Source organism: Rosa rugosa, chromosome 3 (assembly GCF_958449725.1).
Source record: "Rosa rugosa chromosome 3, drRosRugo1.1, whole genome shotgun sequence".
Lineage (NCBI taxonomy): Eukaryota > Viridiplantae > Streptophyta > Magnoliopsida > Rosales > Rosaceae > Rosa > Rosa rugosa.
The window spans coordinates 26012263-26084351 of NC_084822.1; the positions used below are offsets into that span (position 1 = coordinate 26012263).

The 72089-nt window shown below is 40.9% G+C and overlaps 1 protein-coding gene and 2 long non-coding RNA genes across 10 annotated transcripts in view; 1 reads left to right on the forward strand and 2 right to left on the reverse strand.

Annotated features, from left to right (window-relative positions):
* LOC133740596 (uncharacterized) overlaps window positions 1-7199 on the reverse strand; it is a 7226-nt gene extending 27 nt beyond the window's left edge. Inside the window, exons 1-4 of the long non-coding RNA XR_009861323.1 lie at window positions 6816-7199; window positions 2863-3994; window positions 1563-2118; window positions 1-1216 (exon numbers count right to left, since the gene is read on the reverse strand). The exon at window positions 1-1216 is cut by the window's left edge and continues 27 nt beyond it. This is a non-coding gene — a long non-coding RNA (uncharacterized LOC133740596). The remainder of the gene's footprint in view (window positions 1217-1562; window positions 2119-2862; window positions 3995-6815) is intronic.
* Window positions 7200-27149: 19950 nt separating this feature from the next.
* Window positions 27150-34081, forward strand: LOC133741263 (uncharacterized). Of its 8 annotated transcripts, none has more exons than XR_009861758.1 (12): window positions 27150-27799; window positions 28321-28725; window positions 29866-30625; window positions 30717-30846; window positions 30952-31017; window positions 31106-31174; window positions 31456-31586; window positions 31667-31722; window positions 31802-31890; window positions 32020-32118; window positions 32235-32315; window positions 32442-34075. It is a non-coding gene; the product is annotated as an uncharacterized LOC133741263 (long non-coding RNA). The 8 variants fall into 8 exon arrangements; XR_009861760.1 differs by lacking the exon at window positions 27150-27799 and having other exon boundaries at window positions 27822-28725; window positions 29866-30118; window positions 30519-30625; window positions 30727-30846; window positions 32442-34079; XR_009861759.1 differs by lacking the exon at window positions 27150-27799 and having other exon boundaries at window positions 27822-28725; window positions 29866-30072; window positions 30519-30625; window positions 32442-34079.
* Window positions 34082-38435: 4354 nt separating this feature from the next.
* Window positions 38436-41948, reverse strand: LOC133738187 (alpha-galactosidase 1-like). Its single transcript, XM_062165649.1, has 15 exons — window positions 41684-41948; window positions 41379-41437; window positions 41149-41205; window positions 41001-41035; window positions 40819-40922; window positions 40631-40706; window positions 40483-40541; window positions 40328-40393; window positions 40147-40230; window positions 39867-39931; window positions 39682-39764; window positions 39484-39574; window positions 39338-39387; window positions 39082-39222; window positions 38436-38944 (listed from the first exon to the last, which is right to left on the reverse strand). Exons 1-15 carry the CDS (start codon window positions 41830-41832, stop codon window positions 38852-38854), a joined length of 1212 nt encoding a protein of 403 aa, XP_062021633.1. The 5' UTR covers window positions 41833-41948; the 3' UTR covers window positions 38436-38851.
* Window positions 41949-72089: the final 30141 nt, after the last annotated feature.

The following is a 72089-nucleotide window of genomic DNA, read 5'->3' on the forward strand; positions in this document are numbered from 1 at the left end:
ACATCACACTTACTTTGGGTGAGCCTTCTTTGAAGAAAGACTAAACCATTGGCATTTACTACAAAAATATATGGCAATTACATCTCTTGGAAAAATAAAGACTTAAACAGAATTGGCGATCTATTGATCCCAGCCAGATTCGTAGTCTTTAACCCTTCACTCTAGATCATCATCTTGACCTTCTTGTTCCACATCGTGAGGTTTTCTTGCTTCACAATATGCTTTGTAGGCGGTGAAAATTTCTTCACGAGCTCTACAATTGTGTGCCCAATGACCGGATACTCCACATCGAGAACATACATCTCTTTGCTCAAACTCCATTGATTGAAGTGCTTTGAAAGCGTCATTTAGATGGCTCTTAGTGTTGGTAGCGCCACCAACATGGCCAAAGGCGTTACCTCCCTCTCTCTTTCCACGTTGACCTCTTCGGTTCCGTGTTCGCTTATTTTGGCGGTTACCTTCCCAAGAAGAGCGATTATATAGACCAGAACGTCCAGAAATATCCCTAAGATTAGGGTTTTGCTCTTGGCGCCCTCTCTTAGGGGCGCGACTATAATTGGATTCCGGAATATGCTCTGTTTCCACGGATCTCGAATTATAGTTCTTCACAAGGATGTTGTCATGCTTTTCAGCGACATTCATAGCTCCAATAAGCTCATGAAACCTTGTGATTCGTCCTGCAGTAACATCGATTCGATAGTTCTTAGCAACCATCAATGCAGAGATGGGGAAGGTAGAGAGAGTCTTCTCAATCAACATCGCATTTGTGATCTATTTACCACAGAATTCCATTAAGGATTTAATGCGAAGTGCTTCCGAGTTGTAGTCAATAACTTACTTGAAATCACAAAAGCGGAGGCTATGCCGTCTCACTTCTAGTTCAGGAAGCATGGAGTCACGGACGGTACCAAATCTTTCTTCGAGTGAGACCCACAACCTTCTGGGGTCTTCTTCATTCATATACTCGTACTGGAGCGAATCATCCATATGATGAGTCATTAGGATGATGGCTTTCGCCTTATTTGCCTCTAAGGCTGCTCTATTTGCTTCCAAAGCTTGAGCTTGCTCAATAGTTAGCACGTCCTGGCTAGGCTCGAGAATCGTATCCAGGATTCCATCGGCCTTGAGATGCTGGCGAATATCATGAACTCACTTGTGATATCCAGAGTCAATTGTTCCCAATGGAGTAAAGTCCAATTTGTTTAGGTTACTCATCCTGAAAGAGAACAAGAAAATAGGTTAGTTTCGGAGCGTAAAAGGCTACCACGAAAACAGTAGAATTTCTGAGCGTAGTCGCTTCCAAGAAATCCGATTCCAAGAGATATTGGATTAGATCGAAACAATGATGTAAGTGGTCGATCATAAATTCTCTACAAACTCTAAGTTTGGAGATCTCAACAAGCTCCAAGCTTGGAGTGAGCACGAACCCCCACAGTTCGGCTTAATTAGGTCTCCCCTATGATGAAGAAAGGGGGGTAGAAGAAGGGAGGTTGCAAGTCCCCGAGAAAAAGAAGAGAATATAAATAAAAACTTCAAAAAGGGGAACTTTGAGTAAAAATTACCTCTAAATAGATCGCCGGAAAATTTGGCCGAAAAAAGTCGCCTGAAATCTGGTCGGAAAAGTTGTCGTCGGTGACCTGTCGCCGGAGCTACTGACGTGGCAGTCGGCCACTGACGTGTCGTTGACGTGGCGGATCTTTGCTGACGCGGCGAAGCTGACGTGTTGATGGCTGCAGGGCGGACGTCAACGGGCTTGGATCAGTGGGCTTCTGGGCCGGAGGCTTTCTTTTTCTTCTCGGCCGAAGGCTTCCTTCCTTCTCCTTTGGGCTGGCCTTCTGTCTTTTTTTTTTTCTGGGCTCATCTGGAATTGTCAGGGCCTGGATAAGTGGGCTTCTGGGCCGAAGGCTTTCTTTTTCTTCGGGGCCGAAGGCTTCCTTCCTTCTCCTCTGGGCTGGCCTTCTGTCTTTTTCTTTTTCTGGGCTCGTCTGGAATTGGGCTGCGTCTTGGGCTGCTTCTCTTCTGATATGCTCAAAGCAAGCATATAATTTAATCCTATAAGATATCATTATTAGTACGCAGTAAATAGGGATCGATCTAATCAGGGCATTGAGGGTACACCTGTCATTGTAAGACAAAAAAAAAATTAAAATAAAACAAAGTATATTATTACAAAAATAAAATAAAGTATATACAAATTTACGAAATAAAGGGGGGTTTTTAGAATTGGGTTTCGAAACATAAGAAACAAAGATCAAAACCAATTCCATAATCAAATTCGATTCAACCCTACAATTGTTCTTCCAAGTCATGAGAAAGAAGTTGATCATGTGAAACATTCAAAGCAAACGATTTCCCATATTTTACTTTCCTTGCTAATTAACCTAAGTGAAAGCACCTAGATCAATCCTATCAAACATGCAATCAAAGTCTAGAAAGCTAGCTAATCATAACATGTTCAACGCAATACACATGGAGAAAGGCTATCAACTTAAGTGAACAACTTAGTATGAAAAAGTTCATCTAATTGCAATCCTTTTCAATTAAATTCGATTCTTGTCCAAAACCTTTACTACTTTTGATTCAAGTTTACAAAACTATTAGGTGAATCATAAACTTAAACCTAGCACCAATTATATGCAAACCCTAAAAGTTTCGAACCATTTAAGATGAACACATAAAACATATCAATCAAACAAATTTAATTGAACAATCTCACAAAAGCAACTATGGAATCACAAACATAGGAATCGAAAATACCATTCAATCATAAAAATTCAGAATTAAACTTTGTTCGAATATTATTGTCAACTAGAACAATTCTAACGAAATCAAACAAGGTTACAAAAAAAGAGGTTGAATTACACCGTGAGATGGATGATGGAGATGGAGGCTTGATGTTTGGAGTCTTGAATCTTGGAAGCAAGTCTTCAAGGTGGAGGATGGATGGTGATGCTCATGGCTCCTTCTTCTTCTTCTTCCTTGCTTGAAACGTTGAATGCACTAGAGGATGGAGAGAGAGCTTGACGTTATGGAGAGAATATTTTCTGAATTATGGGGTGTGGAGCTCTAAAACGTCAAGAATGAGGGAGTATATATAGGGGACGGCAAAGGCTTCATGATTCTTCTATTATTTTCCCAATGAATTTTCTGAAAATGCCACATAGCTCATCCAATCACAACATGCCAAGTAAGCCCTATTGTGTTGTCCAACCAATCCCGTAGTGCCATGTAAGCTTTAGTGTGTCATCCAACCAATCAAAACTCTCCAAAATAAGTCTAAATCCCTTTTAATATATTATTGCCGAAATATATAAGATTTATTCTGATTTTCTTCACCAATTTCAGCCATAATATCCTTAGAGAAAATAGGGAACGAACCTAGACTTGTTTTGGACTTCTTTCTTGTTGCACACACTTCTTCTTTCCTTAAACTTCTCCCTCGAAAGTCTCCAACGCCAATCTCCTTGATATTTTCTGATTTTCACGTTGTTCTCTCTCCCTTTTCACGGCAATCAACACAATTAACTCCTCCAAGAATATCTCTTTCCTTAAAAATCTACCTTGAATTACTCCAATCGAAATCTTCAATTATATTTCTGATTTTCAACGTTGTCTCCTTCTTTTCCTCTTGTATTTCACGGCAAACACATATAAATCCTCCAAAAATATCTCTCATGCGTCACAAACCCTAATTTCCATGGGCCTTTATCCATTTTGCCGAAAATCCAACTTCTCTTGAGAGTTCTTGGGCCTTTATGCGTCACCTTCAAGCCATGTCATCTTCTAATGTCTTCAAGAAGCTTCTCTCAATGCCATGACACTTCATTTTTCCGTTTTCCTTTCTTGGTTGCTTCGAGGGTCTTGTTGTGACAAAGTTTCCTTTTCTGGACAAGGTTTCCTGGTTGAAACATTTATGCAGTCCTTGAGCTCCCTCCAAAGTTCTCCAACTCTTCTTTCCCTTTTGAGCTTATTTCAGCTTGTTTGCTCCAAGGACCTGAAAATAGAAACTATTACTAAAAATGGAAACTTTCTAAAAATAGTAACTTTCCTAAACAAGAAAGATTCATTTAAGGAAATAACTAAGCAAATATGAGGAAATAACAGTTAAAACGTCGCATTAAAATGCTCCTATCAAATTCCCCCACATTTAGCTTTTGCTAGTCCCTTAGCAAAATCAAAACACAGACACAACTAAGACTCAATGAAATTTAAAGAAGGAAAGACTCAAACGTTACAACATACAAAGACTCTATTACCCTTCAACATTTTGTCTCAGAAATCTCTTACTTTCACAACATCAAGATTAACACTCAACTAAGAATCAATGTTTAGGCATTCGAGAGTTAATTAAAACACATAATCCACACATACACAAGTAGGACTTGGGTGTAACAATGGTGATGGGGTGGAGCTCAGCATGTTTCAGACAAGTATGATTCATATCCTCACAAGGTATATCCACTCTTTCTTCTCTCAGATCAAGGCAATGCTTAAAAGCTTATAATCACTCAATTATATGTGAGAGAAAATATTTTGAGGCAATCAAATAGCTCACATATATAAGAAACGAAAAGCACTTTGTGAATATAATTTTTTCAAAGATCTCATGAAAGATATCAACTACTTGCACGAATGGACCCAAGCCATAGGTTCAACTCTTGGAACTTATCTCCACAGATCAAAGGCTGTCCCATCTTAAGGATCAAGAAGGTCTTATCAAGGGTTGTAATGGGGCCAAGGCTTTACAGGAACGAAATGTAAGGATTTTAACAAAGTGTCCTAAAAACCTAGCAGAGCTCATGTAGATGTAGAGACTTCTAGAAATCCACCAAGGCATTGCAAAAATGTCATAATCCCATAGAGGCTTTATAAAAGGCCTAATGTCTTCATGTTGGGCCTAATCTTCACTCTAACCTTCCCTTGCACTCTTGTGAATTGGACAAAGACCGAGTTTTTCCATAGTGGGCCTTCAATTCAAAACAATCTCCAAACTCACCAAATATGGGGGACTAAAATCCATAAACATTCTTTCTTTTTCTTTTCTATCCGTATACATTTTTTTTATTATTTCTTTTCTTTTTCACGGCTTTCACATATATTTTTATTTTTATGGACAAGTCTACCCCCACACTTGAACTTTCACCTCTTCTCAATCTCCATCCCTAACGCCAAACCCATGTAGTAAGTCTCAAAAGATAGCTCAACTAAGTTCTTAGAACAAAGGGTAGGATTGTAACTATACTAAGGTTCAGGATTAAGAATTTTGAAGGTGATGAAAGAAAAGGCTTAATGTAGGCTCAAAGGGGTTTATCTAAGGGAGTCCCACGACGGGCACAAATAGGGACACAAGCTCATTTGGCATTGGTAGTGATTCCTATGGTGCCTCTATCCTTTCCAGAATCAGGGCCATGTATTGATAAAAGTCTCAACAAGCACAAGAGTGAATTCTAGCATTCTCTAGTCTATTAAACTTAATCTATGGCAAGCAATCAATCAAATGAAGAATAATGAGATCATCACAACATCGCCAAGAAAATGAGAGTATCACTCCAAGAAAAAGGGACATGGGCTCAAATATCTCACATGGGCTTTTATGAATTAAAACTCATCCTAACATGCTCATATTCTGTACCAAGGTAACGAGATCCATATCCACTACACATGCACACATTTTTCATATATCTCAATTATCCAAAGAATACCATTTATTTTAAAATCATCTCAATATTGTGATCCTCTTTTAATCATAATTTCAGAGATATAAGCTCATCCTAGACAGTTGAAAGGGCATCCTAAGACTCAATAAATAAAAGCAACGAATTTTTTTTTAATTTTTGACATTTTTCGTTTTTTTTTTTTTTGTATTTTTCAATATATATGACTCAAGACAAAAGTATAAATCCCAAGCTACTCAAAAATTGATACGCTCAAAGCAAGCATATAATTTAACCCTATAAGATATCATTGTTAGTACGCAGTAAATAGAGATCGATCTAATCAGGGGATTGAGGGTACACCTGTCATTGTAAGACAAAAAAAAGAATTAAAATAAAACAAAGTATATTATTTACAAAAATAAAATAAAGTATATACAAATTTACGAAATAAACGGGGGTTTTTAGAATTGGGTTTCGAAAATTAAGATAAATAAAATAAAGAAACTATACAAACACAAGTACAAGAATGAAACATAAGAAACAAAGATCAAAACCAATTCCATAATCAAATTCGATACAACCCTACAATTGTTCTTCCAAGTCATGAGAAAGAAGTTGATCATGTGAAACATTCAAAGCAAACGATTTCCCATATTTTACTTTCCTTGCTAATTAACCTAAGTGAAAGCACCTAGATCAATCCTATCAAACATGCAATCAAAGTCTAGAAAGCTAGCTAATCATAACATGTTCAACGCAATACACATGGAGAAAGGCTATCAACTTAAGTGAACAACTTAGTATGAAAAAGTTCATCTAATTGCAATCCTTTTCAATTAAATTCGATTCTTGTCCAAAACCTTTACTACTTTTGATTCAAGTTTACAAAACTATTAGGTGAATCATAAACTTAAACCTAGCACCAATTATATGCAAACCCTAAAAGTTTCGAACCATTTAAGATGAACACATAAAACATATCAATCAAACAAATTTAATTGAACAATCTCACAAAAGCAACTATGGAATCACAAACATAGGAATCGAAAATACCATTCAATCATAAAAATTCAGAATTAAACTTTGTTCGAATATTATTGTCAACTAGAACAATTCTAACGAAATCAAACAAGGTTACAAAAAAAGAGGTTGAATTACACCGTGAGATGGATGATGGAGATGGAGGCTTGACGTTTGGAGTCTTGAATCTTGGAAGCAAGTCTTCAAGGTGGAGGATGGATGGTGATGCTCATGGCTCCTTCTTCTTCTTCTTCTTCCTTGCTTGAAACGTTGAATGCACTAGAGGATGGAGAGAGAGCTTGACGTTATGGAGAGAATATTTTCTGAATTATGGGGTGTGGAGCTCTAAAACGTCAAGAATGAGGGAGTATATATAGGGGACGGCAAAGGCTTCATGATTCTTCTATTATTTTCCCAATGAATTTTCTGAAAATGCCACATAGCTCATCCAATCACAACATGCCAAGTAAGCCCTATTGTGTTGTCCAACCAATCCCGTAGTGCCATGTAAGCTTTAGTGTGTCATCCAACCAATCAAAACTCTCCAAAATAAGTCTAAATCCCTTTTAATATCTGTTGAGAGAAAATTGCACACAGTGAGCGAAAATGTCACCCAACATAATTTCACTCATATTCATTTAGTGAATAGAGTTTTTATTATTTCGGGTTCGACCCATTCAAGATAGAATGTGTCTCTTAATTATAATCCCTTGTTACGGGGAAATACCCTATGATTCCATTTATGAAGAAACCAATTGATGGGATGTGTGTTTGTTTGTTTTTGCGGCTGCACCCGGATGTTTGAATGGGTTGCCTACATACCCTTGGAGAGGGATTAAGCCACTCGTAGTTCAAGAGTAGTGTTTGCGACAAATTTGGTTTAAGTGGACTAGGGATTCGATTTTTGTGTATAGGACGCGGTTGTATCTAGATTAGTTTGTTTCTAGATTGCCTACATACCCTTTGCGGGATCAAACCACATGTAGTTCCGACATTTGAGATTTAAATGGGTAGATGACCCATTTATTTTGGATTTGTGTTTGGGAGATTTGAAAGGTTTAGAGCCTTTGAATTTTGTGTGATTTGGGAATGAATTTGATTTTTCTGGTGTTGGGAGAATTTGACTGGAGTCAGTGATTCATTTGGGACTGGTTGAATTTGACTGGTGGAGTTTAGGAGTCAGGGATTCTGTTTGGAGTTGCGGTTGCATCTAGTGGGTCGCTAGACTGCCTACATACCCCGTGAAGGGATCAAACCACTGTAGTTCATTAGAATTGAATTTCCGGTTTTGTACCGACTTTTGTGTTCGACGGATGTGTATATATTTTTAATCAGTCAAGCAAAACTATATTCTGGAGTGGACGTCCAATTTGACAGAGTATCCACCGATTTGATTTGGGCACCCTGTCGTGTCGAGATTTGTGATTAGTCCTCAGAGATTTGGAGTAGACCTCTATCGATGGACTTGCTTTCATTTTCTGTGAGAGGCCCAGTGATTCCTTTCATTTCTAGTGGACACCCAGTTTTGGTGAAGCTTCTGGAGATGTAATTAGGCTTGTTTCCGATCTTTATTTAGGAGGCCCAATACCGGCAAATGCCACCTTGTTTGAAACTTTCAGACTTTCTAGCAATTTTGTAGTTTTGCTTCAAAAGCATTTGCTTGGGTGTCATCTTTTTGTCAAGGATGGCCTTGGAGATGATTAGTTGTCGACCAACTCCGTATGTCAGTCAGCGAGCTAGAACCCATTTTTATTTCGAATTATCTTGCACTACTAGTCCTCTCCACCATTTGTCTTCTTGCTTCATCAAACCGCCGCTTCAAAATTAGCCACCACCAATCTTTCAATTAATATGAAACTTAATTAATTGAAACTTTGTCTTGGTGTGCAGGTGCATCAAACAGAAGACAAACGTGGCTGTTTAAGGTGCTTTACAACAATAATTAAAATGTTGCTTTGTCATTCCACTTTTGATGTGCATGTATAATATTGAAGGACTATAACGGCCACCTTAGCCATTGCATGCATGGCTTTCAAGAAGGTTGAACATGCATGGCTTTCAAGAACGTTGAACATGGAAGCAGTCCCTCACCAGAGAAGCATCATCATTTGTTGAAAGCATTGCCTTGGAAGCCTTTAACATGGTAGCAGAGGGGTTTGCCAAATAGTCATGTAGTTGTCAGCTTCTTTTCATGGCAGTAGTGCAATAGATGTCTTTCATTTGCAGACTTTCTTTGCAGACGTCATACCAGCCATTGATTCGTAGTTTTTAACCTCGCACAACTTTGAAGTTTTGACATCTGGGACTGAATGAATGTGTTCAATCCTTCATACAAACTGAGCTTATTCCACTGTGTCGTATCCCAAACACCTTTGCAGCCATCTCGTACCAGGAAACTCCCATCTTTCTTCCATTTTTGTGGCTGCTGCAGTCTACCTTGTGAGCCACTTTGCTTTCCCGAACATGACTCTGGTGACTACTTTGATGCAGGTGGAAGCAACAACTTCGCATCGAAACACTACACGATGATCCTTCTGGAGTAGCTTCCCCACTGTAGTGAAACTCGGGAACTTTGCGGAACCGTACTTGGTGTGAACTGGCAGCCCGAGGCTTTCACTTGACACTCATCTTTGCCACCCATATGCAGGACGCATCGCGATACAGGCATCAAAAACAAGTGTGGTGAAATCCCTTGAGTTTGAACCTCGCTTCCGCCACCTATACGCAGGACGCACCGCAATATAGGCTGATAGGAGCATTTTAATGCGACGTTTTACTTGCTTTTCCCTACATTTCTTGCGTTATTTCCTTATTAAAACTCTGTTTAGGAAAGTTTCCATTCTTCGATTGGGAAAGTTCCTATTTGTAGAAAGTTTCTATTTTTGTAGTTTCTATTTTTTCATTTTAGGAAAGTTTCCATTTTCAGTTTAGGAAAGTTGCCATTTTTCATTTTAGGAAAGTTTCTATTTTTCTTACTAGTTTCTATTTTCAGGACCTCGGAGCTAAAAAGTGGAAATGAACTCATAAATGGAAAGAGGAGCTTGCGAACATGGAGGGGAGCAAAAATGAGGACCAACGGACCACAGAAATGAGCAGAAATGAAGAAAAGAAGTTTTCCTGCTTCAACCAGGAAACCCTGCAAAAAGGAGGAAAGCTTACCAATGAAGTTTCCAACGTTACTATGAAAAAGAAATGGAAAAATAAAGTGTTATGACGTTGGAAGGTGACAAGGCTTGAATGAGAAGCAACAAGGCCCAAGAACTCTCAAGACTTATTGGATTTTCGGTAAAATGGATCAAAGGCCCACAAGTGCCCATGGAACTAGGGTTGTGACGCAAGAGTAAACCCTAGAGATGTTGTTGCCGTGAAATTCCAAGAGAGAAACAAGGAATGGCGTGAAAAAAATCAGAAATTAAAAGAAGATTTCGGTTGAGATTTTCTAGGGCAATTTTAATGGAAAGATAAACCCTAGGAGACCTTTTGTCGTCCAAGCCAAGAGGAAAAGAAGGAATTGCTGTGATAATCATGAAGAAACCCTAGAGATTTCGGCAAAGAGATATTCTCTAGAGAGTTTTAAGGAAAGAAAATATGTGTGGAGACCAAGAAAAGCTCAAAAGAAGTCTAGATACATTCCTTAATTCCCTAAAGGAAGTTTGGCCGAAATAAAAGAGAAAAAAATCAGAATATTTGCAAGGGAATTTTGGCCAAGATTATTAGGGAATTAAAATGGAATTTTGTGATTGGTTGGAACACATCATAGGGCTTATGTGGCAAGCAAGCATTGGAGGAAATTATGTGGAGTCTTAACATTGTTGCCGTGAGAATTTTGAGGGAGCACACGGCTTGGAGAGCAAAGATGCGTCCCCTATATATACTCCCCCTTTCTCAACGTCAAGGGTTCCCAATCTTTACGTTTTACACTTTAGAAAAAATCAGAAAATCTCCCTAGCATAGCCGTGAGTTCTTCCATCCTCTAGAGCAAGCCACGAGTTCAAGCAAGGCCAAGGGAGAAGAAGAATTGCCGTGAGCATCATCATCCACCACCATCCTTGAAGCTCGCTTTCGAGATTCAAGAGACCACAACGTTAATCATCCATCTTCATCTCCATCTCACGGTGTAATCCGATTCTCCTTTGTAACATTTGCTTTGTATTTCGTTGGTTTTGTTCTAGTTGACATATGTGTTTGAATGAATATTAATTTTTGGAATTTTTTATGATTAATTGAAATTTTCAGATTCATATTATTGTTCTTCGAGAGTTGCTTATGTGGGTTTGTTTAATTAAATTTGCGTTATAGATAACTTTTGTATTTTAATCTTATGTGGTTGCAAACACTTAGGGTTTCGATATGAATGGTGCTAGGTTTATTTCGTTTTGTGTAAACTCGAATCAAAGTAGTAAAGGTTTTGTACAAAGATCGAATTTAATTAAAGAGAATTGCAATTAGGTGGACTTTTCCATACTAAGTTGTACACTTGAGTTGATAGCCTTTCTCTATGTATAATGCGTTAAACATGACATGATTGACTAGCTTTCTAGGGTTTGATTGCATGTTTGATAGGATTAATCTAGGTGCTTTCGCTTAGGTTAATTAGCATTGAAAAGTAAAAAATGGGAATTCATTTGCTTTCGAATGTTTCACATGATCAACTCCTTTCTCATGACTTAGATGAACAATATTAGGGTTTGAATCGATTTTAATCATAGTTTCGGATTTTGATCTTTGTTCTCTCATTCCATTTGTGTTTTTATGTTTTTGTGTTTTATTAGTTTTCTTAACTTAGTTTATTTTCGAAACCTAAACCGAAAAAAATCCCCCTTTTTCGTGTACAATGTTTATAATTGTAAATATCTTTGTGAATACTATACTTTGTTTTAATTTTAATTGTTTAATTGTTTGACAATGACAGGTGTACCCTCAATCCCCGGAATAGAACGATCCCTATTTGCTTATACTACTAACGATATTTTCAGGGTTAAATTATGCGCTTGCTTTAAGCGTGTCATAGGCATCGAAAGCAAGTGCAGCATGGAGTGACACCACGGCTGTGAATGAGGGCTTGATGTCGACTTTGTGTCTTGCCCGGAAGCCGTTGGTGAGATTTGTGAGGACGAAAGTAGCGGAAGACATGATTGCTAAAGAGAGCAGAATATAGGAGAAACACCTCTTTCTTTTGTCTGTACCATAAAAGAAAAGATCAGCGATTTGAGGTGACAATTAATCAATTGTTTATATACCTGTGATTTATTCGGAGCTTCTTTTTCTATTGCAAGTTTGCAGCACCTCGGCTCCGATGTGTTTCTATTGCTCTCTCGCTCTCTCTGATGTCTTGCTGCCACTGGTCTTGAGCTTTTGCCTCTCTATCTTTTTTTTTGCTCTTCACTCTATATATATTTTTTAACCTTTCGGTGCCTTCCTCCTCTCTCGTAACTTTGCTCCTCTTTCGTTGCCTCCCTCTCCCCCTGCCATCGGTGTAGTAGCTCCTTTTATAGGGGAGTAATGGATGAGGTAGAGTTGAGGATGACTCCGATTTGAATTTGAAATACTTGATATTCAAATTCAGTTTGACCAAGTTTTTAGGTGTTCGGTGCATCCCCCCCCCCCCCACAAAGATGCTGGTATTTGAATTGATGATAGCTATCTTGGCTTTGATCTCATCATAATTTGAAAAGTCCAACTAACCATTTTGGACGTTAATTTTCATGCATGAGCCAAACAACTTTGAAATTTTAAAAGCTGCATTATCTATTTCAACTTTGACCGCAGTTGTTCTTATCAGGTTCCTCTTCTTTTGATTTGGATGTACCTGGCCTCTTCTTCGTCTTCCAACTGTGCTTCGAGTCCTCATTTCATGCAACTTGGATGCAAACTGCTGCATATCTGTTTTGTTCCCCAAGATGACAGGACGTCTCTTTTTTTTTCCAACAATATCCTTAGAGAAAATAGGGAACGAACCTAGACTTGTTTTGGACTTCTTTCCTTAAACTTCTCCCTTGAAAGTCTCCTGTCACGCCCCGGATTTTGAATGATAAATTCAAATCCGAAACCTGAATAATTACAATTACAAAAAAACCAAATCTCGAAACTTCGAGTTCATTATTACAATTCACTCTCACAATATATTATAAAGCTCAAATGAGCATAACACACCTCACAACTTACAATTGTTGTAAAACTCTAACAATTGCTCTAACCGCACGATCACCGTCCTGGTTCTCCTGTCCTGTAGGATTACCCGCTACACAATTTGAATAGTGTACCGGGAGTTGCAACAACACAAAACCCGGTAAGCTTTTTACAGCCAGTATGAGTAAACAAGAAAGAACTGTTGATTTATTAGATTTCAAGACTACCACAAACCCACGTTACTTTCTCACTCTCATATATATATATAGACACTTATGAGTTACTCTCAATTTAGCTCATAAGATCACTCACTCTCATATATATATGTAGACACTTATGAGTTACTCTCAATTTAGCTCATAAGATCCCTCACTCTCATATATATATATAGACACTTATGAGTTACTCTCAAATTCGCTCATAAGATTTCCCAACATTTGGTAGACAGACTCATATATATATATAGACACTTATGAGTTACTCTCAATTTAGCTCATAAGATCACTCACTCTCATATATATATGTAGACACTTATGAGTTACTCTCAATTTAGCTCATAAGATCCCTCACTCTCATATATATATATAGACACTTATGAGTTACTCTCAAATTCGCTCATAAGATTTCCCAACATTTGGTAGACAGACTCATATATATATATAGACCCTTATGAGTTACTCTCAATTTCCCTCATAAGGTTACCATATATATATTGACACTTATGAGTTACTCTCAATTTCACTCATAAGGTCACTCCACATTTGGCAGACAGACTAGAGCTCTAACTGAACGTAACCACTCGTCCGGCCACAGACGTGATTACGATTTAATACTATTAATAACCACCAGCCCGGTACGAGAGCGTGATTCACTAATAGATGCCATGGTCACCTCGTGACCTAGTGATCTCCACAGATCACAACAATTTATTGTTCCTCAACAATAAAACTCAACACCTCTCACAATATATTGTTTCTCAACAATAAACTCAATACCTCTCACAATATATTGTTTCTCAACAATAAACTCAACACAACTCCAACAATACATATTATTTCACGTAATAATATATATACAGACATTCACACAGGAATGTCTAATACACCAACAATAGTTCATATGATTGCAAAATAAAGCAATTAAATATATTGGGTTCGTAATATGAACCACGTGAGGTTTACTCACCTCGATAATCCCGCTGCGTCTTCAATTCAGCTCAAAATACGATCCACAATCGTCCACCAACTCAAACCGTCAATCACCTAGTCCAATAATGATCTTGACTTAGCCAACAACTCAAATATGTAATTAAACGACGATCCAACGCTCAGATTCAAATTAAACGATGATCCAACGGTCGGATCTGAATTTAATGATGATCCAACGGTCGGATCCTCACGGATCGCCTTTAGGATCATCCTCCAAAATTATCACGAAGATCCAACGGTCAGATCTTCCTGAATCGCCTTTACTAACATCTTCACAAAATTATATGAAAATCCGACGGTCAGATTCTCACGAATCGCCTTCCGAATCACTATTTCTCAATTATACGAAGATCCAACGGTCGGATCTTCGCCCGTGACCTCACAAGGTCACCGGGACAGTCATACGATCAACATATCCAAAATTGAAGCAAAACCGATGGTCAGATCTTCACAGATCGTAAACCGAAGATAAACGTAAAAACGTTAAATAGTAACGTCAAAACGTAAATCCACTATTTATCAACTTTTTCTAACATGACCATGTTATATATCAAAACGCTCGTATGGATGCATAGATCATCGCCTAGATAATGAAAACTCGAAATATGGTCTGATGCGCCGCCACAAGCGGTGGTCAGTGGGCGGTCAACGCGGCGGTCAACGCCGGTCAACCACCTCAGATGGCAAAGTGACCAACTACAAACTGGTTCAAAATGAAAGGGTGGTCGACTTTCATACCTGGAGCTAAGCCTGGTTCGGCCTAGATCGTCCTAGATCAAGCGTTGAAGTTGGATTAATCTCGTGCGTCTGATCAGATTCCAGATTGAATCAGGGACGTCGAAATCTTCAACTCGTGATCTTTCACTCCACACTCCAAATCGTCAAGCAAGGCCTATATGGGGATGATCAGGGGGAGGAGGAGATCACGAAAATGGGAACGATCGGCCCATGCAACGCCGGAAAAATGGAATTCCGGTCGGGTCGGATTCCTCTTGGCTGGCTTCTTCGATCTCCATCTGGGGGCAGCGGCGGGGCAAGGCGACACCGGAGGGAGGCCGGGCTTGGAGCGGCGATCACCATGGTGTCCGGGTCGTGGCCGGAGGACGCCGGAGGAGGAAGGAAAATCCGGGTCGGGTCGGCTAAGACCCGTTGGGTCTGACGGTCGAAAGAAGAGAGAGAACGGAGAGAGCTGGGGGACTGTTCAGCAAAAATGAAAATGTTTCGTCCTTAAATGAAAAATCAGATATTTTTCCTATTTATAGAAAATTCCCAATTTTCAAATATTCATAACTTAATCATACGAACTCCGAATATTGCGTTCTACATGTCCACGAACTCGTATCGACGAGCTCTACAACTTTCATGAAGGAAGTTTTCCCAAATTTTGAACGTATAAAAAGTCAACTTTGTTGACCCCCTAAAAACGTTCGTTTTCGAAAATAAAACCGTTCGAACTAATTCCACAACTTCTCCAAGCTTCGTACTCGCTCCTACTATCGTGAAATCATTTCTAAAAATCCACGGAATTTAATTTGGATTTTCCAGGGTATTACAGTCTACCCTCCTTAAAGAAATTTCTTCCCGAAATTTGAGCGTAAGTCAATTCCTCTCGATTAAGGTTGACCTAACCATCGAATCTCCATCTTTCCCAAAGCTGTAGTAATCTACAAAGCCTCAACCCTTGTATAAAAATACATTCCTATAGCCACTAAATCCTTTCATCACAAACGTAAACGCACAACACAACTGTTCAACATCAATCCACATCAATTACACAAAATCATCACATGGATCATCTCATAGATCCTCACATAGATCTTCACATAGATCATCACATAGATCTTCACATAGATCATCACTCTGTACTGGCATACAAGCACAGTAAACACTCTCACAAAGTGTTTCGCTACTCAATTAGCATCACGGTAAATCTCCATAGTAAAACTTAAGATGCATCACTCAAAACAAATCATCCCCAAAAGCACGCCAATAAATTATGTCATCCAATGATGATGACTTGGGCTTGCTCAATCCTTGGGTTAAGCACTAGGGCTGGCCAATTGGGCCTGAAGAAATCGGACCATCCACATTTCGAACCGGCCCAAACCACTTTGGGTTTAACATTTGGGCCTACTATTCGGGCCGAACAATTGGGCTTACCATTTGGGCCTACCATTTGGGCCTACCATTCGGGCTTACTATTTGGGCTTACTATTTGGGCTTACTATTTGGGCTTACTATTTGGGCCTACCAATCGGCCCACCAACTTCCAGCTCGGCTACGGTATGAAATTGTACATACCGTATATACGTATGCATACCGTACAGATCGTATATACGTATGCATACCGTACAACTGTATATTCGTATGCATACCGTACAGACCGTATATACGTATGTATACCGTACATACCGTATATACGTCGTATATCAAGCATATACGAGATCCAAAAATATTTGTAAGAGGTAAGGTTCGAACTCCCGACCTCAAACACGAAGGTTTTGCTCCCAACCACTGAAGCAAGAGCTGCCTTCATTAATATATGCTCACGTGTTATATTTATTATGTCATAAGCGACATAAATAAAATAACGGGGGAGGCAAGGTTCGAAACCTTAACCTGCTGCACAAGGGCTTTGCCCACCAACCACTGGAGCACAAGCTGTGCTTAATATAATGTGTACAAATGTTTTACTTATTATGTCATAAGCGAACATAATAAAAATAAACGAGAGGCAAGGTTCGAACCTCTGACCTCTTGTACATGAGCCTTGCTCTTCAACCACTAGAGCACCAGCTGCTCTCGTTACTATCCATGCAACTTCTTTTATTTATTCTATCATAAGCGATAGAATAACAACAAACTGTCGGTACACTCCACGTGCCACGACACGTCTCTTCCGTGATTTACGGAAAGCAAATCACTTTCGGCTAAAGCTGTCTGCCACAGCGTCTCGAGGTTCGGCCTGTCCCCTTACACGCTCAACACGCGCCAACAGCTTTTCCGGGTTTCGGGGCGACTTTAATCCAACGCGTGGATTCAAATTCTGAGATCGTTCATCCAACGGTGGAGATCTGCTCACCTTGTTCTATAAATAGGTGCATTCTGGAGAAAAACTGTTCACTCCAAAAGAAAAGAAATTTTTCTTCCGAGCTCAAGTCTTTCTCTCTCAACTCTTCAGCCTTTCTCTTCTCAAATCCTTTCTTCATCAATTTCAATCCTTCTCTTCTGATCTTCTCTCCCATCTAGTTGATTCAATCCCCATCTTTCCTCTGAACTTTCAGATCTTCAATATTTTCCTCCAAATCTTCAATCCTTCTTTCTCAGATCTTTTCTTCCATTTGAAGATTCGATCTCATCTTTCCTCTGAGAATCTCAGATCTCCAATCACCAGTTCAACAACTCCAATCCTTCTAACAAAATCTCCCTCAAACACTAAACCATGTATTCCTCGATTTCCACATCCTCTCACCCCATGACCCAAGAGCCACGAACTCTGCAACTAATGGAGCTCCAAACCCCGCAACAAATGGAACCACAACAACAGCAACCAACAGAGGAGGGAGGAAACACCCAAGCAGCTGGAAGTAGTGCCAACATGGATTTCTGGCGAAGCCGTACCAGGTGGATTCCTACTCCAGAACAAATAAGAATCCTCAAGGATCTTTACTATGTCAAGGGATTTAAGTGCCCAACTACAGAGCAGATTCACGAGATCTGTCTCCAGCTGAACCAGTATGGGTATGTTGAGGGTAAGAACATTTACTTTTGGTTCCAGAACGTCAGGGCTCGAGAGAAGCAGATGAATAGGTGTAATCAGGCTGCTCCAGTGCCCATGAGAACTAGTTCTCTTGGTACTGGTAGATCCATTGATCTCAATTTTGGGTCCACTGGTTCTACTGGTGCTGGTGGATCCATCGACATCAATTTTGGGCCAGCTGGTGGATCCATTGACATCAATTTTGGGTCCACTAGTTCTACTGATGATGGTAGATCCATTGATCTCAACTTTGGTTCCACCTATTCTACTGGTAATGAAGGATTTATTTACTTAAATTTTGTTTCGTATTCTTCCTCACACTTCAACACTAATACCAGTACAACTCTTTTGGCACAACAGGAGGACAAACATCCCTGCAACAACGAGGAGGAGATCACCAGGAGGTTCAAACTATTCCTCTGTTCCCCGTGCACGGCGAGGACGTCTTTGGTAACCTGAAGGCTACTTCCGAGGAAGGTAGCGCTTTTGGTTACTATTCTGGTGGCTCAGGCGGTTACCACAGTGGCTCAAACGTTTCTCTTGAGCTCAGCCTAAATCCATCCGGAGCTGCTGACTAGGCTTAGTATAGCATAGTCCTCGTTTTTTTTTTTTTTTTTTTTTTTTTTTTTTTTTTGTAATATAAAATCAATGAGATGGTGTGCATGTTTTCTTTTCTTTTTGTTTAACCAACAACAACACCAAGGATCGAACCTTGGTCACCCAATACTATTTTCAAAACCATAAACAACTCTACTGCACACATCTTTCATAATGATGCAATAAAAACAATCACTCAAAAAGAATCCAACAATCAAATAAGTCGCATCGAGGTCTAGCTAGTATCCTCTGAGTCAAACCAAACACAAACAATTTCGTCGTTAGAATTAGGGTTTAATAAAGCTAAACACATCCTGAGTTAGCTAGGAAAAACCCACATCCTTAGAGTTACCCATACAAATCTTATAAAATCTCAACCATTTCCTCTATTAATTGCTCCATTAAACTTACCACAATTCATACCCTATGAATTTACGATTTAGAAACCGAATCAAACTCCATATCACATAGTAATTCACTTGAACCACTATGGATATACCTAACAAAGTCACTAAAATCAATATCCGAAATTGCGTTTAACTATATCACCTAAGATCAATCACCAAAGGCACACACTCTCATCCAACATCCTTCACAAGAACTGATTCCAACTTTCCCAATTAATTACACCAAAATCAACTCCATTTCAAAACTTTAAGTGTCCCGCCTACTTAAACTTAAAACACAAACAACCTCAAATTCACTTCAGTCCAACTCCATACTACGATCCAAAACTTAAGAAAACTAGTTCACAAAATCAATTTCCTTCACTTAAATAAAACTATGTCCACAAGTCATAGTCAGGTCAACAGACCAAGGTGTCCAAATGGAGAATTTCCAATCCAGTTGTCTTTGTGAAACGCAAAATATCAATCAAAAATGATGCTCGCAACATCAACCACGTATATAAAACACGTTCCTCGAACTCGATTCAATTTTAGAATCACTAAAATTACTACTAGTCCCACTTCAATAACCCTTATGATTATAGGTACTTGTAGATAACTTAAATATATAGTCGTTCGTCTCAATCACTCGAACACAAGATCAAACTCCGTTCTCGCACCTCAAACTCTGCTCAACAACTTACAAGCACATGGAAGAATTAACCACAATAATTCCTTCCCTAACCGCAACACTACTCACAACTCCACATGAGTCAAGAATCTATTCAAAAACATTAGTATATCCAACTTAAAAAGGCAAAATTACTATCGATTAATACTCGTATCCACATTACAGACGAGCATAGGTCCACACCATGCCTTCAACCAAACACTTCAACAATCAAAAGAACCTCATTTCCATAAAACAATCCTCGTTGACTTAACAGAGTTGAATCAAGAGGTTTCTATTCCTCAAGGATTGTAACTCGCGGCCACTGAACTTATTCCAATACGAACCTACAAGACAACTGTAAGGTTCTAAGTACAACCCCTTCGAATCTCCATCACCTAAGGAGTATAGTATGCTTGGCTAATACATGTATAACACCTAAAACACAGTATAAGTCAAATACAAATTCATATTAACCAAGTCAATACTATAGGGAAGGTATTCACGTTCCTAAAACGACCTAGCGGCCTAAACAACTCCCAACACTCACGCATACCCAATGACTTAGCCAATACCGAAGAGCACACGATGGGGATCCGCTGCAGACGGGCCATCACTCGGAAGGTATTGACACATCACCAAATATGCACCTTACGCTCTGATACCAAACTGTCACGCCCCGGATTTTGAATGATAAATTCAAATCCGAAACCTGAATAATTACAATTACAAAAAAACCAAATCTCGAAACTTCGAGTTCATTATTACAATTCACTCTCACAATATATTATAAAGCTCAAATGAGCATAACACACCTCACAACTTACAATTGTTGTAAAACTCTAACAATTGCTCTAACCGCACGATCACCGTCCTGGTTCTCCTGTCCTGTAGGATTACCCGCTACACAATTTGAATAGTGTACCGGGAGTTGCAACAACACAAAACCCGGTAAGCTTTTTACAGCCAGTATGAGTAAACAAGAAAGAACTGTTGATTTATTAGATTTCAAGACTACCACAAACCCACGTTACTTTCTCACTCTCATATATATATATAGACACTTATGAGTTACTCTCAATTTAGCTCATAAGATCACTCACTCTCATATATATATGTAGACACTTATGAGTTACTCTCAATTTAGCTCATAAGATCCCTCACTCTCATATATATATATAGACACTTATGAGTTACTCTCAAATTCGCTCATAAGATTTCCCAACATTTGGTAGACAGACTCATATATATATATAGACACTTATGAGTTACTCTCAATTTAGCTCATAAGATCACTCACTCTCATATATATATGTAGACACTTATGAGTTACTCTCAATTTAGCTCATAAGATCCCTCACTCTCATATATATATATAGACACTTATGAGTTACTCTCAAATTCGCTCATAAGATTTCCCAACATTTGGTAGACAGACTCATATATATATATAGACCCTTATGAGTTACTCTCAATTTCCCTCATAAGGTTACCATATATATATTGACACTTATGAGTTACTCTCAATTTCACTCATAAGGTCACTCCACATTTGGCAGACAGACTAGAGCTCTAACTGAACGTAACCACTCGTCCGGCCACAGACGTGATTACGATTTAATACTATTAATAACCACCAGCCCGGTACGAGAGCGTGATTCACTAATAGATGCCATGGTCACCTCGTGACCTAGTGATCTCCACAGATCACAACAATTTATTGTTCCTCAACAATAAAACTCAACACCTCTCACAATATATTGTTTCTCAACAATAAACTCAATACCTCTCACAATATATTGTTTCTCAACAATAAACTCAACACAACTCCAACAATACATATTATTTCACGTAATAATATATATACAGACATTCACACAGGAATGTCTAATACACCAACAATAGTTCATATGATTGCAAAATAAAGCAATTAAATATATTGGGTTCGTAATATGAACCACGTGAGGTTTACTCACCTCGATAATCCCGCTGCGTCTTCAATTCAGCTCAAAATACGATCCACAATCGTCCACCAACTCAAACCGTCAATCACCTAGTCCAATAATGATCTTGACTTAGCCAACAACTCAAATATGTAATTAAACGACGATCCAACGCTCAGATTCAAATTAAACGATGATCCAACGGTCGGATCTGAATTTAATGATGATCCAACGGTCGGATCCTCACGGATCGCCTTTAGGATCATCCTCCAAAATTATCACGAAGATCCAACGGTCAGATCTTCCTGAATCGCCTTTACTAACATCTCCACAAAATTATATGAAAATCCGACGGTCAGATTCTCACGAATCGCCTTCCGAATCACTATTTCTCAATTATACGAAGATCCAACGGTCGGATCTTCGCCCGTGACCTCACAAGGTCACCGGGACAGTCATACGATCAACATATCCAAAATTGAAGCAAAACCGATGGTCAGATCTTCACAGATCGTAAACCGAAGATAAACGTAAAAACGTTAAATAGTAACGTCAAAACGTAAATCCACTATTTATCAACTTTTTCTAACATGACCATGTTATATATCAAAACGCTCGTATGGATGCATAGATCATCGCCTAGATAATGAAAACTCGAAATATGGTCTGATGCGCCGCCACAAGCGGTGGTCAGTGGGCGGTCAACGCGGCGGTCAACGCCGGTCAACCACCTCAGATGGCAAAGTGACCAACTACAAACTGGTTCAAAATGAAAGGGTGGTCGACTTTCATACCTGGAGCTAAGCCTGGTTCGGCCTAGATCGTCCTAGATCAAGCGTTGAAGTTGGATTAATCTCGTGCGTCTGATCAGATTCCAGATTGAATCAGGGACGTCGAAATCTTCAACTCGTGATCTTTCACTCCACACTCCAAATCGTCAAGCAAGGCCTATATGGGGATGATCAGGGGGAGGAGGAGATCACGAAAATGGGAACGATCGGCCCATGCAACGCCGGAAAAATGGAATTCCGGTCGGGTCGGATTCCTCTTGGCTGGCTTCTTCGATCTCCATCTGGGGGCAGCGGCGGGGCAAGGCGACACCGGAGGGAGGCCGGGCTTGGAGCGGCGATCACCATGGTGTCCGGGTCGTGGCCGGAGGACGCCGGAGGAGGAAGGAAAATCCGGGTCGGGTCGGCTAAGACCCGTTGGGTCTGACGGTCGAAAGAAGAGAGAGAACGGAGAGAGCTGGGGGACTGTTCAGCAAAAATGAAAATGTTTCGTCCTTAAATGAAAAATCAGATATTTTTCCTATTTATAGAAAATTCCCAATTTTCAAATATTCATAACTTAATCATACGAACTCCGAATATTGCGTTCTACATGTCCACGAACTCGTATCGACGAGCTCTACAACTTTCATGAAGGAAGTTTTCCCAAATTTTGAACGTATAAAAAGTCAACTTTGTTGACCCCCTAAAAACGTTCGTTTTCGAAAATAAAACCGTTCGAACTAATTCCACAACTTCTCCAAGCTTCGTACTCGCTCCTACTATCGTGAAATCATTTCTAAAAATCCACGGAATTTAATTTGGATTTTCCAGGGTATTACATCTCCAACGTCAATCTCCTTGATATTTTCTGATTTTCACGTTGTTCTCTCTCCCTTTTCATGGCCATCAACACAATTAACTCCTCCAAGAATATCTCTTTCCTTTAAATTCTCCCTTGAATTACTCCAATCGAAATCTTCAATTATATTTCTGATTTTCAACGTTGCCTCATTCTTTTCCTCTTGTATTACACGGCAAACACATATAAATCCTCCAAAAATATCTCTCATGCGTCACAAACCCTAATTTCCATAGGCCTTTATCCATTTTGCCGAAAATCCAACTTCTCTTGAGAGTTCTTGGGCCTTTATGCGTCACCTTCAAGCCATGTCATCTTCTAATGTCTTCAAGAAGCTTCTCTCAATGCCATGACACTTCATTTTTCCGTTTTCCTTTCTTGGTTGCTTCGAGGGTCTTGTTGTGACAAAGTTTCCTTTTCTGGACAAGGTTTCCTGGTTGAAACAAGATTTCCTGGTTGGACCAGGAAAACTTCATTTCTTCGTTTCAGCTCATTTATGCAGTCCTTGAGCTCCCTCCAAAGTTCTCCAACTCTTCTTTCCCTTTTGAGCTTATTTCAGCTTGTTTGCTCCAAGGACCTGAAAATAGAAACTATTACTAAAAATGGAAACTTTCTAAAAATAGTAACTTTCCTAAACAAGAAAGATTCATTTAAGGAAATAACTAAACAAATATGAGAAAATAACAGTTAAAACGTCGCATTAAAATGCTCCTATCATCTTCTTCTTTTTCTTTCTCTTTCTGGTTTTTTTTTTCTTGCAGATTTGCTACCGGTCCGGTCACTTTTTGGCCGGTTTCCTGGGAGGTGGTTCCTGTTCCTGGAGCCTGGTGTCTGGGTTGAGATGGTTCCCAAGTTTAACGATGAAAGACGGTCTGAAAACTTATGAACCGGGCAAGGATCCCTTTTTCTCTTCTTGGAGGGCTTGTTCGATACTTCTGGTGGCGGGTTTCGGTGGTTCCGCCGCCAGTTCTGGAATCCTGGGATTGAGGGCTTCAGTATATATGGCGGTGGTGGCTAGAGTTTGAAGGCTACGAATTTAGGGTTTCAGGGTTAGGGCTTCGTGCTGATAACATGTTTAAGGAAAACTGAAATTGGGAGAGAATTGCTGTGTACTTTCATTGATAATAGGGGCCTCTTTATATAGAGGATTACAATGCATAAAGTCTGAATTTTACAAGGAAAGATAATCATACATTGAATGGATATCTATAAGATTCTCTGAGATTATCTCTAATTAAAACCCTATTACCACTAGGTCAAGTAACCTAAAGTTTGGGCTAGACACATATTCTAGATTTACTTGAACATAAACTAAATAAAGACCTGTTCTTAAGAAATTTTCTTTTTCTTTTTCTAGTCGGTAGTTTACAAATAAAAAGTATAGAAATGAAAAGAAAAATATACAACAAACAAAAATTTAAAAATCAATATGAAAATTCTCAAATCTTTCGAAAGAACATGCATTAAGATGTTATGGGTTTATGAAAAGCAACAAAAAGTCATAAACATGAGAGAACCCATACAAGAGGTAAAGAGGTAGATATATATACCTCTGGTAAATCATTGATTCTACGAGAACAATAACTAAACTCTCCACTAGCAATAATCCTCTTCGTATTGGTGTTTCTCTAGACCTTAATTTGCCGGAATTGTACTAGAAGAAAGAGATATGATATGGGTTATGGATGTACGTACCGACCCATCAGTCTACGTTCATTTTATAGACGGAGTGGGGGTTGGTGGGAGGTTCTAGAATAGAGATTTTTGAGAAAAAAAAAATTAATGTGATTTCCAGAAGTAGACGAGATTTTGAAAATATAGTGTGCGAGTTGAAAAACAATGTGCGGTTTTAAAAAAAGGGAAATGATGGAAAAGGTCATATTAGAGTGTGAAATGATAAAAAGATCACTTTATCTTGAAGAATCTCAAAGCTCAAATCTTCTTCGTTTTGATCAGAAATCCCAAATAGAGCTCCGATTAGAAATCCAAAAGATAGAAGACGATTATCTGATCAAAACCTAAAACCTTGATCCGATTTTGATCGGAGCTTTTTTTTATCCCAACTCTCTCTGTCTCTCTCTCTCTCCAATGGCGTGCTTCTTCTTCTTCTCTGTTTCTCTGCCCTCGCTTCGCATCCGGAGCTGATAGGAGCATTTTAATGCGACGTTTTAAGTGTTATTTCCTCATATTTACTTAGTTATTTCCTTAAATAAATCTTTCTTGTTTAGGAAAGTTACTATTTTTAGAAAGTTTCCATATTTAGTAATAGTTTCTATTTTCAGGTCCTTGGAGCAAACAAGCTGAAATAAGCTCAAAAAGGGAAAGAAAAGCTGGAGAAGTATGGGGGAGCTCAAGGACTGCATAAATGAGCTGAAACGAAGAAATGAAGTTTTCCTGGTCCAACCAGGAAATCGTGTTTCAACCAGGAAACCCTGTCCAGAAAAGGCAACTTTGTCACAGCAAGACTCCTGAGCAAACAAGGAAGCATGAGTGGAAAAATAAAGGAAGTTGACGTTGGAGGAAGATTCCTGGAGGCCCTAGGAGACTATATGGATCAAAGATGACACATGGAGGCCCAAGAACCTTCAAGGTTAATTTGGATTTTCGGCAAAATGGATAAAAGCCCATGGAATTAGGGTTTGTGACGCATAAGGGAAGATTTATATGTGTTTGCCGTGAAATGCCAAGAGAGAAAGAAGGAGCCAACGTGAAAATCAGAAATATATTTGAAGATTTCGATTGGAGGAAATCAAGGGAGAGTTTTAAGGGAAAAGAAATATTTTTGGAGGAATAAAATCTGCATTTTGTCATGAAAATCAAGAGAAAATCAAGGGGAGACGTTAAAGGTAGTCCATGGAGAGATTTAAGGAAGAAAAGGTTCAAAATGTGTCCAAATTCATTGTCTAGGTTGATTCCTTGATATTTGGCCGAAAATGAAGAAGAAAATCAGATTAAATCCATATATATTTCGGCAACAATATATTAGGGACTTATTTTGAAGGCTTTTGATTGGTTGGGTGACACAACAAAGATTACATGGCACTACGGGATTGGTCGAAGCTATGTGGAATTATTAAATAATTCCTTGGGAAAATAATAGAAGATTCATGAAGCTTGGAGGCCAAGTCCAACGTCCCCTATATATACTCCCCATATTTTGACGTTTTACAGACCTCATAATTCAGAAAATTCTCTCAAACGTCAAACCTCTCTCTCCATCCTCTAGTGCAATCCACGGTTTTCAAGCAAGGAAGAAGAAGAAGAAGGAGCCGTGAGCATCATCATCCATCCTCCACCTTGAAGACTTGCTTCCAAGATTCAAGAATCCAAACGCCAAGCATCCATCCCCATCTCTATCTCACGGTGTAATTCAACCTCTTTCTTTGTAACCTTGTTTGATTTTCTGTTAGGTTAAAAATTGCACAACGTGTAAAATGTCACCCAACGTAATTTCACTCGTATTCATTAACAGAATAGAGTTTTAATTATTTCGGGTTCGACCCATTCAAGACAGAATGTGTCTCTTAATTACAATCCCTTGTTACAAGGGAAACACCCTTTGATTCCATTTATAAAGAAATCAGTGTGTGGTTGTTTGTTTTTGCGGCTGCACCTGAATTTTGGAATGGGTTGCCTACGTACCCAGGAAGGGATCAAGCCACTCGTAGTTCAAGAGTTCCAATTAGTGAATGACCCATTGGAAGGCTTGGATTTTTGAAATAGGAATAGTGTTTAGGATGCGGTTGCATCTAGATTATTTGATTCCAGATTGCCTACATACCCTTGCGGGATCAAACCACATGTAGTTCCAGTATTTGGGATTTAAATGGGTAGATGACTCATTTATTTTTGGATTTGTGTTTGAGATGTTTGTGAGGGTTTAGAGCCCTTGATTTTGCTTTTGGGTAATTTTGGAATGATTTGATTTTTCTGGTGTTTGGGTGAATTTGACTGATGGAGTCAGAGATTCGAATTGGCTGAATTTGACTGGTGGAGTCAAGGATTCGATTTGAATTTGTGGTTGCATCTAGTGGGTCGCTAGATTGCCTACATACCCTGTGAAGGGATCAAACCATTGTAGTTCATATGGTGTATATTTGGGATTTTTCTTGGTTTTGTACCAAAATGATATTTTTAGGTTCCGAAGTATTTTTTTTACGAAACCAATGTCCAGGTATTTTTGATTTGGACACCCGTTGTGTTGAGCCTTGCCGAACTCTTCAAATGGGCCCTAATTTAAGATGGGCTTTGCTTGTGAGTCATTTTCCTTGGTCTACCATCCATCGAGACCCTTTTAGAGGCTCGAATTGATTCAGAGGCCCAGCTACTATTTCCTCTGTTCCACTTCTATTTTGTTCTTCCACTTCTGTATTCTTCTTTTCCTTTTCACTTCTTCCGTTTCTTTCTTCTACTGTCTTGGACAAAGTCCAGAACCAAACTGGAATCCACCTTGACTGAAACTGAATTGGAGATTGGAGATGGGTACATAAGAGCTTCCACAAAGCCAATGGGAGATGGGGCTGGGTCTTTATTCTTGGCGAAAGAAGACAACCTCTTATTTTGTTATCTGAGTTTTCTCAGGCCAGCGGTACATTTGTGAGGCCGAAGTGGTGGCATCTCACAGCAGTAAATTGGAACACCGTCATCCAAAAGAAGAAAGCATGCGATGTTGGAATCATGGTCGGGGATCGCTGTTTCTTATTGTTTCATTTGTAGAGCAGCGACATGATGTCAACCAAATGTTTGATGAAAGGTCGAAGACGAATTATGCAGCAATCTCCTTGCTAAATTCTGGCAGAGGTAGTCTTCGTGAGCTTTGTCTTATTTCAATTTTGATTAGAAAGCATGCCACCGCCAAGCTTTCATTGAATTTTCAAACTTGGCTAAAAGACCACCGCCAAGTCTTTTTTTTATTATCTTCTTTAACATGCTAGCTTTATTTTATGTATATTTTGGTTTTGTCTTGGTCTGTTGAAGAAGACTTGATCATGTAACTTAATTAAGTGACTCTCCAAGAGGTGCTTTTGTCATCTTACTGAAGAAGAATTCGGCCACATGCAGAAGTGACCCCCAAAGTGCAAGATCAGCTCTCTTAGTCATTTGTTTTCCCATCCTTCTTTGACTTTTACTTTGAGAGAAATCCCACCAAGCTCGTTTTGATTTTAAGAACAGAAGAGCCAAAGTTTCAAGGACTCTCCTTGCTTGGATGTTTTTGTTAGGATAATCTGACAGGGAAGCTTTTTGCTTGCTTTTTTTCGCTGTCAGTGAGGATGGAGGTGATGAGTTCATCTCTGTTTTTTTTTTGACATTCCTGCTTGCAGATTTGTTGCAGGCTTCGGTCAAAGCTTTGTGTCACTGCTGGAACTTGAGAGCAAAGCCCCTGCTGCTAGGATTTTATGAACCAACAGTAGTCACCCGGAATTTGAGGGCAAAAATGGTGCCCGAAGGCGTCGCTGGAGCTCGACGATGATACGGCACCCTAAGGCACGCCGTGCAGGAGCTCGACGACAACATCGGCACCCTAAGGCACGCCGTGTCGGAGCTTGAAGATGATACGGCACCCTAAGGCACGCCGTGCAGGAACTCGACGACAATATCGGCACCCTAAGGCACGCCGTGTCGGAGATACGGCACCCTAAGGCACGCCGTGTCGGAGCATATATGATATGATACCCTACGGTATCGCTGGAGGCGATGGAGGCCTGCATCATTTGAGCAAAGGAAAGGTACAGATTGGTGAAAGTCTCACCCTCTTCTTTTCTTTCTTCCTCTCCTCGGCTGCTGTCCTCTGCTTCTTCACAGTCCTCCTCACGCAGCTATGCTCCTCCTTCTTCTTTGGCTACGAGGGCCTTTTTATATTCAGCATGCTTGGGTAGTCGAGATTGAATGGATCTCACCAGTTTTAGTTTGAATGGGAATCATCCTCTCTGCAAAGACCACGCCAGCTTGTATTTGTCTTCTACTTGATTTCTTTATTATGTGGAGTCTAGGAGTGTTTTTGAAGATAAACTTGATGGAATCATACTTTCCTTCAATTATATACTTTGTTTGGACTTTGAACACATAGTCCTACACTCCTCCGTACCTTTTGCTTTTAGTCTTCTGATAATCAAAGCAAAACTATAACTCGCTTTATGAAGAAACCCAACAGCAGATAGACCTCTGGAAGAAGCGTGCCACTTTCACACTTTCTCCTTCACCGAAAATGTTTTTTTTTTTCTTTTTGGGCTTTTGAATTTATTTATTTTCGGTTTCAACATTTTCGTGGAATTGTTTCTAGTTGACAATAATATTTGAACAAAGTTTAAATCCGAATTCTTATGATTGAATGAATTTTCGATTCCTATAATTGTGATTCTAAGTTGCTTTTGTGAGATTGTTCAATTAAATTTGCTTTACAGAAAACTTTTATATGTTTATGTTCTTTGGTGGCCAACTTAGGATATATGCATGTAATTGATGCTAGATTTAAGTTTATGATTCACCTAATAGTTTTGTGAACTTGAATCAAAAGTAGTAAAGGCTTTGGACAAAAGTCGAATTTAATTGAAAAGGATTGCAATTAGATGAACTTTTTCATACTAAGTTGTGCACTTAAGTTGATAACCTTTCTCTATGTGTATTGCGTTGAACATATTTTGATTAGCTAGCTTTCTAGACTTTGATTGCATGTTTGATAGGATTGATCTAGGTGCTTTCACTTAGGTTAATTAGTAAGGAAAGTAAAATATGGGAAATCATTTGCTTCAAATGTTTTACATGATCAACTTCGTTCTCATGACATTGAAGAACAATTGTAGGGTTGAATCGAATTTGATACTTTGAACGATCCCTATTTATTCTATACTAACAACTACATTTTGCAGGGTTAATTGCGCGCTTACTTTTAGCGTACCAGGAGCAGGACGACGTTGTTTGGATTTGAAATCGATTTCGAGCTTGGAAAATGTTGAAAATGGAGCATGCGGTCGTTCCCATGAGGAGGTGCTGGAGCACGTGTTCTCGTTCCTGCAGTCGGACGGCGACCAAAACTTGACCTCGATGGTGTGCAAGTTGTGGTAGATGATCGAGCGGTGAGCTGAAAATTCAGAGCTTTGGTTTTTGCATTATCGGTAATTTGTGAGTGATTCTTATCCTTTCTTCAATCGCATTGGAAATTTTCATTTTTGTTTTTACTATTCTCGCTGTTCCTTTGTGTTTTGTATGATTATTGGTAACTTCTCTGTGAAACTGTGAAAGAGGAAAATGAAGCAACATGTTTGATCTGGAAGAATTTGTCTAGATGATTTAGCATCACGCGACTTTCTTTGGTTTGAGTTTGAATCATGAACACTTCGATGAAGCAATCCGATGAAGAATATGGCCGGAGGTTGCAGGAATTTCAGGCCGAATTAATTAGGCATAGATTTTTGTGCAGATAAAGTGTTTGATGAGATGCTTGTGAGAAATAGTAGTGACCGCGATTGTAGATTGACTCTGTTTTTCAATTTCTGATTGTGTTTGTTTTGGTTTGGTGAAGGTTAGTTACCTTCAGAATGATAATACTATGCTGGAGAACAAGCAAAAAGAGCTGAAGGGATACATAGCTTACTTCAGTCTATAGAAACTTTCATGAATGCTTATGAGGTTTGTGTTTGTGTTTGCGTGCCGATTATTAATGCCTGTCAGTTTATGTATGTAGTTCAGGAACTTAATGTGAAGTGTTTGTAAACCCTAGGCTATTGTAGACATAATGTAGGAGCCATATATTTTTGGAAGGAATAAAGTTCAAACAAATGCTCAATGGCCATGAATGTGGGAGCCAATCACAAAGCTGTGCATCATGAAGATGGCAAAAAGATAACCAGGTTTGGATATGATATTATACGTTGAGATCTCTCTTTTGCATTCCTAACAAACCCAGTCTTTCACATTTATTTGTAAAGCTTCTAACTGATGCGCTATTTTAAAAGAGGGACTGACCTGGAGAGTGTGACCATAGTTCAACGTGATGCTTTACTGGTTTTCCGAACCCTGTGGTGTGTGTTTTTGTACACTGTCTTCTAATTGTTGAGTTATTTAAGCAACTTGAAGCCTCCTATATGAATTTCGAAACTTGGTCTGCAGATGGGCATGAAGGAAGATAACAATGAAGTCACTTTGAAGACGAGGATTTTATCTCTTGAGCTTCTGCAGGTTATATTAAAGATTATTTGTGATTTTAAGTGCATGCTTTTATGGATAGATGCTTACATACAAAACAGCTAATACTGTTAAATAACTTGAAAGTTTTATTTAAAAGTAATTTCTTGAACTTATTAAGTATGAGCTTCCTCTTTCTAAGACTATGGATGGAGAAAGGAAGATATGTATAATCCATGAAGATGACTTCCTATTCATTGACTTATATAAGGAGCTTTCCTTTTACTTATTTTCAGTGTTTTTTGAATAATATGATTTATTACTTGGTCTTTCAGGGTTTGTTGGAAGGAGTTGGTCATCCATTTACTAGGAACTTCCATTTTATTGATTCACTGAAAGCATACCTATCAATCTATCATATGCTTTGTTGCTAGCTTCAGTTTCGCCGTCCCCTATCATATTACAGGTTTACATATATTCTTCATCGGATTTAGGTAGAATATTCTATGAGATTTTTGCTTCTGATCATTAGTTTCCTTCCTGCAGTATGCAACTGGAATTTTTTTTTAGTGCTTTTGTTGCGGTTTAGAGAAAGTCTCAAGGTGCGTCTATGATCTACACAAATAGTTACAGAAATTACCTTGACATATTATGTTCTTTACGCCAACAATTTTTATTCAGGGTGAAATATGCATCTTCTTTCCTTTGATAGTTCTTCGGTCCCTGGATGGCTTGGATTTACCCATGAACCAAAAAATGAGTGTCCTTAGGTATTGCCTTTTCTGGTTATCACATTGCTAGTATCTTGAACATGTTACTCTCAGTTTTCACATGGCTAATGTGATCACTATGATTTTGAATTTCTTTTTCTGGTCGTCTAATGAGGTGCGGGCTTGCAGGATGGTTGAAAAGGTTTGCAAGGATCTTCATATGCTTGTTGAAATATTTGTGAACTATGACTGTGTGATCTTGAGGCACCGAACTTGTTTGAGCGGATGGTATAATTTACTTACTGTTTCCCAATGATGTACTTCATACTTTCCAAATATGGTATTCTTGTACATCTAATACTGCAAGGTATTCTGACTCTTCATTTGGTTACAACTCTATCCAGAATATCTCAAGGGATGCAAAATGCAGATCCAATATGGCTGTTGCGTCCCAGACTACTTCAATAAAGGGTTCATCTCTTCTGGTAATTAGTTTAACGATTTACTCCTTTCTCAGTTTTGGCTAGTTCATCATATGCTTTCTTGCTGCTATACATTCATTGATGGTAGCACAGGTTGCTGGATGACCTCTTTTTCCTTAACCTTGCCAGTGTCTTGTGAATGTGCTTAAATCACTCGTAGATTGGGAAAAGTCATGTGGAGAATCAGATAGAATAAAAACACTCAGTCTTTGGAAGGAGATGCTTCAGCTAAAGAGTCTGTTGATGTGAAAAGCAGGCAAGATGCAACCACTAACTTTGAGAAGGCAAAAGCTCATAAGTCTACAGTGGAAGCTGTCATATCTGAGGTGGAATAAAGTGATGCTGTATTACTAATACTTTTGTATCTCAAGTGCATTTTTATAAATGGAATAAAGAGAGGGGAAAAAAATACAAACAGTACCCAACTTATAGTCCACTCCGAATTTCTATACCCAAATTTTCGAAACTATCACAATAGTACCCAAAATAGCCAGCTCGACTTAATATTCGTACCTGCCGTCCATGACGGCATTAAACCGCATGCCACATGGAGTATTTGATGGATATTTGTGTCATTTACTTACCCAGCCCTGTTCCCGAGTCCCCTTGCTTTCTCCGTCTCTCTCTCTCTCTGAGCATGAACTCCATCGTTGTCTAAAAATACTCAAGCTCCTCATCATATTCTCCTCATCCCAAGCTACTTGAATCTCAATCGAATCCATACATTAACTAGCAATATCCCATCAGCTTTTGAATTACTACTATCTCTCTCTCTCTCACATTACGAAACAAAGAAATAAGCAATGGCTCTAATGAGACCTTTATTGCTGTTATGTGTTCTTCTTGTTCTCTCTTTGAGTTCTTCATGTTATAGTAGCAGCTTCTAAGAGAACTCATTACTTCATATTTATGTTGATGATGCTAATCGTGAACCAACTGGCTCAGAGAGAATTATGAATGGATCTGTGGCTATAGCAACTTGCATCTTAGAAAGGAATTGAAGTGGTTTCTTTTGGTGTCAGAATCTGGGTTACTAGAGGAAAATCCCATTAGCCTCTCAATCCAATCCATAAATTACATTCAATTGCATGTCCACAAGTCTAAAGAGAAGAAGAGCAGGACTCCGATCTACCAGTCTACCAGATTTCTTTGACCAACAAAAAAATCAACCAGATTTCATGAATCAAAAATTCAAAATCCATCACCCAAATCCTAGAATCCAAACCCGAATTTTACAAAGATGCACAATAACCTCAGAATCTGCTTCCGGTCTAAACCTTGAGCTTGAATCTGAACTCGTAGATCTTCTTAGATAGGTTTAGGGACAAGAATGTAAAGCAAACAAAGCCCGACCCAGAACCCAGATTCAAGAACGTGTTCTTGGCGAAAGAAGGTAATAGCAGATTTTGGGGTTTTGAATTTCTCGCTGACGGCGCCAAACACGGGGAGGGAGATCATCAGAAGTCCGTCCCAGATGGCAGAGACTTAATCGGGAATTTGGGGAAGAAGAAGAGATAGAGAAGAAGCCGATTCTTTTTTTTTTTGGAGAATAAAAGCTGTCGGGCTTAAAAATAGAGAGAGGAAAAAAAAATTTTAAAAAAAAGTCTGAATTAAGATAAGAAGTGACCAAAATATCCCTTAAAATATGCCACCTGTCACAACAGTTAACGTCGTCATAAACAGCATATACGAAAATTGGGTAGGATTGGAGACTCCAGGTACTAATGTGATAGTTTCGAAAATTTGGGTATAGAAATTCGGAATGGGCCTTAGGTTGGGTACTGTTTGTATTTTTTTCCCTAAAGAGAGAAAACACCATAATTTTGTTGGTGGTTATATACTTTTTTGTTTGACGTATAATGAATGTAATGCAGCTGTTAGAACATATGCCTTGCAGTATTTGTCCAACTTTAGGTGAGAAATTCTTAGAAGAGGTTCATAGTCTGATGGTTATACAATACAACAAGGTTCTTAGAAGATCATCAGTGACTTTGACAGTTACATGATCAGTGACATGTCAGTTACATGATTAGTGACATGTTCACGACTGTGACACGGCCAGTGGTATAGCCAGTGACTTAAGGTTAACAGTGACTTAACTAACTAGGTACCTGGCCTGACTAGTTAATTGGTCAGTGACATGTGTATAACAGTGACATGGTCAGTGACGTACAATGTCACATAACTAATGTGACATGGATATAACAGTGACTTGGTAAGTAACAGTGATTTTGAGAGTTACATGATTACTGACACGGTCAGTGACATGACAAGTAACTTGGCCAGTGGCATAGCCAGTAACTTGGTCAGGAATTGACAGTGACATGGTTAGTGACGTGTATAACAATGACATGGTCAGTGACGTGTGTTAACCTCATGTCACAAATTATGTAACTGATCATGTAACTGACCATGTAACTTACAATGTATGTAACTGAACATGTAACTGATCATGTAACTGAACATGTAACTGATCATGTAACTGATCATGTAACTGAACATGTAATTGATCAGGTAACTGACCATGTAACTTACAATGTATGTAACTGAACATGTAACTGATCATGTAACTAACCATGATCAAAATTACTTCCACAGGTAAATTGGTTCAATTCTTGCTCCTCACCCAGATTCCTCTCGAGGAGATTTCTCCTCACACCCATATTAGCCTTGAGAGGATTTCTTCTCACACATATTCGTCTTTAGGGAATTACTTTACTCCTCACCCAAATTTTCTTTAAGAGGATATCTCCTCACCTAGATTTCCCTTGAGGAGATTACTCCTCACCCATATTAGCTTTGAGAGGATTTATTCTCACACAGATTAGCCTTTAGGGAATTATTTTACTCTTCACCCAAATTTTCTTTAAGGGGATATCTCCTCACCCAGATTTCCCTTGAGGAGATTACTCCTCACCCATATTAGCCTTGAGAGGATTTCTTCTCACACAGATTAGCCTTTAGGGAATTATTTTACTTATCACCCAAATTTTACTTGAGGGGATATCTCATCATCCAGATTTTCCTTAAGGAGATTACTCCTCACTCATATTGGTCTTGAGGGGATATCTCCTCATTCAGATTTCCCTTGAGGAGCTGACCTCAAGTCACTGTTAATCACATGTCACTAACTAAGTAACTGACCATGTCACTAACCAAGTAACTGTCAGTAGCCAAGTCACAAGTTAATAGCCAAGTCACTGTTAATCACATGTCACTAACTAAGTAACTGACCATGTTACTAACCAAGTAACTGTCAGTAGCCAAGTCACTGACAGTGACTTGAGGTTAACAATGATTTGGCAAGAAATCCTTCGTATGGGGACCAAGAATAAGAAATCATTGCCTTCAAACAAATGGTTCATAAACCTTAATGAGAATGACTATAGTGCATAGAGCACATGTAGCATAGACCATTATAAAACTTACATCATTGTACAAATCTTTCAACAAAGCTTCAAGCATAAAAAAAGTGAGATTGCACGGGATGAATATAATCTAGATGCCCGAGAAGAGTAAAAAGACATCTATGCATCTTGTAGTTCCAAACTTTAATATTGTAATCGTCCCCTGCAAAAACCCAACACAGATCAATTAAAACCTGAACTGTACCATCTACAAGTTAATGATCTTCTATAAAAATAAAATACAGAATTGCATCATTCAATTAACCATCTAAAAACCATAATAGTTCCTATCAACGTGTGATTGAAAGGTTAGCTTTCGATATATAAAGACAGATACAGAGTTGATCAGTATATCAACTGATGCAGAAAATCTATACATGTAGACTGTAAAGAAATGAAACTATAAGCTTGGTGCAAGTTATAATCAAGTGTAACAGAAAATTTATAAATTGCATACAGTTCTCGGACAATCCAATACCATCTCTGTAAAATAATTGACAAACAAACACATGAAAGCAGTGTATAATAAAAACACATATCCCTCAGATGTAATTTTATCTATTCCTGCACAAACATAAAGATCATTGCTGTCAATTTATGCACTCTCCTAAGCCTCTAACATGACTAGAGTAAAAAGATATCTCAAGTATATCAAAGGCACAGTAAAATGGGATGGGGTTCACTAAAGGATATCTCATTCTAGACAGGGCCATATAGACAGACATTCTACTAGTGGACATTGAATGTGTCTTTGTCCTAACCTGGTCCCTTGGAGTAGTAAAAATTAGCCAACTATAGCCAAGTCTTCCTGTGAAGCAGAGAATCAATTTTTGGCGTAAAATCTTCACTGATATTCACTTGTTTCTGCATAATCCACCAGCAGCCTTGTGGTCTGAAATTAACCCTTCCAATTTGGTGGAAGTTCTACCAAAGGACCAAACATGTGAAATTTAATTACAACTCTCTGAGAGAATTTTCATTTTTCCTCTACAACTACAACTCTTGTATTCTATAACGAGCAAAACAGACAAGCCTAGATACATTGAATTGGTAATTCCAAAGAAATTGAGGGGTAAAGTTAAAAGAGGAAGTACTTGATAGTTACAGTGGAAGCTGTAGCGGAGCTCAGGGTCGATCTCAGTAAGAGAGTAGTCGTGGTCATAGTCCTGAGCGCGCTTGCGAGGGACATGCATGGTTGATTCCTCCCCTGCCTGCTGCCGTGTCACTTTCAGCTTTGCATTGCCGAAATCATCCTCCTCTTCATTTGCATAACAAGTAGCCACCAACCACAGATAAGTTAAGATCCTTTACCTCCTTGGTTAACATTTTGCACATTCAAAATGCATACCACTCTGTCAAAACTAACCACAGTAATTCACAGCTGAAACTAAATTCTAAACCACACAAACTAATCGTGGCTTCATAATTAGCAGATCACCATACCTCACTAACATCATTAATTGAATTCATGTTAAACCGTGGCTTCATAATTGGCAGATCACTATACCTCAATAACCAGATTCAAATCCATCATATAATAACTCACAATATTCAAATCACATCAGTATCAGTTATGCATAACAAGTGTTCGATAAAGTACCTGACAGATGAGGCGATTGAGATTGGTGTAAGTGGGACGCTCAATGTCCAGAGATCGGCGGCAGATGTCGTAGATGGCCTCATTATCGAGCAAAACAGACGCATCGGTGTGCTCAAGCAGAGAATGAGTGGAGAGGACACTGTTACAGGGTTCTACAACAAACATAGAAACCTGAGGAGAAGGATACACAGTGAATCCGAGCTCGGACGTTTTCCCATAGTCCACAGAAAGACGCTCCAGCCTCCAGCAGAAGCAACTCGAGACCCGACCCGGTATCACCACCGACTACATTGAAGACCAGAAATCCCTGAAGCCCAGTGCAGTTGTCGTCGAGCTTCCGGATCCGATCCAAGCAGAGATCGACGATCTCTTTGCCGGTGGTGTATGGCCACGGGCGAAGTTGTTAGCGGCGTCCTCCTTGCCGGAAATGAGCTGCTCGGGGCGAAGTTCCGGTGCGGACCTCGTCGATGACGATGGGCTCTCGGTTGACGAAGATGGCGCGTGGAACTCCGAATCAAGTCCCAGAAATCGGCATGCTACCAGAGATAGGGATATTCGGATAAGGTTTCAGAATGGCTTAGTTAACGGGAGGGAGGGAGGGAGAACTGCCAGTGGCAGTTTTTGTAATTAAGTTTAACTCTAGTGGTAGGTAGTTATTAGGTGACCTTAATTATCATGGGGACATTTGTGGTATCTGGATTATCATTAGGTACTTTAAAATGACCTCTTTTATCATTGTCCCTTTAAAAAACATCCATATTTGAAAAAAAGAAAAATAGAATAAAGAAAAAAGAATTATTAATACTTTGAAATAAATAAAAATGTCTTTTGGGGTTTTGTCACATGAATGCCACATGGCTGTCACAGAGACATTTTTAACAGAATACTTGATGCAAGTACTAAAGGGACTAACAGAGGAATAGTACAGGTGCCACTTGATTCTCTAAAAATTTCTAAGTACCAAAAAGTGCATTTAATGATCGTACCACATGAAGATTTTATCATTTTTGTTAAAGAAAGTCTTTGATTGAAGAAAAAAAAAATGGCCTCTTATTAAGTGTGGTTTAATGTATTAAAGTATGTGCAACATAATTCATTATATGATAGAATGGTACAAACAGTAGAAAGTCTAGATTTTGTTTTCTTTATTTTTTTTGTTGAAAATCTAGATTCTAGTTCATTCCCATTTAAAACTTTATGATTCGGACATGGATCCTCTAAAGTAGAGGGTTATAAAATTACATAAAGTTCATAAAATCATGATGCTCGTCTTCTCCTTAGTAAGCTCATAGAGAAAGATTGCAGGCTACAAAGGAGTTGCAATGATGAGCAAATGCACGTCACACAAAAATTAGTCCTTATTTTTGACGAGGTGACTATTTGAGCCGGAAAGAAAGGATGGTTCCGGAACGAGCGAGCGTATGGTCAAACAGATGAGGAGAAGACAGAATATTATTTAATTGCTTAGTGATGAAGCTCATGCATCTTGAGCTTTGAAATTCAGAATATCCTACTGAATTCATTCATGGTACTCATGAGACTGGCTTCAACACATACATTTTACATGCATGAGAGTTCATGGTGGCTGTCAAGTTTCCAACGAATCGCGTCTTGAGTGTCTTATGCTGCATTAAACAGACTATATATAAGTTCAAAAAATATTACTTCTTGATAAAAACACAAAATAAGAGCAATAGCTGCTACAAGAGATTGAATAGGAATGCTGTTATGCCTTCTTAACCAGATATATAGTCATACATACCTCCCAAAGGTCTCTTGCTTCAACAACAGTATTTGGGGGGATGCCTATATCTTCCCATTGAGCTGTAATGGAATTGTTCGAAGGGCCTTGGTTGATAAGGAGTAAAGCTACTCTGTACCCTGAAAGTGGCCCAGCCCAGATCTGGTGAAAATCAAATGAAACAATGGAAGTTACTTTGTATCGCTCTACTGAAACAACTCTTACTCGGTATCACTTGGCCTACATATAAGAAGAATTTCTGGCATTTCAATTGTACCTCAAGATCTCCTTCCAGTCTAACTTTTTTAGCTTGGACACCAAGTGGATCTGTTATGGCCAATCGTCACAAATTAGCAACTCAGTTCGGTATAATCACTTTCACTCACCTGGAAAGAAAAATAGTCTATTAAAGGTTTTAGTTACCTTGGTTGACAGAGATGACCTCTTTATTTGCAACGATCTCCAGAGTCTCTTTTGTCATATTCCTCACATCACAACCAAGAAGAAGGGGAGCCTGCAGTAGTACTGCTTATAAGTAATTTTTGACAAATGAGATGAGCCAAACATACATGCTCGTTTTGTAGAACATGTAGCAGAAGAAAATGTTCATGAGTTGGATACCTTTGAGATTGCCCATATGCTAAAATGAACTACATATTCATCTTTTGTCATTCCTCCATTTCCCACTTCAAGCATGTCGGGATCTGTTTAGATTAAGAAGAAAATTAAAAGAAATCTCTTGGAAAAACTTCACAGATATTCAAACAGATAGTATGGGTGAGCAAGTGCATTATGGGTACACTAACCATTCCAACCACCAGGCCTGGCATATTCAGCATAAAATTCATTCATGTCTGCTCTGGAGACCATACTGGAAGGAAAATGCAAGAACAGTACAATGGCACCGTAAATAAATGACCAATTTACATAATGGGGAGCTTGAATAGAAGACCGATTTACTTATTCCTCAACCCCACTCCAAAAAATTAAAAATTAAAAAAAATGAAAGAAAAGAATGGCAAGAAAGAAAGAACCAAAATATGAACAGAAAGACATTTCAGAGTTAAGGGAAGCATGACTCTTTACCTTTCCCATGTATCAGAAATGTCTTTTGTAGTTCTCCAGCTATTTCCTAACTTGGCACCCCATAAAGCAGGGTGCATATCTCCCCTGATAAATGAAACAGAATATAAAGTGAAATAAAAGCAATTAATTAAGACTGTTAGTAACAAATTGAAATTGCTTAATTGTTGAACACTAAGATTACCATTCGCAGAGAGAGAAGAATATGGGACGGCCGGCTTTCATTAGAGCTCGGGTCATTACAGGGTATCTACAAGAACATATCGGAACCTTTATAGAAACTATATGCATATAAAAGTGATTCGAACTAAATGCAGAATAATAGATATTTTGTATTACCTCACAGTTGGGTTTGAGCCATCATTATAACAGTTATCATATTTCAAATAATCGATGCCCTGAAAAGAAGCACAGCATTTAGGATTGTATGGTCAGCTGCCATTAGCTATGCATCCTGGTAATGGAAAATTACTAGCACATATCGTACCCAAGCAGCAAAGGTATTGGCATCTTGTTCTTCATGACCAAGTGAACCAGGCATAGTTTTGCTGCAAGTAAAATACCTGCAAAGCACAATGCATGCACCAAGTGGTTTGTTTACTACGTGCATATATCAAAATTGAACGACAACTGTGCAGGAAATATGTTTACTGGGGTGTACGACTGCTATGTTACCCTGCATCTGAGTAGATTCCTAGCTTAAGACCCTTGCTGTGGACATAATCCGCAAGAGCTTTAATGCCTGATGGAAATGCCGATTTCTTGGCCACTAGACTACCCTGAATACGAAATCCTACGTTCATTAAATCTCTACTAAAGCTGAACTTGTTTGTCATTGAAACGGAAACATGTTATACCTTTACATCGCGAGCTATTTCTGCCCAGCAATCATCTTTAGATTTGAGGAAATGAAGTTTTTCATCAGCCACTTGTGACAAAATGCGTAGCCAAAAAGAAAAAACATGTACAATTATGGAAAAGAAAGAAGAAAAGATGCCAGTGTACCTATGTTAACATAGTTATATCCAAGTTTAGAGAGACCAGTGGATACCAGAGCATCAGCTGTCAAACCACACAAACAAAACCTGTCGGTGACCGGTATGAGTAAAAAAAAAAAAAATCAACATCTTTCAGTCCAACAAAAAAAGAAAGATGCATTTATCACTATCCTTCCATAGCTTCATGAATACAACTTTAGTATATGAATAATGATTTAGGCAGAAGGTCAACTTTACCAGTTTCTTTAATGGTTTTCTCCTCAATCTTGCAGTTGAAGTGATTCCAACTATTCCACCTAAGCAAAAAAGTAAAAATGATTAAATCAGTATGCTGCTATAGTTTGATACTAGGATGAGATCACATCATTGGAATCTGTAAGATAGTTCTTGTTTTAATATGCAAGGCTCCTGTTGTGATGAACTTTGTGGGCACCTGTGGCATTTGTGTTTTTTTTTGCAGTCAAGAGACTTAAGGAGTTCATTTCAGTTGTTCCCAAAAAAGAATAACAGAGAAAACCTCATGGGAGTTCATATTAGCTTACCCCATTGGAGGAGTCACTCCAAGGCCATTGGCAAGCAGATTTCGTCTGAGTTGCGAAGCAGAAACACCCATTAACTTGAGTGAGCATAGCATCACTGCCATTACAATCATTGATGTTGGCACAGCACTGCCACCGACCTTTTTCCTCATCTTCACTCTGCTGCTGCTGCTTCTTCTTACTCAGTAGTCAAAGTATCAGTCTCTCCTCTATAATCTCCACCCACCCTATTCTGATGTGGTGTGGAGTAAAAAAACGGTAATAATATATGCGAAAAGCATTTTTCTGAGCTCAGTTTATCTTTATTTTAATAAAGTAGCGTTTTTTGTCTCCCTCGTCATAATCGTGATTCATTGTTTAATGAATTTGGTTATTAATCTCAAGACCAATTAATCAAAGACTGATCCAGAGGAGGTAGGACTCCAACTGAGAAGATTTTTTTTTTTTTTTGAAAAGTGGACGATTTTTTTTTTTTTTTTGAGTCTCCAAAATTGGTTTTTGACAGAAAAAGAAAAAAAAACGGAAAGAAAGAAAAGAAGACTGTGTGTACAGTTGAGAATGACGCAAAAGACAAAATTTGAGATAATAAAAAAATTATAGATTGTGAACCACTGCAAGTGGCCTAGTGGTTCTTGCCCAGTTGGGTGTGCTCCCCAACCTAGGTTCGAACCCCGAAGCTGTCAAAGTGGCGAGGCACTGTGCTGCAATGCACAGTTGGAGCATTTCACATGCGCCGAAGGGGTTTATCTTGGGCCTAGGAAGCCTTTGGGTTCTCCTTGACAAAGTCAAAAAAAAAAAAAATTATAGATTGTGAATTATAAAATTGAGAGTGTGAATTTCACTTTTTATTTTTTATTTTTTTTCCATTTATGCTCGGATAAAAAAAGTAACACTCTTCTACCATTCTATGCCACAAATGCTTTTTTTTTTTCCTTTTGAGACGATTTTGAGCAAAGGCACTCACGGTGTCAAACTTAGGTAATTTAATGTAAAATTAAATGTGACTCACATGCATTTACATAAAATACAACTGGTTAAAAGGGGAGTAAAATTCACACTCTCTATTTTACAATCCACACTCCATGTTTCTTTAGTAGTATCTTACACATTCGGTAAAGTTTTCATGCATAAATTTTCATTTTAGAAAATGATAATAGAGTGAAAAGCATTCGGTGACCTATTTCTCAAAACGTGAAAAATAAAAATTGAAATTATTTTCAACTTTTACTCTAAGAAACTGAAACCAACAACTTGATGTTTTCACATTTTTATTCTCTCAGTTTAGAAAATATGGAGAATATTTTTTTGCACTAAACTGTCTAACACATTTTCAAATATGAAAAATACAATCTCTTTCTTTCGTTTTTGTTTCTAAAAATTATTTTTGAAAAATCATTTTTGAAAACGTTACCGAACAGGAAATTTTGTCCTTTTGTAAAAATAAAGTTTTGGGAGTATGAATTTCATTATAAAAGAGGAAAGAAGAAGTGTGAATTTCAAAAGTGGAGTGTGATTTCATTATCCTAAAATTACTTATAGAATAAGCAATTAAAGATTCTCTGTTATTTTTTTATTTTTTGAGATATTTAGAGAAGTTTTAAAATACACACCTCTAATTACTTAATACACACTCCATACTTAATACACCATCCATTTAATTTCTCATTCTAATATTTTACTAAATACACAACCCAAAGTACCTAAAATATCCTTAATCTCAAAAATCATGAAATATCCTACTTTTTGACTATATTAAGGTCACTATTTAATATGATTAGTATATTTTAGTATATTGATGTTTTGTAAATGACCATCATTTGTGTTAGTTATTTAGAAATCCATAAAGATTTATTATTGTTCCCTTTAAATAGATGCATATAAATAAGTTTTGTGTTATTTGAGTTCTCATCCACCACCAAACACCATGTTAATCAAGTTTGTTGAACATTCAACCAAAACTATATCAGTAGTTTCTCCATAGTGGCGGAACTAAAAAGTTGTCATTAGAGGAGCCAAACAAATTTACAATTAGAAAGTTTTTTCACCTGTGATTTTTTTTTTTTGATGGAAAGAGGTCAACCCATTATATAGATTCAGCAAGCAGTACAAAAACAAAACACCCCTAAGGGGTCGACAGAAAGAATCGTTTCTCAGAGTATCTCAGAGTATCCTGAGACTCCTATTCTAACAAGAACAAGAACCCACTATACCCCCAGTACACCCACCTTTTAGACAGTTCACTCACTTTTAATCCAAACAAAAATCAGTAATCTCCGAAGCAAGATAAAAAAAACCCTCAGAGATTATGATCTTTGCGACCTAACAAAATTAAATAACAATTGGAGATGTCATCCTGGATCCCAAATCTTTATAAGAAATCCACCGGGATCCCAAATTCGAATCCAGAACAGCAGAATCTCACACTTTGCAGCCTTAGTCAACCCATTAGAGCCCAAGCCCAAATCAGGAAAGTAGAGCCAAGCCCAAACCCAATTAGGGTTTGCCCTTGTAGCCAGCACAATAGTGGCTCTGGTCTTGCCACCACCGCTGTCCCCACCTGCCACCATACCTCCGGTCAACCTGCTCCAAGGAACCAAAAAACTCCTGACACCAATACAACCAGACGACCTAGGCAGAGGGAGAACGCCAACCACCGTGCCTTTAACCTGCCGATGACGAGGGACCAAAAGATGGAGCCCGACGTCGTCAACCTGGAAAACAGACGAGCAAAACGGAGATGGAGCCGCAGGATGACTTTGCCCCCATACTAGTAGCCGCCGGTCAGCCGGAAGACAGCCATGAAGGGACTTGAACAGGATCTAACCCGACTGGTACAAAACCTAACCCTTCAATCGCATCTGCCATGCTCGAAACAGATCTGCCTGCATCTCAGATCCTTTGAGCAGCCCACGCCATGGCCTAGACGAGCCACCATAACTTGACGGCACCCCCGAGACTGCACAGTCCTGCACCGCAAAAACCAATCGCTCCAGAAAAGACCAGGTCCCCAGTCCTATTAGCCATGATAACGCAAATGAAACCTGCGAAAGAGAAGACACGACAAAGCCCTGCCTTGATTTGGGCGATCCCAAAAGAGACGCCGTAGTTGGACTCCATACATGACGGAGAGAGATACAGAGAGGCCAGCGGTGTGGGACCCCCCCTCTCGGGTCACCACAGTACTGTGGTGACCCGAGAGGGGGTCCCACAAGCGGCGCTCTCCCAACCCTAGCAGAGCTCTGCTAGGTCGAGACATTTTGACGCTTACCTGTGATGTTTTATATTAGAAAATAAATTGATTAATCATAACTCTTAGAACAAAAAAGGAAATTTACTAAAAAAGTGGGAGTAAAGCTATATAGCTATATGTTTTAAAAACATTTAATGCCATTGGTTTTGAAATTCTAAATATTATGGTTTCTAACCTCATTTAATTACAATTTATTTAAGGAAAAATTAAAGTAGATAGTTTCTAACTTTATTCTTGTATTAAATTTTTTTTTTTTTTGAACCAAACTCCAAGTCGGGTATCCATAGGTATATTCATCTAAAGCCAGAATAGGCCGTTACATACCATTCCGCTGTCATTTAAGGACATAGACAGACAAGAAGGTAGTGGTAGTACCCACAGTGGTACATAGAAATAGACCTACTCATTAGATATTCATGTGCGTAGATATAGCGGAGATCCTCCTTTGGTACTACTCCAAAGGCGCTAGAGATACATAGAGTGCACATAACATGCATTAGCTTCCTAATACAAGGAATTATTGTAATTAAACTAACTAAAAACATAGAGATGGGCCTAGGGCAAAAAAACCCTAGCCCAAAATTCTGCAGCCCAAGTAGCCCAAGAAAGAAGGCCCACTTAAGGCCCAACAGGCTTGGCTTGGCCCAAGCTCCGGCCACCCCCTCCAGACCACCAACTTCCAACGCAGCCCAACCCCATTGCCTGCTCCATCATGTTCCCGCCGCCCCGAGTCCGCCACCGTTCGCCACGCCTGAAAAACCGACGGACACGCCGCCACAAGAAATACAACAAAACAACCACCGCCACAAGCTGCGTCATGCCCAGTGTTTGCTCTGTCATATCCCCACCGACCCGAGTCCGCCACAGTTCGCCGCTCCTGCAAACCCGACGAACCACGCCGCCACAAGAAATACGACGAACCCAGCGCCTCCACGAGTTGCAGCACCACAAATCCGTCTCAATTTCATCGAACCCGATCGACGCCGCCACAGATCGCGCCATCAATCCAAGCCTCCAAAAATACGAGATCGTCCACCTCCCAGAGATCTCCTGCCAGAAACTCAAACCCGACCCTCACCTGCCAGAACACATGAGCAACCCAATCAAAGGACTACCTGAACCCTAAAATTCAGTCCCCCTCCGGCAGCAAAACCACGTGACATCGGCGAGGCCAAGGCCAGCCGAGGTGCCAGGGCCGCCGCCGGACGAGAAGTTTGCACCTTGGTCGCTGCCGAGCTAGGGTTTCTCTGAAGCTATAAGATAAGTTCTACTATTATAAGATGAGCCTTATTCTTGTATTAAATTGGGAGGCCATGTATTGTGTTTATCTAACTATTTATACATAAATAGAATAATATAAAGAAAAATATGACTATTTTTTTCTTCTTCTAATACATAGATGTCTGTTTTGGTCATTTAACCTACCGACAAAATCTAATTTGAACTATAAAATAATAGGGATGTGTATTAAGTGATTAGGGGTGTGTATTTAAAATTTCTCTTTAATCAAAGTATCATTTGCTACGTCAATTTTAACTATATTCTCGTCACTTTTTTATGGTTAATTGCAGTCTAGTGACTTTTTTGTTGTCCATTTTGCCCTTGAAGGTAAATAAAGGAAACAAACCAAAAGCCCATAATTTGAGGATTTTTATTTTATTTTATTATTATTATTATTTTTTTGAGATAAATCGTGTCAAACTTTATTGACAGAAAAAAGTACTAGTGATTACAAAGGTCATGAGCAATAACCTCATGAAGAATGGAAGGAACAAAAGAATAATAAAAAGCTTGCCCTGTAGATGAAGCCTGTGCAGCCAACAAATGAGCTGCCTTGTTTACATCTCTTCGTGTGTTCACAATCTGGACATTAGGCAATGCATCCAAAAGCATTCTTAAGTCTTCATGAGATCCTTAACAATGAAGAGGAAATCGATGGGTCTAATGTCCAGATTGTACAGGCATAGCCATAAAACCCCGTTAGGCGCCACCGTGTATAGTACCCCGAAAATTCTTTATTATTTTCTGAGGATTTTCCGGAATCTAATTTATGGTTATTGGATGGTTTCGTGGCTCGTGGACGGAGCGGAAGTGTTTCGGACGAATTATTAGTCGAAGAATATGGTTTTAGGGGGGGGGGGGGGGTGCAAAGGTTGAATTTTTATACGTTGGGTTTCTCCGAAAACTTCCTTCACAAAAGTCATAGAACGCGTCGATACGAGTTCGTGGACATGCGGAACGCGGAAATAGGAGTTCGTATGAAGAAGTTATGGCCGTTGGAACAAGTTTTCATTTTGGTATATATGGGATTTTTCCTGAAATTATTTCAGAAATTTCAACTTTCCTTTTTCAGAAAATTTTCTCTCTCCTCTCTCCCGAGACGCAGTCGGGGACAGACTTTCGTTCGTCGGTTTCTTCGCCGTCCGGCCACCATAGGACGCCAAATAAAGTGGGTTCTCTTCGCCTCATCCTCCTCTAGAAGTTTGTGGAAGGATTGAAGAGAGATTCGAGCTGTGGAGGGAGCTACATCGACTGAAAGAGGCCGTGGCGGAGCTGCAAATCGCTTTCGTCTGAACTAGAGATTTCGGCCACCTTTTCCGGTGATTCTTGAGGGGTTTTGGAGCCCAGAGGACGTAGAAGCTTCCTCCTAAGGTGGTTTGCATCGATTCAAAGTGTGGAGGTTGAATTTTGGATTTGAAATTCTAAGGTTTCAATCGGCCCGATTTGTTCTAAGGTAAAATTCGATCGATTGGTTTATAATTGGACTTTGATGTAGTTATGAAAGTTGTAATTGGAGTTGAGATGAAGAACTTTGGTGTTGAAAGTTTTGTCAAATTCCGACTTTGGGCCGGCGGCGGCGCCGCCACTGTGGTGGTGTTTTCTGGTGGTTTCCAACCACCTCAGGGATAGTTTCTGTTTCTGATTTCGATTTACTCGTCGATACGAGCATTTCGATATACAATACATAATTTTTGGAGATCGTATGAGCATGTTAGGGTTTTTGTGATTTCGATAGTTTCGGTTATCTATCCGTGAGGATCCGACTATCCGATCGACTTGTGGTTTTGTCACATCGATCGTAAAAGCATTCCGGAGACTTTGGGTGGTCTCAGATGAGGGTTCGCCTAGATTGGCGTTACTTTCAGGGTTGTTGTTTGATTAGGGATTCTAACTTTAATATCACTTGGTGATTCATATATTGATTTGAGATCATTGGTGATTAGGTGCTTCTCAAGGTGTTTTGGACGAGTTGTTGGTGTGAGTATTAGTTCGGTTCTATATAGAAGACGCAGCAGGATTCCGAGGTGAGTAATCTCACAATGTTCATGTACGAACGGGTTTACCTTATCGTTTTGATAGTTATTTAGTTAACTGCAAACTATAGTAGCATTCCTGAGTGAATGTCTACGTGTATATATTTACGTGAAATATATGTGTGTTGGTGGTTTTGTTGTGATAAAACAATAATTGTGGGTGCGTTCATTTTATTGTTTTGGGTGTGACTTTTCATGAAGCAATATTTGTGAAAGGGTTGATTTCTATTGTTTTGAAAAGTGTTGTGTATTGTGGAACATTTTAGTTCGCGGGTGGGTTATTTAAATGTGGCTCTTGCACCAGGAGTAATTGATAGGGATCAATTACGAGGAATCTTTTATTTTAGATTCGTGTAACATTTTGGGTCCAGTGCGACTCCTTTAAATGTTTTGGTATTTATTCTGTGGATCCAAAGACTTACGAGTTGAGGATCGCGGATCACGAAATGTGATTGTGGGTGGGAAAATCGGGAATTCACCACTTTGGCTGGGTTAGTGGATACGATCAGTTAGAGCTCTAGTTTGTCCGCCGTGATTTGTTTCTTGATTGAAACGTGTGGGTTTATCCCGTTATTTGTGTGATTTGTTTATTAATTGAAACGTGTGGGTTTGTCTCGTGATTTGCGTGATTTGTTTCTTGATTGAAACGTGAGTTTATCTCGTGATTTGTTTTTTGATTGAAACATGTGGGTTTATCCCGTGATTTGAGTGAGTTGTTTCCTTGATTGAAACGTGCGAGTTTTATCCCGTGATTTTGTGTGAGTTGTTTTGAGTTACTCATACGAGCTTTCATAAGCTTACCGGGTTTGTTGCGTGGCAACTTGGTGCACTATTCAATGGTGTAGGGGTTAATCCTGCAGGTTAGGGTAATCGTGGTTGAAAACTGAGGTAGCGTGCTAGCAGCTTTACGGTAAGAAGCCAATTTTGTGACTTTACCGTTATTAAGACTTCCGCTTGTAGTAAGCTCTGAGGAGCAATTACTTATTATGTTGTTGCGGCAATTTAATTTGTAAACTCGTGTAATATATAACTCTGCGTAGCGAGTATATATTAATATTGTGGGTTCAGGGCATCGGTTTATACTTGGTTTAAAGGGAAGAAGTTTTCTAGGTATTTTGTATTGATGGCTGAACCATCACACATGTATAATTATGGGATTATATATTGATTTTTATTTGTGTTAAAAATCGGGGCGTGACACCGTGGATCACCAGGACCTCCATGAACTTCCACATCAATGTGATGCGCTAATTTTGTGTGCACCCTCAGATCGATTTCTACACTCCAGAACTGTCCCAACCCTCCAGCCAGTCCGTTGCTAAGAACCTCTTTGGAGTTCGGGAAACCTAAAGCCAGGTACAGAGATCGAAAGTCCTCCTGCCTGTTTATCTTCGTCTCACATAAAAACACAACCTGAGGTTTCTTTTGTGCGATCAAATCCTTCAATGCCCGTTTAGTAGTGTCGTTGCAGATTTCCCTGCAATTCCAGCTAAGAATTTTCATTAAAAATGGTATAGAAAACTCTCCTTCTAGAACCCTAGAAAGCAAACCCTAGTAGAGCAAAACTAGGTTAAGAAAAAAAAAACACATAAAGTGACACCTGCAATTTTTATGATTTTGCTTCTAATTATTCATACATATTTGTGTGCCATCTCTAAATGAGTAACCAGAGGATTTTGTTTTCTGTTTAAATCTTTAAATTTTGAATTTCAAATTTCTCAAATCTACTCAAAAAATAATAATTATAACAAATAATATGCATTAAAAACTATGTAAACATATCATTTATACCTACATGAAAGTCTCAAACGATACAATGTATCTATATTATAGAGTGAAAAAAAAATTCTAAGACAAACTAAGTAGCAACTAATGAAAGCAAACTCTACAAGACTTCAAGGTATAGTAGCAGACTAGTCCATAATCGAACTTTAACACTATTCCTATTTAATATGAAGGGAAAAACAAACCACCACTACTTACCTTCTTCTAAAAAATGCAAAATGCATCTTCATTTCTAGAATATTACCTTTGTACTAGGTATCACAAATGTAAACTTATATATGTACAAGATAATGAAAAAAGAGCAAGGTTGGTTTTAACATTGTTCCTAATAAAAATGTAGGAATACAGAACCACTATTTGTTTTACTAGCGTTCAATTGTGTATCTCTTTATATTGAAAAATGCTTCAAAAGCTTCTAAACCCTAGCTGCCTGAGTGTGGTGTTCCAACCATGGAGACCGGTGTCGGTCTTCCCTCTAAGTAGAGGCTTCTTCTTCACACCCTGCTGTTCGAGCGCAACCCTCCAACATCACTACCTCTCGATGATCACCCATCATCAAGGAGCTAAAAATGATTCTCACTAGAGCGATCTCGCCTCGGTGAGCATAGTGAGAGCGGAGGTGACCTTTGATGGGATAATCGTTGCAATTGAGGGTTTGCGGCCTAAACGGGGGTGGCTCAAAATAGAGATGTGGATGAATGGGATTATGAAGACGATGAGGCTGAGGAATTCAATCTCGATCTAGGCTACCGAAATGACTGCAAGGCAGATTGATCGATGGTGGAATATCTGGACCCAGATCAAATCGGACGCTGCTCGATGTGAGGCGGTCCGATCTGTGAATGATGTGAAACAATTCCCTATACACCAATCTCTTGGGGGAACGTTGGATTCGAGGGTGGTGGTGAAAGATTGGAATGAGAATCCGCTAGAGAAGAGCTCTAATCTGAGGGTACGGCGGTGGGAAGGCTATCATCCCGTGTACCTGGCACGACGGATATCATGACACCGATCGAGTTCGATGCATGAGAGTGGGTGTCCAGCTATGGTGGGGTGCCCAGATCTTTCTAGAAGCTCAAATCTGTTTGGGTGCTGACATCAAATGGGCTTAGGGTGTTCAAAATGAATAGCAATGTTTTTTGGACTTGGGCTTTTGCATTGACCAACTTGATTTGGGACCCAGGAGGAAGAATTCAGCTAACAATCTCTATTTTGGGATCCAATAATAAAAATCCCCCAAAGTCAAAGAAGATTGCTGATGCACAAGAACTCTGTTTAGCTTTCTCTCCAAACCTCCTAGCCCAACTGTTAAGGACAAGGAGAAAATTTAAGTTTTCTTTATTTTTCTAAACTTTGCCTAATTAGTAATTACTATGTCTTATTTTCATAGTTCTTAGGCTACCTTTAAATAAGTGAGCACTGGTTGTCTAATGGGTGGTACTAGCATACCACGTCCTAAACTTGCCCTAGAGTTGGCAAGGGAAGGTATGTATCCATGCCATTCTGGCTTGAGATGAATGAAATTGATTACTTTGATTAAAAAAAGGTAAGAAAAAAGAAACCATCGCAACTTACCTTTCCTTTAAGATATTATCTTTGTACCAGATACCAAACTTGGAAACGCGCGTATATGCACAAGGTAGTGAAAGAAGAGCAAGATAATTTTCACATTATTCCTAATCAAAATGTTGTTTTAAAATTGAACTCATACCTAAGTAAAAGGTAAATACAATGGAGAAAGTAGGAGATAATGAGAGAACCTTAGATATAGAGATACACATAACTTGAATTTTTTGATATTTGTGAAACATTACCAACAAATGAGGCATATAAATGTGAAACAAAAATGTCTAATCAAATCCTAGAAGAGATTGACTAACATCATAATCGATTCTATATTGAATGGAAGCAAAAACTTATAACCAATTCTATAATAAATGTAGCTTCTACTTGAAGAAGTAATGTTAGTGAGACATAAAACTCAGATAAGAAGGGAGAAGCTGTCACGCCCCTGATTTTTAACACAATAAAAATCGATATATAACCCCATAATTATACGTGCGCGATCGTTCAGCCATCAATACAAAATACATGGAGACATCTTCCTTTTAAACCAAGTACATATTGATGCCCTGAACCCACAATTCCAATATTGACTCGCTCCACATAGTCACATATTACACAAAACTTACGAATTAAATTGTCAACAACAAAATAAAACGTAAATTGCCCCTCAGAGCTCACTACAAGCGGAAGTCTTTATAACGGTAAAGTCACAAATTGGCTTCCTACTGTAATGCTGCCAGCACGCCACCTCATGTTCAGCCACGATTACCCTGACCTACAGGATTAACCCCTACACCGTTTGAATGGTGCACTGGGTTGCCACACAACAAACCCGGTAAGCTTTTGCAAGCCCGTATGAGTAAACTCAAAACCACAAAACAGAAACACATTCTTAAGTCACTTCAACCTAACCACGATAAGCACATAACTCACAACTACAACCATATGTTTCAAAATCTTCCATAACATGCTTACGTAGGTCAACTCGTGACTAAACTACATGCTCAGATACTCAACCTAGCATCCCATTACACAAATTTCCCATAAAAAAAACCTCCTCAGGTAATGTTTGGAAATCCCTTGACGCACAACGGTGAGTCACAAGGATCACACTCGTTTCCTTCCCACCGGAAGCCTTTGTCATTAACATGACATCAAGGTGAAAATAATGAATCACCTTCCTATCCTCACACAGAGCACAATCGTCACCACTATGGTCTTCAAGGTAAATCAAACCATCAATCAATAAGATCAAGAAGAAAACAAGGCAATCACAATTCAAAACAAGCAAAACAAGTCATAGTAATCATCATAACCCCACACTCTAACATCCATAGGTAGCTCTGACTATCACAACAATCCTCTCGATCTTTGTTAACTTAATAACAATTAAACTCCTCTACCGAGCTGTCATCACACTGATCATCACACAGATTTCACCGATCATCCCACAGATAGCCATCATCCTACTGATCATCACACAGATAGCGATCATCACACAGATTCATCACACAGATATCGCCGATCATCACACAGATATCGCCGATCATCACACAGATAGCAATCATCCAACTGATCATCACACAGATAGCAATCATCACAAAGACTCATTACTGGTCATCCCACAGATAGCAATCATCACACAGACTTCACCCATTTTTCACACAGATAACCCTACACAAACTTTACATGATAATCATCACACTGATGTCATTGATTCGTCACACAGACATTCCTACACAAGCTTTACCCTATCTTAAATCTCACTTAAGACGGTCATATTAGACCCATGGTATCTCAACACCTGATATTCTACAATCACAACTCAATACACAATTTCACCAATCATCACACAGATAGTAATCATCCAACTCATCACACAGATTCCACCAATACATATATATATCACGCAAATATATATATACATGGTCATCCACTCAGGAATGCCACTAATACCACTATAGTCACAGTTAATCCCATAACTCCAAGACAATATGGTAACTAGGCTCATAACGAATATCGTGAGATTTACTCACCTCGAAACTCCCGCTGCGTCTTCAATATAGAACAAAGAAGCCAATCCACAAAATAACCGTCCAAAATACTTCGTCAAGTACCTAATCACATACGGTTCAACTTAGTAACGATTCACATTTGATTTAAATCCGAAACCCCTGTTTTGAACTAAAATCCCCAAAGTGGCGCTAATCGAGGCAAAACCACATCCGATACCTCCCAAAATCGTCCACGATCGATATGACCAAACTACAAGTCGATCGGACGCTCAAATCCTCACGGATCCAATAAATCCACCGGTATGAAACGGTAAAAATCATAACAAATCCATTCGAACTCCAAAATTTGCATATTATATATCGAAACGCTCGTATCAATGAGTAGAACATATATAATACCAAAAATAGTTCCTTACATGACTGGAACACTGCCGTAACGCCGCCACAGACGGTGGCTGTTGAGCAAAAATTGCACAAAGTGAAAATGTCACCCAACGTAATTTCACTCATATTCATTAACAGAATAGAGTTTTAATTATTTCGGGTTCGACCCATTCAAGACAGAATGTGTCTCTTAATTGCAATATCTTGTTACAAGAGAACACCCTTTGATTCCATTTATAAAGAAACCAATGTGTGTTTGTTTGTTTTTGCGGCTGCACCCGAATTTTGGAATGGGTTGCCTACGTACCCGGGAAGGGATCAAGCCACTCGTAGTTCAAGAGTTCCAATGAGTGAATGACCCATTGGAGGGCTTGGATTTTTGGGATAGGAATAGTGTTTGGGACGCGGTTGCATCTAGATTATTTGATTCCAGATTGCCTACATACCCTTGCGGGATCAAACCACATGTAGTTCAGGGCATTTGGGAATTAAATGGGTAGATGACCCATTTATTTTTAGATTTGTGTTTGGGTTATTTGTCAAGGTTTAGAACCCTTGAATTTGCTTTTGGGTAATTTGGGAATGATTTGATTTTTCTGGTGTTTGGGGTGAATTTGACTGGTGGAGTCAGGGATTCGATTTGAATTTGTGGTTGCATCTAGTGGATCGCTAGATTGCCTACATACCCTGTGAAGGGATCAAACCATTGTAATTCATACTTTTGTGGCTTTGAGCTTTCTTGGTTTTGTACCAAAAGGATTTTCATTTTGGGTTTCGAAGCATTTTTTCACGAAACCAATGCTCGGGTATTTACTTTGGACACCCGCGAAATCATGTGTCTGGAACCCAGAGGCATCCATCGAGCTTTTTCTTTCGGGCATTCTTGATTTAGGCAGCCACGAGACAAATCTTGAAATTAGAATTTTCCGAGTTGCAATGGGAGGCTTTCAAATATTGGGAAGAAGGCCAATCGATCACGATAACTTGGTTTGATATTTGCAAACCCGTTGCATGAGTTCAACATGAACCACACAAATATTGAGAAAGTTCTCCATTATGGTTGGAGTCAATTGTCACCTTCTTAATTAAAGACATGGGAAATTAGTTTATCTCCATGTTCTTAATTGACTGGAAGATTCCATCTACTGCGTCTCATGCAATCCTTTTTATTTTATTTTAAAAGGTTGCTCTCTTACTCGAAAAAAAACTTGGAGGCGTTCTATATATGCTTGTTCCAAAGTCTTCTGCGTAAGAGTATTTAGCATACTCCATGACCTGGTCTCAATTCCCATGCTGTGCTTCCACTTTACAATTTGTATTTTTTTTGTGTGTAGTGCAACATGTATCTATCTCCCTTCATACAAAGTGACGAGACTATGAACAAAAATAACTCTTTTAATTGTTATCTTTCTTCTGTATTTTTTTATTGTCTCATTCTCTTGTATAATTGGGAGATCATGCAATAACGTGGCTCTCTAAAGGGTGCCCTCATGCATGTCTAGTTGCAGCGGGCGGCAGCTTAGCTTCGAGGATCATAATCAAACCGCATATAATGCTTCATGGTTTTGAGCAGAGGCTTTGCTTCAGGCTTTCTTGCGTTGCCTTAGTCTCTAACTTGAAGAATCCTGGAGTTTTATTTACTGGATTTGAATCTTCTTCGTTGGTGATTTTTGAAGGCTGAGAAGTCATGATGGAATGTGGCCTTTATCTTTGGAACCACCACTCCATCATGGCCTTCAGAGCGCATATGCTTCGAAGACACTGCTATGAAAAGCCATCGGAGACGCTGCTGCGGGATTGTCATCGGGACGCTGCCCGGCATGGTCATCGGGACGCTGCCCGGCATGGTCATCGGGACGCTGCCCGGCATGGTCATCGGGACGCTGCCCGGCATGGTCATCGGGACGCTGCCCGGCATGGTCATCGGAGCCGTTGCTCCGGCATGGTCAACATGGTCTTCGACGTGGCTTATGGAGACGCCGCTCCGGCATGTTTGTTGAGCATGGGGCCTTTAATACCTGCGAGCAAAAAATGATGGAGGAGGACAATGAGAGACGGATTTGAACCTTGGATTGAATGAAACTTCTTCTCCTATGGCTCCTGCTTTTTTTCCGTCTGTGCTTCTCCGCGTTGCTGCCTCTCCACGTTGATCTCCTCCCCCTCTTCACGTACGTGGAATTCTCTTTTATAGGAGTTGTAGATAAGGCTTTGAATTTCAATTAGCCTTAAACTCCAAAACTTGGACGGCAACACATATGTTTAGCTAGCTGTATGCCTCCTTTCTTTTAGAGATAGATATCAACCGATTAATTATCCACATGAAGAGGCGGTAATTGTACTGGTTCTACATTCCCATCTCTAATGTATTTCTTTGCTTTTTGTATTTGACCAAACATGATTGGAAGAAGCATATTGGGACAGGTATATGTGTTTTGCTACTTCCGTAATCTCCTAGAAGCCTTGTGTTTATATTGTTTTTTTTTCTTTTTTTGTGTTCACCCACATAACTTGCTGGAGTAAAATAAGTTTTGGAATTGTATATTTTTTTGTCTCAACAGTGGCGCACCGCCGCCGGCCAAAAATCAATATTTCACAAAACTCCCAACATCAAAGCTCATCATCTAAGCATGCTTGTAAATTCTCATAACTAGTTCGAAGTCAGAAAACAAGCATAAATGGTCGAAAACTACCTCACAAGCTTTGAATTTTGCTCAATCCGAGTTGAACTGATTTCCACGTAAATCGATCCAAACAAACACCATAGATTGATTCAGAAGGCCCCCACGAAGCCAAGGAAGGAAACTTGAAGCCGTGCCGTCGCCGGAGCTACGTTTTCTGGTCTGGTCCGAAAACACCAAACTGCTCTGCCTTGTTGCGCCGCACACGGTGGATATCCCCGCTAGAGAATGCCACAGAGACGACCAGACGGAGGAGACGAACCAGCTGACCAAGTTTCACGGCCAGAGATCGCCGTAAACTGCCGGAAAAGTCAGGTCGGGTCGCCGGGTTCCGGTTGGGTCAGACGGAAAACTCAGATACTGAAGGTGTCGACCGAGAGAGAAAAGATATTTCCGGAAATGGAAATATGAAATTATGAATGAATTTTCTGATTTTCTCTATTTATACTAAAACGGAAACTTCTTCCGCTAGCCATAACTTTCTCATACGAACTCTGATTTCCGCGTTTCACATATCCACGAACTCGTATCGACGCGCTCTACAACTTTCATGAAGGAAATTTTCGAATAAAAAGTCAACCTTGAACCCCCCTCCCTCCCCCCTCCCTAAATCCACACTTTTCGAATAAAAATTCGTCCGAAACACTTCCGCTCCATCCACGAGCCACGAAATCGTCCAATAACCACTAATTAAATTCCAGAAAATCCTCAGAAAATAATAACGAATTTCTGGGGCACTACAGAAAGAAGCCCACAAAAAATACAGGTATGAGGGAAAAAGAAAGAACCAAAGAAATGAGAAGTATGTTTTGGAAAAGAGATAGCCATGGGAGAAGGAGAGGAAGAAAGAGTCAAAGAGATGATTCGATTTCGGTAGGAAAAAGAAGGAAACTTTGGAATTATTGGGTTGTTAAACCAATACATAGGAAGTTTAGAAAAATTAATGCACTAATAATTAACTTTCATTAAAAAAATTAATCTTAGGAACCTTGGTTAGAAAATAAATTAAATTTGTTATTTCATGAAATCTTGTTTGACCTGTATTTAATTATGTAATCCTGATGATAATTTTTGACGATTTATTACAAAATGGTATAATATGAATGCAAAAATATACATTCAATTGGATAAAATTGAAAATGAAAGAAATACTATGTGGCAGGTAAGTCATAGGACCGCAATTAATAAAATCGATTCATCTGAATTTCATCTAATATAAATGATGACTTTTGGACTTAAAATGAATTTTGTCTTTTTTTTTGGATTACATTTGAGGCAAGAGGCCCAAAGCAATGGAACAAAACAAAAGACTAGCCCAATATTTGGCCCTTTTAGGACGATATACTCCAACGATGTCATCAAGAATGACTTCAAAAACAATGTTGAAGGGCTCCTGAAGATGCATATTCTGAGAGTAGTAGAGACATCTCTCTCTCTCTCTCTCTCTCTCTCTCTCTCTGGATAGACTGGATTTGACTATGAGTAAAGTACTGTATCAAATGTTTACAATTCCAAAAAAAAATTCCCTAGGGATGAAACTCAGTGTCTTCGTGAAGTAATAAATTGACCAAAACTAAAGAGTTATTGATGAGAATTCTGACTAAGCCACTTACACAACTACTAGAAGAATATCTGATAAGGCTACATGCACTAATAATACCATTTCTAGCTCTCGAGCCATCAACATTAAGCTTAAAATGACCCTCAGTAGGTTTGCACCAGGATAACATTTCTAAATGGACCTTTCTCTGATTAGGAGGTATCTGTTTAGCCCTAATCCATTCCTTGGCATAGTTCAGAAATTAGAAGCACATCAAATATATTGAATGGGATGCAAAAATTCTGTTAAAAAATGCTCTTACACCTCCACTACCAAATGAACCAACAACAATAAGTGAAAAGATTTTCTAGTGCATATCATGTCTTTTAAAAAAGATTTGAAGAGATCCAGCCTGCCCAGTTCAATGTAAAAGTAGCTCACATGATAGAGGGAATGTTAAAAGCTTGTCAAACTTCCGTTGCTCTACGGCAGCCTCTTAATAAATGTAGTAAAAATTCTTCTTGACCAAAGCAGTTATGGCAGTGAGGATTTGGCCAAGTATGCCACTTTGGGAGCATTAAAAGCATTCCCGCATCAATTCTGTAACATAGGCAATACCCGACCAAATGTTGGAACAATTTTTTGGTTTTTGGTAATTGTGTTGGAGAGGAGTCATCCCAAAGATTTTTTTATATTTTTTTTTGGCAATGCATTCCAAAGGTATTTACCATAAACCCTTTTCTCCTTAAAATATTCTCTAGCTTGCCTTAACAAGTATAGCTTTAATTCATGTCAGTAGCTTTCTTGAACACTTCTATTTCAGCATTTTTAGTTTATGACACACTTGTCCAAGGTTTGGTCAAATCAATTTTCCTTTGACCTTTAGACTTTAGTACTCCTACATTTTCTATATTAGATTGGTACGACACCGGTGATGGTACGCCGCCTTAATGAAATGCTTCTCCCAGAGTACCGTCCTTCCCTTTTCCTCCCTCCCCCATAGAGAACGTTAGTTTCCATGATTTCCCACTCTCTCCTCTGCCATTTTTTTTTTTGAAATGCTCTCCTCTGCCTTATAACGATTCAGGTCTGCTCCAAGTCTAGTCCAAATCTGGTCTAGTCTATTTTCTATTCCCTTTCGGTCTATGAATCTATGTAGCTATCGGCCGCCATTAGCCCTGTGCATTGCTCTGCTTTTTGCCCCCGATTCAGTGAAATTGCACATCAAGCAAAAGCAATCCCAACTTTGTAACTTGCTTTGCTAGTTTTTGCTTTGATTGACATCTGAAATCACTCGAACCAATTCCCCTGTTTTCTACCTTTCTGCTGCTTCCTCTGCATTTTAAGCCTTTTCCTGTTCTGCTCCTTTACCCCCTGTTTTTGGGTTGAGAGAGAAGCTAACAAAAAGTAGGTCTTGTGCTACCTGAACTTACAAAGTTATCAATGTGATACCTGCACTCATTTTTTCGTATCAACGTCGTACCTATGACCAATTTCCGTAACGGCTCCGTGACGGAAATTGGCCGTAGGTATCACATTGATACGAAAAAATGAGTCCAGGTATCACATTGATAACTTTGTAAGTTCAGGTATCATTCTGAAAGTCCCTAAGTGTCCAGACACCGTTGGTGAGTTTTTCCCAATTTTGCACGTGCGATGCACGTGAGTCACTTAATGAAGACAAAATGACCGATTTACCCTCAAATTCTTTCTTTCTTTTCTTTTCTTTTTTTCTTTATTCTTCTTTCTTTCTTTCTTTCTTCTTCTTCTTTTCTGGTTTCTTCTTCCCCTGATTTGAATCATCAAGATTCAAATTATCTTGCTCGTCCGATTCCCACCGCCGCTGCGTCTCAATCCACCTTCATGCACCACAGATGTTTCTGGTTACCCCAACTTCAAATCCTATAGCAAATTGAAATTGTGCATTGAGGCTTCACCTCTCACTCCGAGTTCATCCCCACCGCCGTCGCCAATGACTTGACCACAACAACCTCCACCACCGCACAACAACGTCGTCCTCCGCTGCTTCTCGATTGGGTTTGGGGATAAGGACTGCTTCTTCCTCCACCGCTAGCGAAATCGTGGAGGCTCAAGGCCACATTCTAAGGGCCACCGGCCGGAAGGATCGCCACAGCAAGGTTTGCACCACCAAAGGCCCCAGGGACCGCAGCATCAGGCTCGTCGCCCACACCGCCATTCACTTCTACGACATGCAGGACCGGCTTGGATACTACCAGCCTAACAAGGTCGTCGATTGGCTAATCAAGAAAGCCAAGGCCGCAATCAACGAGCTCGACTAGCTGCCACCGTGGAACCCAAACTAAATTTATGTTCATACAACATTTTCTCCGACAATGCCGATATCCGCTGCGCAGGACATGCAGAACGTGAGCCTCAATTTCTCGATGGTGGAGGCTCCGAGTTCTTTGTCTACTAATCGGTGAGGCACAATGGTGGGTAGTAGCGGAGTGGCGAAGCTGCTGAATAAGAACAGCTCGAATTTTTTGCAGGTGAGGATGGTGTGGAGGCCGAAGTTGTTAATCTTTGTCTGCCTAAAATTGCCTCTGATCGAAGTTGGGCTAGAGGCCGAAGTTGTCAGCTAAACCGATTGTTAATGCCTAAAAGTTCGGCGGTAGCTGAACCTTTGTTAACGCTAATCCGGTGGGCGGATTGATACTTGTGTCGCTCTCAAAGCTTCCGCTACCTGTCAAGTAAAATACAAAGGGCGTCAGAGGGAGACCGCGCCGGGCGGTCTTCAACTCTCCGATGCCTAAGTTAGTCAATGTATTTATGTTGACAAAGTAACAGTAGGTAAGTATTGAATGCGTAATTAATGAGGAGAGAAGAGAGAACCTTTTATAGGTGAGGAGGAGGCTGACCTCCTCCTTGTTTTCGAGGTGGGACTGATGTGCTTCAGTTCCCAGATTCAGAAGCTTCTGATGCTATCTTGGCGCGGCGCGTCGAAGGTGATCTGGAGGTGCTCTGCCGCTGGGGTTGTAGCCCGCCTGGCGGTGTGTCTGCATGTCATTCCTTTGGTTGGAATTAGTACATTTGGCGGTACAATGAGCGTGGCCCATTATAGCTAATTATGCTTGCAAATGTACATGTATGTACAAGTCCCCCAAGTCCCCAGTCAAGGAGGGCAATCTTGGTTGGGGAGTTGCTCGGCGGTTTGAAGCGTTTTGTTCCGCTAGACTTGCAAGAGCATAATTAGCGTCAGTGCGTTGTCAACCATGGATTTTGTGAGCAAACGCTTTATACCCTTTCGGGTGGGCCCCTGCTAGGCCCCCCAGGGAGTCCCCCACTCCCCGGCTAAGATAGACCTCCGGATGGTCGGCAAATTGTTTGTTGAGGGGGAGCTGCACGGAGCAGAGGGTGTTGGGTAGCGAACCCAATCTTAGCACCCGAGTGACGGGGGTCAACGTGCCTGATCAGGGCCGTCGTAGACTGTTGACAAGTCCCCGTGTCCCGTAGGGACGGTCTGACCGTAACGCCGTGTGGCGGTCGTTGTCAGAGTGAGGCGTGGCCTCGGGATCCGCCGCTGGCGGATATCCCCCCACTGACTGCAGCAGGAAGCAGCATCCAGTAGACGTGCCTGGCGATACTTTATTGAGCGATATTGCGCTGAACAAAGCACGCAATTTGCAAGATGAAAGGGGGTCCGCCAGATGTGTGTGGCGGAAGACGCCCCGCTTGCAGGGTGGCAAGGCAGAAGTTTCTCTGGCGGTGTTTTGCTCAGCGGAGACTTCGTCTCTTGGAAGATGACAAGGGAGAAGTTCCGCTTGCGGGGTTTCGCTCAGCGGAGACTTCGTCTCTTGGAAGATGACAAGGGAGAAGTTCCGCTGGCGGGGTTTCGCTCAGCAGAGACTTCGTCTCTTGGAAGATGACAAGGGAGAAGTTCCGCTGGCGGGGTTTCGCTCAGCAGAGACTTCGTCTCTTGTAAGATGACAAGAGAGAAGTTCCGCTGGCGGGGTTTCGCTCAGCGGAGACTTCGTCTCTTGTAAGATGACAAGGGAGAAGTTCCGCTGGCGGGGTTTCGCTCAGCGGATACTTCGTCTCTTAGAAGATGACAAGAGAGAAGTTCCGCTGGCGGGGTTTCGCTCAGCGGATACTTCGTCTCTTGTACGATGATAAGGGAGAAGTTCCGCCGGCGGGGTTTCGCTCAGCGGAGACTTCGTCTCTTGTAAGATGACAAGGGAGAAGTTCCGCTGGCGGGGTTTCGCTCAGGGGAGACTTCGGGTGGTTGGGGAAGTCATCCGCAGTGGTTACTTCCATCAGACGCTTCGTCTGGTGGTGGTTGACACGTGTTCAACCCGTAGAGGGTTAGCGTGTGGAGGTTTGTCTCCTAAGGCTAGCCGTCTTCTCGCCATAAATGATAGTAATGATGGATTTCGTAACCGAGGCGACGCCTCGGTTAATCCGGAGAGTAAGTGAGGGTCTGCGACACGTGTACGACTGCTGTAAGATGTCGTTTTTTGAGCGGACGGCTGAGAACGCGCTGATGTTGACATAAAAGGGGGGGAAACTCAGCGAGATTTGACACTTCGGTAAAAGCTTCAAACTCAGTCGTCGTCTTCTCGCTCTGTTCGTCCGAGACCGAAGAAAGAGGTTGCCGAAGCCTTGAGATTCCGTTCCCGGAGAAACGACGATCTCACCCCCCGCAAGATTGCTGCGCACCATCACAGCGTAGGCTTCAACACCGAGGTTGGTATCTGGATTCCCTTTTCCCTGTTTCATTGAATCTGCTGTTTTCTGGGTCTTTCTTGTTTTTGGGTTTGGGATGGTTTCTGTTATTTGGCGTGTTCTGAGGTGTGAAGTGAGATTTGGGGAGGGGGGGGGGGGGGGTTGGGTTATGGTGGTTGGCAGGGAGTTGGCGTTTAGGGATGAGGTAGATGGTCGAATCTGGGTTGAGTGTGTTTGTTCTTATTTTGGCATTTTCTGGGTAAATTGCTCTTGATGTTCTTGGCTATAACTGATATGAGAATAGGCTAGATCTGTGTTTGTGCTAACTGGTGTGGGTTTTAGGGTTTGGGATGGCTAACGTCATAGAGATTTCGAGCAGTGAGGATTCCGGGTCTGACGTGTTGTTCAGCACGGTGGATAGGATATTTATTGACTCGTTGCGTCCGTCTGCCCATGCAGGAACCTCACTGCCGGAACCGCTAGAGGTAGAGCCGCTACAGACCATACCTTGGGAAATAGCTATGGGTCGTGGTCCACGTCCAGAGAGCTCTAGGGCGGGTGAGGCCGATGCTGCCAAAGCTAGGCCCGACGAGCGTTTGGCGAGCAATAGCGCTGCCAGCGGCTCCGCTGGGGAAGAAGAAACAGCGGGGGAGGATGCTGAGTCGGCGTGGTTCCTCGAGGATGGCACCGCCGTTGACGAGGCAGGAGGGCGGATGAATGCTGCCGGCGTCACTCGAATGAAGAGGACGTTCCGGTTGCCGGGGTCGGTGAAACTACGCCCGCCGACGGTAGATGAAAAGGCGTCGATTCTCCCAGAGGGGTTTGCGGCGGTGCACGAGGCAATATTCCGCCAAGGAGTGACACTCCCACTGGTGCCCAATCTTCAAATCTTGGTGTGCGAGTTTGGCCTTGCCTTCGGTTAGATTTGCCCCAACATGTGGCGGTTGATGCTGGCTATGAACTCCCTATGGCTGTTGTCCGGGTGCGAGGGGCCTACTGTGGCAGAAGTGCTTCACTTCTACGAGTTGGTCTACGTGAAGCGCCAGGGTTGTAGAGGGCAAGTGAACCTCAGCCGCCGCCAGGGAGCGCCCAAGCTAATTGAGAATCTAAGGGATTCAATGTCCTACTGGCGGGGGACCTTCTGTGTCGCCATGGATGGGTGGGAGTATCAGGCTAGGGTGAACGAGGAAGGGCCGACGTTTAGGATTAAGTCGGAGTTCCAACCTATTCGAGGTTGGTAACCAGTTTCCGCTGAATGTAGCTGGCGGGTGCTTGTATTTTGCAAATGTACTTTACTAATCGATTTGTGTTTGTGTAGCGGGATTGCGGTACAACTTAACGCGCGAGGAGGAGTGTCGCGTGGCACGGATCAGAGGTTGTTGGCCGAACCGTAACCTGCTGGACTTCCGACTTCTGACTGGTTGGGAGTTGCTAGTCGAGCAGAATTTAACTCGCGCCATTGGTAAGAAATTTCCGCCATACTGCTCCTTTTTTGTAATAAGTAGCCCAGACTGACTGGTTTAGTTTTTTTTTTTTTAGAAACGCCGCCAGGTAAAAAATCGAGCCGCGACGCTTTCGAAAAAGCAATGGACCGCGCGGAGATTGATAACTTCCTGGAGACTATGTACGCCGAGGGGTTGGTGGCCCAGAAGACCGTAGTGAACCCCGAGACACTGGCGCTGAGCCAGTCGGAGGTTCCTGTGGTGTTGCAGACGCCGCTCCACTCTCACCTTGGCGATGATGGCTTGCCCGTCGTTCAGGCGGGGGTCCCCGTAGCAGGCGGCAAAAAAGGGGCCACAACAGCGGCTGCCACGAAGGAGAGGGTACCCGCCAACAGGCGTGGTTCCCAGAAAGAAAAGCTGGTGCAGCCGGCAGGGACTGTCACCGTCCCAAGGGAGGAACCGCCGCCGAGGGTGACGAGGGCTGCTGGCGGGAACACGAGGATGCTTGAGAGGAAGCGCCGGCAGATAGACTCCCCCGACGAGGAAGAGGGGGAGGACGTGGAGATTGTCAGGGGCCGGCAGCAGAAGAAGGCCCGTCAACCCCCGCTCAAAGCTGCTGTGGTGGGAGGGGAGGCGCCCGCCGACAGTGACCTGGACTCCTTCGCCGCCTACGCGGAGTTTATGACAGATGGCGAGAGGGAGTTCCTCTTCCACCTGTGCGAAAGGCTAGGGTTTGGCGGCCTAGCGGGGATCGCACCCCCAACCGCGATTGACCAATCGCCCTACACCTCGGCGTTTGGTTAGATTTCAGCTGGCCTCCACGACATGTTTGAGGCGGCAAAGAAGCAGCCTCTGGTCGAAGGGGAGCTGAGGGAGGAGATTCAAAGCCTCCAGAGGGAGCTGGCGGAGGTGAGGGAGAAGCTGGCGGATACAGAAAGGCGGCTGGTCAAGGCGGAATGTGACTTTGCCGACGTCCGTGGTAAGCTCAATGTGGCCATCGAGCGGGCCCTGGAGAGGAATGACCACGTCTCCAAGTTGGAGGAGGACATCGCCCTGCTGGAGGAGCGGATAGCCGCTAAGGACAAGAAGCTTATCATTGTGCAGCGGGAGTCCATCGCCAGGGCGACGGAGCTGAAGCGGCTGGAAGGCCAGGTTGTCCGCCTGAGGGCTAAAGGGGAAACTGCAGCGGCCGCCGCTGTTGAAGCATTCAAGCACTCGGCGGAGTACGCGAAGGCGATGACCGAGTCCGCAAAGGCCGGGGCCTTGGCAAACATAGAAATGCTGAAGCGGAAGGGCGCCATCGACTTCGTCAAAGCGTCACAGCCCGATGCGCCGCCGGCCAAGAGTGCCCCGCCGGAGAAAGAGGTCGTGCCTGCCCCAGCGGGAGGTGCCCGCTCAGGCAGTGGGGAAAGCGGTGCACATCCGACGGAAGGGTCCCAACCGACTCCCAATCCCACACCGTCGGAGGTGTCGCGTGCTGGATTCCTGGCGGCGCACACCCGGGTGGACGGCACCATAGAGACCCCCAGCCCGACAGCTCGAGGGTCCGATCAAACGAGTCGAGCGATCGTGCCGCCGCCTGCTGAAGCAGAAGATGCCGAGGGCAACCCCTGAAGCCAGTTGGGACCGCCATAGATTCTCTTGTTTTTTTTTTTTTTTTGCGTAGCCGCTGAGGCATAATAACTTGTAACAAAAATTTTGAAATGGAATGAAGTTTTCGACGTTGTGTTTGCTATGATGTGTTTGCACCGCTAGCACCTTGACTTATATTTTTCTTTTGTCAATCAATGAAACATTAAAGGAATTAAGATTGGTCCAAGTGCACCACGTAGCGGACGAGGTCCGCTGACGATTGCTGGCGTTGCCAGTTGCCCTCAGTGCTAGGCTTGGTAACAATGGTTTGAATAATTCTTCGTTTTATTGATAGCTGATTGATCAGCGTGTACAAAAGTGGGGTAGTACCCGTTGGGTAGCTTCCCTTAGCTAAATATTGAACAAAAATTTAGCTAAGTCAAGATGCTCCTGGGTAGCGGATGACTATTTGTAATAATACCGAAGGTGTTCGGTATTCCAAGGGTGGGTCGTCGTGACGCCATCCTTGTCCATTAAGTAGAAGGTGCCTGGGCTAATGACTTCCACAATTTTGTATGGACCTTCCCAAGTTGGGCGGAGTTTTGTTGGCGGTGGAATTACTTCCTTCATTACCCAGTCCCCCAATTGGAGGTTCCGGGCCTTGACTCTGGCATTGTAGAAACGCGATAGCCGTTGTTTGTTTTGCAAGTTGTGCAAATGGGCCTTGTGTCTTTTTTCTTCTAGGAGGTCCTTGTCCAGGTTGACGCCGTCGCTGTTGGTCTCTTGGCAGTAGCCTTCGACCCTAGCGGTAGGCTGAGTTACTTCAATAGGTAGGACAGCCTCTGTTCCGAACATCATACAAAAGGGTGTTTCGCCGGTGGCGGAAGTTGAAGTTGTCCGGATAGCCCATAGAACTTCTGGCAGCTTCTCCGTCCATAAACCCTTGGCGTCGTCGAGCTTCTTTTTTAGCAGCTTCTTGATTATCTTGTTTGCTGCTTCGACTTGGCCGTTGGTTTGAGGATGGGCGACAGATGCAAAGCTCAACTTGGTGCCGAGGTTGGCGGTGAAGGAGATGAGTTCCTTGTTGTTGAACTGTGTGCCGTTGTCTGTAATGATTGTATGTGGGACACCATAGCGGCAATAGATGTTCTTCCAGAGGAAGTGAATTACCTTGGCGGTAGTTATTGCCGTCAGTGGCTCCGTCTCTATCCACTTGCTGTTGTAGTCGATGGCGACGATGATGTATTTGAACTGGCCCTTGGCAGTTTGGAACTTTCCCATCAAATCGAGGCCCCATGTGGAGTGAATCCATGGGCCGATGATAATTGACAGCGGCTCTGCCGGTGCATGTGGGAGATCTGCAAATTGTTGGCATTTGTGGCAAGATCTCGAAATCCGTCTGGCGTCATCACCAAGTGTGGGCCAGAAGTAGCCCTGTTGCATTGTGCGGTTGGCCAAGGATCTGGCGCCTGAGTGGTTTCCGCATTCTCCGCCATGGATTTCCGCTAGGACGGCTTTTCCCTCCTCTGGGGTTAGGCAGCGGAGGTTGGGATGAGTGAATCCTTGGCGGTAAAGTTTACCATTCTGGATGTTGTAGCGGGTCGCTCTTCGCTTGAGCTGTCGCGCCTGAACTTTGTCCTCCGGCAATGTGCCGTTGCGTTTGTATGCAATGATCTCGTCCATCCAGCTGGGGCTGACCTCAATGCTGAAGATCTCCGCCAGGGTCTTTGTGATACTCGGCCTGTCAAGGCACTCCACTCTTGTGTCCGCTGGACTTTGATGTGGTTGGGCGGTTGCCAGTCTCGCCAGTGAATCAGCCTTAGCGTTCTTTTCCCTGGGGATTTGTGTGATGGTGTGAAATTTGAACTTTTTGAGCAACGTTTTGACGTATCCCAAATATGCCGCTAACTGCTGGTCCTTGGCTTGGAAGCTGTCGTTGACCTGGTTAACGACTAATTGAGAGTCGCTGAATATGTTGACGCTGTCAGCCCCTGAGTCAATGGCGAGGAGCAAGCCGGCAATGAGGGCCTCGTACTCCGCCATATTGTTTGAAGCTTTGAAGTTGAATTTCAACGCGTACTCCGCGTTCAGTCCCCTGGGTCCTGTTAAGATGACTCCGGCGCCGCTGGCCTTGGTGCTGGCGGAGCCGTCCACATGCAGGTTCCAATCTGACTGTGGGGGAGTTGCTTCCTCAGTGGTTATCATTTCTGCTCCGGGCTCTGACTCGGTATCGGGCTCAGGTTGACGCTCGGTGAGTTCAGCGATGAAGTCCGCCACTGCCTGGCCCTTCATGGCGGTTCTTGGCTTGTATTCTATGTCAAACTCGCTGAGCTCAATGGCCCACTTGCTGAGGCGCCCTGAGTGTTCAGGGTTCTGCATTACTTGCCTCAGCGGTTGATTGGTTAGCACATGGATGGTGTGAGCCTGGAAGTATTGGCGGAGGCGTCTGGCGGCAACGATGAGTGCGAGGGCTAGTTGCTCCAAGGGAGGATACCTTGTTTCTGCTCCGTTCATGCCTCTGCCGGCGTAGAACACCGGGAGCTCGTCTTGGCCTTCCCGCCGGACAATGGCGCAGCTCACCGCCGACACCGAGACCGCTAGGTAGATGAACAGTGTCTCTCCTTGCACAGGGACAGAAAGGAGAGGGACTGCTGCTAGGTATTCCTTCAGGCCCTGGAACGCCGCCTGACACTCTGGGTTCCAGTTGACGACTTTCTTGTGAGTCGTTTTGAGGAGCTTGAAAAATGGGGCACACTTATCAGTGAGTCTGGAGATGAATCGAGAGAGGGCGGTTAACCTGCCCTGGAGGCACTGGACGTGCACTTTATACTCAGGGTCCGCCAGATCAAGGATGGCCTGCACCTTGTCTGGGTTAGCCTCGATGCCCCGCTCGCTGACGATGTAACCCAGAAATTTGCTGGCGGTGACCCCAAAGAAACATTTTTCTGGGTTGAGGCGCATACCATAGGCCAGGAGAATGGTTACTATGATCTTGAGGTTTGCCACATGTCTGCTGGCCTTGATGCTCTTTACTAGCATGTCGTCCACGTAGACCTCAATGATTTTCCCCAGATGCTCAGCGAACATGGCGTTCATCAACCGCTGATAAGTTGCACCGGCGTTCTTCAAACCGAAAGGCATGACATTGTAGCAGTAGAGGCCTTTGTCGGTGGTGAAGGTGGTGCACTCCTGGTCGCCGGGATGCATCCTGATCTGATTATATCCGGAGAAAGCGTCCATCATGCTGAGGAGCTCATGTCTGATAGGAGCATAAAATGCGACGTTTATAATGTTTAAACCCTATATTTTGCTAAGTTATTTCCTTTATCTTGATCAATTTAACTTAGTTAGTGTTTTACAGGTAAAATGGAGTCTCAAAGTCCAAAAGCGACTAAGGAAGGCACAAGTGGCGCAGAAATGGAAAGAAATGAAGAAATGGAAGTTTTCCCAGTTTGACTAGGAAAAGGAATCCTAGTTGGAGTAGGAATCTGAAGCTGACTTGGACTAGGAGTTCTACTTGGACAAGGAAACCCAATTCTACTCAGATAAGGAAACCTAGTGTGATAAGGAGTCCCTGCTGGATAAGGATTACTCAAGAAGGTTCCGGAAGAGTGTAGAAGTATCTCGGAAAAGAAAGCAGTATTCAACTAGGAAACCTACTTGCATATGGAGTTCTACTCATATTAGGAGAGCCTCGAAATGTTCATGAAGAATCTAGAAGTCTCAAAAAGATCATATGCCGTGCACATGGAAGAGAAAGCAACAAGGAATTCGGATTTCAAACCAATGTGGAGTTTGGATTTCTAGTTGAGTATGGATTGGAATTGCCATGAGATTCTTGAAGGTTCTAGGGAGTTCTTGACGTTTCATTCTTCAATAAGGAGTGGAAGACATGTGAGAGGCATGTGATGTGAAGGAAAACCGAGTTGGACTTAAGTTGTGCTTTAAAAGTCAAATCCATTACAGATTCGGATTACTGCCTGTGCAGATCAGTCAACTTCAACGGAGTGTCATAAATCGCTCAGAGCTCAGAAAATTATGATCTTTATATGGTTGGAAAGCTACAGATGTCTAGTTTCCAGAAAGTTTTACAGCTTAGCGATAGCTATTTTCTAGAAGAAGTTATGGCTATTTTAGTACACTGAGGTCAAGACTGCGGGAAATCTGTTTTGTGCCAAACAAGTCCTAGATCAATAAGAACTTGGAGAAGTCAAGTAGAAACGAATTGGGAGTGCCTTGAGACGTTCTCCTATATATACCTAGTGTATTTGACGTCTCAAGTGTTACAATATTCTCCACAATTTCGTATTCTCACTTGTTCTCTCTAGTTTTTCAGGTTTTGCAATCTTCAAGGAGAAAGGCCGTGACCATCCACCTTCCTAGCCGTGATCAACACTTGTGCACCATCTTGGATCTACTTTGGACCTTGGGACGTGATCAAGGGTTGTCCACACCATAATCTCATCATGTATTTTCACGGTTTTTGCTTTCTTGTAGTTAGAATTTCTGCTTTGGAAAATCTGTTGTGTAAGCTGAAACTATGATGTGACAAAACTGTTTTCAAAGTATAATTTTGATGTTCTTTTCATGATTGATGTGTTTGTGTGTCCTTTGTCTTGATTAATTGCCGAATATATGGATTGTTGATCTGGTTTTATGCTTCAGTACATGTTAACGATTCTCTAAGTCTGACAAACAATTAGGAAGAATTGCATGTAACTTGCTAGTAATTAGGTTATGCTTTGTAACTCTAATTCGAATAAGTAGTAAAGGCTTGCTTTGAGTCGAAATCAGATTATGCATGTGATGATGAGTTTTGACTTGCTTTGAGTGCTTGGATTTGCATGTCTATTGATTCTTTCTTGTACTTAATGATTTGAAAACGGGATTTTTCATTATTGATATCGAACTTTTCAAAATAAAATTGATTTGGTGCTTTGCTAATTCGATTTAACTTAAGAAAGAAAGTTAAAAGGGACATTGGTTGCTTTGATCTTTTGTGTCTTGGTTGATAGCTTTCCATGGTAATTAAAAGAAAGATAAAGGGATGCATGAATATGTTGTTCTTGAATGGTTCTTGATAACTTGTTCTTTGAAAATTCTCCTTTTCCCACCTTTGTTTAGAAACGATTTTTACTTTTTAATGTTTTCTAAAATTTCTGTTTTCAATCTTCAAAAACCCCCCATCTTTACTTTTTCTTGTTTGTGCAAATAATTAAAATTAACTTAGAGTTTTTAGGTAGCATGTTCATATAAGTAATAAAATAAATAAATAAATAAATAATGTTTTTAAAAATTCGTGAATAGTAACTCCGTGAATAGTAAATATGTGTTGGTGTTTTCTAGGAATTAATTTAGAGTTTTTTTAGGGTTTTGTTTTGTGTTTTTTAGGTGTTCCTATATTTTAGGGATTCTTTGGTGTTTTTTAGGAAAAGTAGTTAGAGTTAGTTTTGACTTAGGATTTCTTGTTTGACTTGGTCAATAATTTGTTTCCTTGTTGTATATGGATTCCCTATGTGATATGGATTTGTAATTGTGTATAAATAGGAGTGGGATGTCCAAAACCTTTTCTAACTTGTTTTCTCTCTAAATTCCGTCCTTGTCTATATATATACTTGTATATTTTTGTTGTTCTCTCATAATTCCTTTGCTCTCTAATTCGTGTGAATGTATGTATGCTCTCTAACTCTTTGTTGTTTCATAATTCTTGCTTGTAACTTGTAAATTCTAATTTTCGTGAAAACTTGTATATGTTCTTAATATTTTCGTAATTTTTGTATAGTCTTCTCTTTAATTTGTTCTCACATGTAAGCACCCTCAATCCCCGGTTTGTTGGATACCCTATTTGCTCTATACTAACGATGATATTTTCAGGGTTTAAATTGGCGATGCTTTTGCACGTATCAATGTCCGGCGGTTGCATCCACTAGCTGATCGATGCGAGGTAGCGGGAAACTATCCTTGGGGCATGCCTTGTTGAGATTTTTGAAGTCGACGCACATCCGCCACTTGCCGCTGGGCTTCTTGACCATTACCAAATTGGAGATCCACTGGGGATAAATGACTTGGCGGATAAATCCGATGCTCTGGAGCTTGGCAACTTCTTCCCCTATTGCCTGGTATTTTTCCTCATCAAAGGCCCTCCGCTTCTGCTTGATGGGATAAAAGGAAGGTTTGATG

Bases quoted from the DNA above. Each gene is read 5' to 3' on its own strand.
- LOC133738187 (XM_062165649.1), bottom strand. From the start codon at position 41,832: ATGAGGAAAAAGGTCGGTGGCAGTGCTGTGCCAACATCAATGATTGTA. The intron at 40,923-41,000 runs GTATAACATGTT...TTTCGTATTCAG, and splicing joins AAATAGCTCGCGATGTAAAG to GGTAGTCTAGTGGCCAAGAA. The intron at 38,945-39,081 runs GTATGTATGACT...TGTTTAATGCAG, and splicing joins AAGCAAGAGACCTTTGGGAG to CATAAGACACTCAAGACGCG.